The sequence below is a fragment of the Lithobates pipiens genome, unplaced genomic scaffold, assembly GCF_037356315.1.
Source record: "Lithobates pipiens isolate NorthernLeopardFrog02 unplaced genomic scaffold, aLitPip1_a1.2 Scaffold_13, whole genome shotgun sequence".
Taxonomy (NCBI): domain Eukaryota; kingdom Metazoa; phylum Chordata; class Amphibia; order Anura; family Ranidae; genus Lithobates; species Lithobates pipiens.
The window spans coordinates 410,026,762-410,087,709 of NW_027507718.1; the positions used below are offsets into that span (position 1 = coordinate 410,026,762).

At 42.7% G+C, this 60,948-nt stretch overlaps 1 protein-coding gene across 2 annotated transcripts; it reads right to left on the reverse strand.

Moving 5' to 3' along the window:
- Window positions 1–17,797: 17,797 nt before the first annotated feature.
- Window positions 17,798–59,602, reverse strand: SPATA18 (spermatogenesis associated 18). Of its 2 annotated transcripts, none has more exons than XM_077477503.1 (13): window positions 59,353–59,602; window positions 47,775–47,880; window positions 46,801–46,916; window positions 43,905–43,975; window positions 35,268–35,363; window positions 35,050–35,178; window positions 33,833–34,067; window positions 32,974–33,132; window positions 31,599–31,774; window positions 29,201–29,324; window positions 28,102–28,176; window positions 27,954–27,999; window positions 17,798–18,214 (listed from the first exon to the last, which is right to left on the reverse strand). In XM_077477503.1, the coding sequence occupies exons 1-13, from the start codon at window positions 59,437–59,439 to the stop codon at window positions 18,207–18,209; spliced, it is 1,428 nt and encodes a 475-aa protein (XP_077333629.1). In that variant the 5' UTR covers window positions 59,440–59,602; the 3' UTR covers window positions 17,798–18,206. The 2 variants fall into 2 exon arrangements, with proteins under 2 accessions (XP_077333629.1, XP_077333627.1); XM_077477501.1 differs by having other exon boundaries at window positions 43,905–44,023; window positions 59,353–59,601.
- Window positions 59,603–60,948: the final 1,346 nt, after the last annotated feature.

Consider the following 60,948-nt stretch of genomic DNA (forward strand, 5'->3'; position numbering starts at 1 on the left):
TTTTTTGTATTTTTTTTATTTTTTAATCTACAGGAGGTTGTTTGGTGTTGGTGCCCCTTGTTATTCATTTCACTTTGTATTTTTGAAATGTACCTGCCTACTCACAAATAAACTCTCCTTTTTGAAGTAAAACACATACGCAAGTATTTCTTCAAACCAAAAAAATATATATTTAGGTGTCAAACAACTAAAAAGAGGGAGGCAGCGCTGAAGAAAATTGTCAATTTGGCGAAGCCTTTGGCCCCCAGGGTAGACATGAACTAATTCGAAAAAGAAAAATTGGTGGCCTGAGGAGTGCATATCTCAGGGAGAGAAGTCTGGTCCAGAAGTCCTAGAGATCAGGAAGAGCAGATGCCATCTATGTCCCCAGGATGTGGTTCTTCAAGAGGCTGTATCTTCTGTCAGACCAGACTAAACCCAGGCAATCACTCTCTCGTCTTCCTTAGGCACCTTCCGCCAGGCATCCTTCCAGGCTGTGGCTGGGCTCCTGTAGTTGTGGCAGGAGGAGGAGGAGGGCGATGGTCAACCTCCTGGCTGCCACTTGCCCCCCAGCTGAGGTCTTCCTGTGTATGAAAATGGGACATAGTTTTAGTTTTTTGCTCATCAATCACACAATTTTGTGCTCATGACTGTTGCAAATTGAATGTTACCAAATAGAACAGACTATCATTCTGAGCCCAGCATTTTTCATTCTTGTCCCAATCATTTTTGGTCACTACTGTCTATTGAGATGTAAACCACTTTGTTAAATCACAACTTACTAATCAATAATAACATCTAGTTAACATCACTATACCTGTCTCAAGCTGGGTCCCTCCACATGTTGTTGCCTGGAAGGCCCAGGTTGGACATCGGAAGCCTCAGCTGGGGGTGAAGGAAGCCTTGAAGGAAGACTGGAGAGTGGTGGCCTGGGTTCCCCCTGGTCTGCCAGAAAATGCAGCCTCTCGTAGTACAACATCCTGGGGATATAAATGGCATCTGGATCTCCTGATCTCAGGGAATCCTGGAACTTCTTGTGCTCCCTGAGATAAGTACTCCTCAGGGCACCAATTTTGGCCATCACATAGGTCATGTCTGCCATGGGAAGCATGATCTTAACCAAACCAAGTACTTTCTCCAGCGCTGCCTTCCTCTTTCTTCGGTCCTTAGAAAGGGGGTTTTTCATTTGCCACAGGCAGGACAGCTCCCTGAGCATATCAATGATTATTTCTAGAAAATTAGGTTCCTTGAAGGGATCCATCTTGTCTGCAAGACACAACACAAGACAAAACCGAATAATTTCAGGCTAAACTCTCTATAATCTTGTGCCAATATAGGCCTCAATCTAGAAGCAGTATAGGCTAGTGATGTACCAAGTTAAAATTGTACCTTTGTTTGAACGATCAGAGTTTCAATTCCTCCTTCCTCTACTCACAGATCGTACGTACGACACACGCGTGTTGCGTTTTATATACAGTGTGCATGCGTGAAACTCCGCCCACCCCTGACATTCTTTCTAGACTATTCCCCACCCCTTCGCTTTTGGCGCAGTGGGGAGAGCACATGGCGAAGAGAACGCAGGTGCGAGATCAGAGTTCCACTAACGAGGAGGAGGGCGAGGAAAGTCCGGAGCCTGAAACGTCCCGATCCTGAAAGAGAAGATTTAAGGCCTCAAATATGTCTTTTGGAGAGATGTTGGAGATGGTGGACATATTGAAGAGGACCGACTATGATGGGAAGTATGGACCTTACCCAAACCAAATATCAGAAAGGCCAAGATCCTAACTAAAGTTGTGAAGAGTCTTCAGAAGAATTTTGGGGTACGACGATCCAGGGTACGACGATCCAAGGATCAACTGAGAAAATGCTGGTCAGACCTGAAACTGAGGGAGCACGATCAGTACAGAAGGATCCAGCGTGTTCTTCAAAAAAGTAAGTAGTTGTCGTGTGTTCATATGATTATTCTTGCTTGCATACTGCTCCATGTGCTTTGATTTCATGTTGTACAGTTTAAAATGGCCACTTTCAAGTTCATGGTTTCAATCGTTCATAAGAAACATCGTTCTGCAGGTAAGTATTCCAGCTTAACAAAGTGTCCACAATAATGTTCTCACTTTTTTTTTTTTTTGCTTTTTTTGTAGGTGATGTAGAAGAAGAATCACATTTTACCAGTGAAAGTGCCCAGATCCTGATTAGGGAGATAATGGGGTGCAATCGGGATTTAGAAAATATACAGAAAAACATCAATGATGTTCAAAATAAAATGAAGAACATCATTGATGTTTTGGGGAGAGTCTGAAACACCCAAAACTTGCTAGGGTTTTATTTTTGTGTTTTGAAACAACAACTTTTGTATTTTACAAAAAGCCAGATTTGGAAGATGCACACAGTGTGTCAACATGCCCTATCTCCCATCATGGGGGATCAGTGTACGTGTTTTGTGGAAAGTGGCTGAGATGAAGGGGTTGCAGCCCCAAAACATGTACATTGATCCCCCATGATGGGAGATAGCACATGTTGACACACTGTGTGTATCTTCCAAATGTGGCTTTTCCAGGGGTGACACCCCATGTGATGAAGGCAATATCAGCCCAGTTTGTACATACTCATGTCTGATATTGTCTTCACTTTTCAAAGTTGAACTTTGTAAGTTCCTGTGTTCTGTATGTTACGCTGTGATACATGCCTGTTTACACAAAAACGCCAAGTTGCAAAAAAAAGTACCTTAAAAAATGTTTTTGATACACCCAATATGTTGGTTTGTTGTAAAACCCTTTTCTAAACGCACATGTGAATGTGCTTTGATTAAAAACCTAAATTATCAACAATGTGTGGCTTCCTTTTTTAATGCGCAAAAGCATGATTTGGAGTAAAATTGTTGTTTTCGGTGACAATGGGTGTTATTTACTAAAGGCAACTCCACTTTGCACTCCAAGTGCAGTTTCAGGTGTACTTTTGCAGTGCACTTGTAGTGCATAGTGGATGTGCCTTTAGTAAATAACACCCACAGTGATGTGTTAATTTGCTGAATGTCTTTTTAAGAAATTGTGCAGAACACAGCAGGCAAGCACTATGTGATTGATTTTATATTCCGCCATGTGGATAGGCGTTAAAAAAAGGCGGAATCGGCTGGCCAGTAATCCAAAAGTGTTTTCCACCACTCTTCTGGCTCTGGGCAGCCAGAAATTAAAGATCCTCTGGTCCGGGGTGAGGGTCCTCATCGGGAAAGGCCGCATCAGATGGTTTGCCAGGGCAAACGCCTCATTCGCTATGAAGACGAACGGGAGTCCTTCCTGATTCTCCTCTGGGGGTGGCAAGCCCAGACTGCCACTCTGGAGATCCCAGTAGAATTCTGTCCGTGGGAACACTCCACCATCCGACATATAACATTTTGGGAAATGAGTATTTAAAGCCTAAAGTATAAGGTCCCCTTATTAGAGTCCAATCCCCCCCCCCCTCCCCCCCATCTGATGGGCCCTTGAAAAAAATTAGGGGGGAGATGTTTTGGACAGGTAACCCTCTCCACTTGATTGAGAGCTGAATGCCTAAATAATGTGTGATACGTTGGGAAGCCCTTCCTTACTTACTTATTGGAATCCCACCGGACAGGTAAGAAGTATCATAATACCAACATTTTTTAAAAATGGAAGCACATTTTGACATTCTGCTATTACATATAAGATAATAGGGGAAAAAAATGATAGCATTTGAATGTATTGAGGCGGGCCTTTGCACTACATGCTTTGGTGAATTCGTCCATAAATGTGACCATCAAAAAGGTAGGTAGAGTGTGCATTGGGTTTGGTAAAGTCAGCAGATAGAGGATTGCTATCAGCTGACCTAGCAGTTGGGGGGAGGGGGGTTCCTAATGAGTTTGGCATAACCAAAAAAAAAAGGGGGTGTTTAGGGGAAAGCAATACTATGGAGCTGACAAAAGACATTGCTAAGTGACTAGACTATAGTTTTATGGGCCAAGAAGAGCATGGTGGGGAAGTTAGTGAGGCAAATATGCATGAGGACAAAGGGGCAGAGCATATGAATTAGAGCATATTGCAATCATGGTAATTGGGGAAGGAGGAAAGAAATGCAATACATTAGCAATCATTAAATACATAGAATGTGATGTTAAAGGATAAAACTTACCTTCATATAGTCCTTCTGCAGGACCTGAATGATGGCAGAACAGGTCTCTGGAATAATGATCCCCAGAGCCTGGGGGGGAGATGCCTGTGGAGAACTTCAGGTCCTGAAGGCTTCTCCCATGTAGCACAACGTGGCGATGAGCCTCTGCTCCGGAGTGATGGCTTGCCGCATGCAGGTATCCTGCCTGGTGATATAAGGGGACAGCAAAGCAGGCAGACAGTGAAAAACGAGGTCCGTCATCCGGAGATAATTCCTGAAATCATCAGGATTATTCTCCCGGATCTCATGGAGCAAAGGCATGTGCGAGAACTGGTCACGCTGGCGCAACCAATTCTTGGTCCACAAACGCCTCCTCTCCCTGTTCATGGATCGGGCTTGTGTCAAAGTAAGAACCCCAACACGAAGCCCCTGTACAGCACAAACTCTACGACGAGTAAGTACACGAAACATGGTTTAAAACGGTCGGCTGGTCAGAACGGACAATATAAAGCACTGATAAACAGCAATGCCTGAAAGAACGACCTGAAAAGCAGAAGCAAACAGAAAATAAGCAATGCAAATCAAAGCGTACTATACCAAGATATAGTCCACAATGAAAAACAAATACTTACTGACTACACGCACTGATAATCAGATACGCAAAGACAAGCAGAAACTGAAGAACAGTACCGAACTGAAGCACAAATCTGAAAAGCGCGAATCGTCTCTCACCAAACTTCTACTAACACATGATAGACACGAGATCAGCAGAAGGAGCCCAAAGGGTGCCGGACGTGGTGCTGAACTTCCTTTTTCTAGTACCGCCGTACGTGGCTTACATCACCGCGTTCTTGGCAACCGGAAATTCCGACAACTGAGTCTGACTGTGTGTATCCAACATCACTTCCGGACCTTTTCCGGACTAAATCCGTCGGAATTAATCCGACGGATTTGGTTGCCGGAATGTCCGACCGTGTGTACGGGGGCTAAGGGAAATTAACTAAGGAAAGCTCTACATAAAGCGAAACTTAACTGTATCGGAGCACCGCAAAATATAAGCGCTATTTAATTCATTTTTAGTACAGAAAGCAAACACACCCATCCATCCATGTCTCCATGCTCTATTTTGTTAAGAAATCACTTTTAAAAACACCCCCTAGCATTTCTAGACATATCCATCTTGAGTAAGGGCAGATGATTCAAGTAGAATTTACTTCCTGGAATCCAGCTGCCCTTAGCTCAGGCATGCAGTTAGGAGGGTGTGCTTGGTAGAGAAAGCTCCTCCTTCAAGTGAAAGAAAAAAATGTTCATGTAGTCCTCCAAGACAGGATTGTATTGAGGCACAGATCTGGGGAAGGGTACAGAAAAAATTCTGCAGCATTAGTGGTCCCATTGAGCACAGTGGCCTCCATCATCCGTAAATGGAAGAAGTTTGGAACCACCAGGACTCTTCCTAGAGCGGGCCGCCCAGCCAAGCTGAGTAATTGGGGCAGAAGGACCTTAGTAAGAGAGGTGACCAAGAACCCAAAGGTCACTCTGACAGAGCTCCAGCTTTTCTCTGTGGAGAGAGGAGAACCTTCCAGTAGAACAACCATCTATGCAGCACTCCAATAATCAGACCTGTATAATAGTGGCCAGACAGAAGACACTCCTCAGTAAAAGGCACATGACAGCCTGCCTAGAGTTTGGCACCTGAAGGACTCTCAGACTATGAGAAACAACATTTTTTTAGTCTGATGAAACAAAGATTGAACTCTTTGGCCTGAATGGCAAGCGTCATGTCTGGAGGAAATCAGGCACCGCTCATCACCTGTCCAATACCATCTGTACAGTGAAGCATGGTGGTGGCAGCATCATGCTGTGGGGATGTTTTTCAGTGGCAGGAACTGGGGGACTAGTCAGGATCGAGGGAAAGATGAATGCAGCAATGTACAGAGACGTCCTTGATGAAAACCTGCTTCAGAGCGCTCTGGGGCGAAGGTTCATCTTCCAACAAGACAACGACCCTAAGCACACAGCCAAGATAAAAAAGGAGTGGCTATGGGACAACTCTGTGAATGTCCTTGAGTGGCCCAGCCAGAGCCCAGACTTGAACATCCCTGGAGATATCTGAAAATGGCTGTGTACTGATGCTCCCCATCCAACCTGATGGAGCTTGAGAGGTCCTGCAAAGAAGAATGGGGGATACTTCCAAAAATAGGTGTGCCAATTTTGTAGTATCATACTCATAGGGTCCTTTCACATTGACGTCCCGTTCAGGCCCGCCTGTCAGTTTTTCAGGCGGACCTGAACGGGTGCTCCATAGAGGTCTATGGAGCGTCGGATGTCAGCGGTGACATGTCCGCTGACATCCGACCCGCTCCGATCCGAAAAAGTGTAACGGAGGAAAAAGCTATTTTTCCATCCGTTTGCGGATCGGGTGACGACGGGCACTGCGGTCCGTCGTCATCCGATCTCCCATAGGGGAGAGCGGCGCTGTGACAGGTCCGTCCCTGCACAGTGTGCAGAGACGGAGCTGTCATCTCCCTGCTCAGCGGGGATCGGCGGAGTGATCCCCGCTGAGCAAACGGATATCCACGGGGCGGATCAGAACTGATCCGCCCCGTGTGAAAGGACCCAAAAAGACTTGAGGCTGTAATTGGTGGAAAGGATGCTTCAACAAAGTATTGAGCAAAGGTTGTGAAAACTTATGTAGATTTTTTTTTTTTTTGTTTGTTTATAAATTTGCAAAGATTTCAAACAAGCTTTTTTCACATCATTATGGGGTATTTTTTTTGTAGGATTTTGAGGAAAATAATGAATTTAATCCATTTGGAATAAGGTTGTAACAACATGTGGAAAAAATTGAAGCACTGTAGATTCTAAAAATCAAATACTTTATTGTTTACTCAAATATTGCCATCTTGTGGCTGCATACTGATTTTATATTTATCGAGGAGAATAAAATATAAAACTGTATTTATTAAATGTGTTTACTTAGGGGTCTAGTTATAAAAAATGCATTACCATTCATCCTGAGAATCTCTATGTACATTCCTTCTGTGCAAACTGGGCAAAATAATTGTTCTTTAACCGTTTTCTGCCCACGCTATAGTCATAAGATGGCCACAGTGTAGCTCTCCAATTCTGGGAGGATGTTGATGGGCCTTGGCAGAAATGGGGTGAAAGTGCTCGGTTCTGAAGTGGTCACGCTATCTTAGGTACTTTCTGTTTTGAGCTAATGTTATTTTATTGTGGATGATGGCAAAATACAGCATTTTGGCTACTAGCCAGAGTCACTGGATGAATGGCTATGCAAACTTTTTATAGATAGACCCCATCGTGTCATGTTCTGTATTCTGATTGATTTCTTGATTTTCTTTACAAAATAAAACTTTTTTTATTGTAAAGATTTCATATTTATCTGTTATATTTAACTGAAATTAAATAACATTTGAAGTAACGCTGTATATGCAGCAAGTTATTCACAAGAAGACAAGAGCTTGTTTATGTGGTAGATTGAAGATCTTCTATTTCTAAAGGAAATTAACTATGGAAAGCTCTACATAAAGCAAAACTTAACTGTATCGGAGCACCGCAAACTATAAGTGTTATTTAATTCATTTTTAGTACAGAAAGTAAACACACCCATCCATCCATGTCTCCATGCTCTATTTTGTTAAGAAATCACTTTTAAAAACACCCCCTAGCATTTCTAGACATATCCATCTTGAGTAAGGGCAGATGATTCATGTAGCATTTACTTCCTGGAATCAATCTGCCTTTAGCTCAGGCCTGCAGTTAGGAGAGTATGCTTGGTAGAGAAAGCTCCTCCTTCAAGTGAAAGAAAAAATGGCCCTGAAGACTTCTGGGATCCTTGTGTAGCAGTATAGGGATTAAAATAGTTAATTTTGATTGAGTAAACTTCCACTTTAAAGTTACATAGTTACATAGTAGTTGAGGTTGAAAAAAGACACCAAAGTCATCAAGTCCAACCTATGTGTGTGATTACATGTCAGTATAACCTTTTATTTTCCTGTATGTTGTGGTCGTTCAGGTGCTCATCTAATAGTTTTTTTAAACTATCGATGCTCCCCGCTGAGACCACCGCCTGTGGAAGGGAATTCCACATCCTTGCTGCTCTTACAGTAAAGAACCCTCTACGTAGTTTAAAGTTAAACCTTTTTTCTTCTAATTTTAATGAGTGGTCATGTTTCTTGTTAAACTCCCTTCCACAAAAAAGTGTTATCCCTATTGTGGGGTCACCAGTATGGTATTTGTAAATTGAAATCATGTCCCCTCTCAATCGTCTATTCTCCACAGAGAATAAGTTCAGTGCTCGCAACCTTTTCTCATAACTAATATCCTCCAGACCCTTTATTAGCTTTGTTGCCCTTCTTTGTACTAGCTCCATTTCCAGTACATCCTTCCTGAGGACTGATACCTAGAACTGGACAGCATGCTCTAGGTGCAGCTGGACCAGAGTCTTGTAGAACGGGAGAATTATCGCTTTATTCCTGGAGTTAATCCCTTTTTTAATGCATGCCAATATTCTGTTTGCTTTGTTAACAGCAAGCCATTGCATGCCATTGCCGAGCCTATCATCCACTAGGACCCCCAGGGCCTCTTCCATCCTAGATTCCCCCAGAGGTTCTCCCCCCAGTGTGTAGATTGCATTTTTGCCACCCAAATGCATAATTTTACATTTCCTACATTAAACCTCATTTGCCATGTAGTTGCCCACCCCATTCATTTGTTCAGATCTTCTTCCAAGGTTAACACATCCTGCGGAGAATTTATTGCCCTGGTTAGCTTAGTATCATCCACAAATACAGAGATTGAACTGTTTACCCCATCCTTCAGGTCGTTTATGAACATATTAAACAAGATTGGTCCCAGCACAGAACCCTGGGAGACCCCCCTACCCACCCCTGGCCATTCCGACCAGAGCACTTTTTGCGAATCAGTACTGTGTTGTTTAACTGACAGTTGCGAGGACGTGCAACGTGGCACCCAAACAAAATTTATGTCCTTTTTTTCCCCACAAATAGAGATTTCTTTTGATGATATTTAATCACCTCTACGGTTTTAATTTTTTGCGCTATAAACAAAAAAAGAGCGACAATTTTGAAAAAAATGCATTATTTTTTACTTTTTTCTATAATAAATATCCCCCAAAAATATATAAAGAATCATTTTTTTTCTTCAGTTTGGGCCAATATGTATTCTTCTACATGTTTTTGTTAAAAAAAAATACAATAAGCGTATATTGATTGGTTTGTGCAAAAGTTATATTGTCTACAAAATAGAGGATAGTTTTATGGCATTTTTAGTATAAATTTTTACTAGTAGTAGTACTAGTAGTAGTATTACTAGCCCCCTAGTGGCCGCAGGGCGAAGCGACATTACATAATGTTCTTTTGCCCAGGCATGCCATTCTGTCGCAGTACAACTGCAGCGAATGGTCGGCAAGTGGTTAATTAGGATTGGTCCCAGCACAGAACCCTGTGGGACCCCCACTACCCACCCCTGACCATTCTGAGTATTTCCCATTTATCGCCACCCTTTGAACTCGCCATTGTAGCCAGGTTTCAATCCATGTACTCACCCTATGGTCCATGCCAATGGACCTTATTTTGTACAGTAAACGCTTATGGGTAACGGTGTCAAATGCTTTTGCAAAATACAGATCCACCATGTCTACGGGCCTTCCTTTATCTAGATGGAAACTCACCTCCTCATAGAAGGTTAATAGATTGGTTTGGCAAGAACGATTCTTCACAAATCCATGCTGATTACTGCTAATGATACCATTTTCATTACTAAAATCTTCTATATAGTCACTTATCATGCCCTCCAAGAGCTTGCATACTATTGATTTTAGGCTAACTGGTCTATAATTCCCAGGGATATATTTTGGGCCCTTTTTAAATATTCGTGCCACATTGGCTTTTCTCCAATCCACTGGTACCATTGTCCTACAAGACATTTAGGAACTGGTGAGCCTTATATGAAGGCGTGGTTCAATAAAGGCTTTTATCGGAGAATCCATTTCTTCAATATTGCTCATGCTAAGCCTGCACCTGGCTTCCACTTTGAGGAGGGCGTTTTCTTCAGTACACCACCTTGAGCGGTTTACCCTTTTGTTCTCTTGTCCTGGACTTTGCACATTTATACCTGCTCGGTGGTTGTCTGTTATAGCGGCCCTTAGACCTACATGCTATGATTTATATTTTTTCTTGTGGAAGATAGCCTATTATGGATGACACCACGTCTGTTCCTGTTGCCCCAGAGGCTGGATTTAGTAGAACCCTCATGCCGCGTACACACCGTCTGACAATCCGCCCGTGTGTGGGCTCCGGCGGACTTTTTATTTCCAAAAGTCCGGCGGACTTAGAAAGAAGTTTTGACTCAAAATTATCCGCCGGACTCGGCAGTCCAGCAGACAATCCACCCGTCTGTGTGCTAGTCCGCCGGACTTTTGAAATGAACGGACTTGCCCACACACGGAGAAAAGTCAGTTCCTTTTAAACGTGACTCCAGGTAGACAGGACTAGCGAAGGAAGTGAATGTCGCCGCCTCCATCGGCGAGATTAACACCTCGCTAGCCCCGTCACCTAGTATGGATTTACAGGGGAACCCCTATGCTGAAAAAACAGCGTGGGGGTCCCCCCAAAGTCTATAGCAGACCCTTATCCGAGAACGCAGCCCAGCCGGTCAGGAAAGGAGATGGGGACAAGCGAGCGGCCCCCTCTTCCTGAGCCGTACCAGGCCGCGTGCCCTCAACATGGGGGGGTGCTTTGGGGAAGGGAGGGCCCTGCGGCCCCCCCACCCCAAAGCACCTTGTCTCCATGTTGATAAGGACAAGGGCCTCTTCCTGATAACCCTGGCCATTGGTTGTCAGGGTCTGTGGGGGGGCTTATCGGAACCCGGGAGCCCCCTTTAATAAGGGGGCCCCCAGATACCGGTCCTCCATCCTATGTGAATGAGAATGGGGTACAATTTACCCCTACCCATTCACCTTGTGAAAAATGTGTAAATAAAAAAACACAACACAAGTTTTTAAAATAATTTATTAGACAGCTCCGGGGGTCTTCTTCCGTCTTGGGGGGTCTTCTCGCTGGACTCCTCCACTATGTTCTGCTAGCTCTTTTACTAGCGGAGGAGCCAGGCTTTCTTCTTCATTGTCACCGCTGTCCGGGGGCTTTCTTCCGACTTCGGGGTCTTGTCCTGCTCTTCTCTTGACCAGAGATTGTATAGACTATGAGAGCAACAATGTCTATAAGTTTCATTACGTTATAATGAAAAAGAACCCAGTTTTTCTCTGGTAGATCCTGCAAAACACAGTCTAAGAAGCGAGTACGCTTCTCTGATCAAGAAAGCGATTTCATCAACAAAACTCTGGCTATCACAGCCTCTGATTCATCACCTGAGCACATAGTAACATCCATGGGTCAAGATTGGCCGACTAGTGGCCGCACCATCACGGAAACCCTTGCAAGTCCAGTGGCAAGAAACAAAAGAAGAAACCCACACAAAAAGAACGTGGAGAGGAGGAAGCGATACAAAAGACAACCACTAATCTCTACGAGGCAGAACCCCACGTTAAGCTCCAATGTTTTAAATCTCTCTGTAAAAATAATGAATGAATCTGAAGAGACTTTATTATATACGGGGTTAAATCTTTGCCCGGCAAGACATTTTGACCTATCTGGGACTTTACTTGATGTTAATAGATTTGCTGTTTTGCTGGTTTCTCATAGATTCCTGCTGTTTTTCTGTGGCTTTTCCACCATATTTCATTTGTTTGTGTTTTCTGGTGATTATATATCTAAATTAGTCTTTGGGCCCCCCGAAATTTAGATATCTGTAGGGGTTCTACTGAATATTATTTTTGCATGTTGATGTGGTTAAATAGTGGTGTTCTTTGATGTAGTCATCACTAATTAATAGAGTTTTTCTAAATATTTACTAGACATCATCACACCGCCACTTTGCATTTGTATCTGTGCCCTTATTCTTTAGTGGCACCCCGTGAACTGAAGTTCCGACATATAAACATGGTACGTTGTTTCACAACAACTTGCACATGTACTTTTGTTTATAAATCTAGTTTTTATTGTTATGATTTCATATTTTCATGCGTTTCCCCCATATTATACATGGTGATGGTTTACTATGTCTTTATTATCACGTTTTAACTTTTTTGACTATTTTGAAATATTGGATTTTCTTATATATGTGTATCTTTGATATGTATATATAGCAATCCCTTTTTCTTTTTTTGTTTATGTTAACCATCTCGTTTCGTGGTCTATTTCCATGTTTTCTCAGGGGCATTGCATGTATGTATGTATCTCCCCCCCCCCCCCTTTTTGGCCACATGTATTTGCAATTTAAAATCATTGAATGCATCATGTTCGAATCTGGTATATATGTGTAAAACAATATGTGGTCATTTAGCTATGATTAAGCAACAATGATGTTGTGAAACGCGACAGCTGTTTGTCCTGCTTCTGTTGTCACATGAACGTTGACTATTCATTACAATCAAAGATTTTATTGGAGTGCGGCTGTCCAGAATCCATTTCTTCAACACTTCCCTTCCTTGCTGCTAATCCAAATTGTGATCGGTCCATCTCCCTCTCCTCCCTCAGGTCAGGGGACCTATAGCATACTCCCAGTATTATTTACCCCTTAGTTTCATCCCTTTGGAGCTCTACTCATAAGGATACCACCTCCTCCCTAGCTCACTTAGTGATGTCATCTCTCACATTCACTTGTACATTATTCTTGATATATAGACATACCATTCCTCCATTTTTACCTTCTCTATCCCTGGTATAAAGGGTATACACTTGAATGGTTGCCAGCCAATCATGAGAGCTATTGAGCCAGGTCCCACAAAATCCAAATCCTCCTGGTACAACAATAGCTCTAGTTCATCCATCTTGTCCGCCCAGCTCCTGACATTGGTGAACATACCACGTAGTTTAGACCGGTCACATACTATCCTCTTAATGGGTGTTCCGAGATTGCAACTAGGACATTTTGGCCATCTTTTACTCCTAATAGTTCTGCACCCTCCTCATTTAGGTGCAGTCCGTGCCTTGTATAGTACTGGTGACTGACTGAGAAGTCGGCCCAGTCCTCCAGGAACCTAAACCCCTCCTTACTACACCAGCTCTTGAGGCACTTGTTTACTTCCCTAATCTCCCTCTGCCTTTCTGGGGTGGCTCGAGGTACCGGTATTATTCCTGAGAATACTACCTTGGAGGTCCTTTTCCTCAATTTAGCTCCCAAGTCCCTAAAATTGTTCTTTAGGACACGCCATCTGCCTCTGACTTTGTCATTGGTGCCAACGTACACCATCACAGCCGGGTCTTCCCCAGCCCCTCCAAGTAATCTGTCCACCAGATCCGTGATGTGCCAAACATGAGCCCCTGGTAGACAACATACAGTTCGGTGCTTCAGGTCTTTATCACCGATTGCCTTCTTTATCCTTCTATGAATTGAGTCCCCTACCACCAGAATCTGTCTATCTTTTCCCTTTGCTTCCCCCCCCCCCCCCCCACGCCCACTGGAGGAGTTCTTCCCCTGGCAGCTAGGAGAGTCCCTCAGCTCCAGCAGTGTTGGTACCTGACTGGTTTCACCAATATCACTCAATGGAGCGTACATATTGGGATGCTTCAGCCCTGGATCGGCCTCCCTGGCACTTCCCCCTCTATCCTTCCTGACTGTCACCCATCTACTCTTTTCTAATGCCTGCACCTCTTTTTCTCAACCCGCCTCTGTATTGGCCCCTGCCAACACCTGTATATTCCTGGCTCTTCTTTAGTATGGAGAGACTTCTCGGTGCTGACAGTTGCTTCCCTAGATTCAGAATCTGGGCTTCCAGGGAACAATGTGCTTACATTTTGCACAGCAGTATTCGCCCTCGATCAGATAACCAAGGAACGCATATATTCTGCAAGATGTACACCGAGTCACATTTCTCCACACCCTCTGGGCATCGTACCTATCAATTTAATGAGGATTGGGGATTATACCCTGTCCAAATTACCTAACAAATATCTTCCTGACACTAAAACTCAATACACTACACAAGTACTCAACAAGACAATACACAGGTACTTGCAGACCACGTGCACTAGCAGACCCACATGCACCCGCAGATCGCATGCACTCCCTGCCCACGTGCACTCACACTACACAGGTACACACAATACACAAGTATGCAAAATACACAGGTACAACAACCAGGTACTCCCAATACTCAGGTACACCCAACACTCAAATACTCCCAATACTCAGGTACATACAATACTCAGGTACATACAATACTCAGGTTCACACAATACTCATCTACACACAATACTCAGGTACTCACATACACACATACACTGTCAGTCAGGTTTTGTAGTTTGTGATTTGGGTGCTGCCATTGCCGGCAATTGCCACCGATTTGGCATGTGATTTGAAATTTCAAATCACATGGCAAATCACATGGCAAATCACATCAATGAGAGCTAGGGCTTATAGTAAACGCTTAATTGCACAAGCTAAACTTAGAAGCTGATTGGCTACCATGCACAGCTGCACTGGATTCTGAGTACTCCAGTTTTAGTAGATCTACACCATTGTGTATCACAGTATGGACCACAGCACTCAGAAATGTGGTAAATAGCAGCATGGAACCTATGGCACTTAGTAATATGGCATATAGCAAAAAATCCTTGGGTAACAGGATTCTTACATGTAACTCTCTTGATCCCAAAAATTGGACGTAGCAGTAGTAGTAAAACTTTAGTAGTAATAAATCTTTACAATCAACTGAAAATTATTCGATCACTATAAATTTTACTATTATTCATGTTAAATTTTTCTTTGCTACCAGTATATCTTGGTTTTATTTTGTCAAAATAATATTTTCTTTCTCTCGCTCCTCTTAGTGCCTTTCATCTTTTTTACACTGGTGTCATCTAGTGGCATATTGGTAGAATGACAGCTTTTGATGATCACTCCTTATTTTAAATAGCTTGTATAAGTAAATGTGACAGTATTTTTAACACAGAAATATTTATTGTTAGTTGGACTATGTTGGTGTTGTAATGAAATCCTTAACATAATGTGCACCTTACCTTACAATGGATATGTGCCTGTCAGTGACTCGATCCTCTCAGTATGTACATGCAAGTTGTGTTCCTGGAAATATTTTTCACTACCTGGTAATGTTTTTTCCTAAAGTTACCTATGACCCTGTGTTGCTTGTCACGATCTGTTACCGTAATAACACTTGGTATATTACGTGGTTAGTGAATATTAATCTGTGTTATTTTAATTTCCATCATTTCACCGCTGATAATCTTCGTTGGGAATGTGCTGTCATGTCATACTACAGTGTTATGTTAGATACCCTTAAATAAAGCTGGTAAAATACTGGTGAGAATCCAGCATCAAAGTCTCACCACTATTGATAAAGGTAGAGGGGCTGGAACACATAGTGGAGACCCAGAGGTTGGTATTTACCGTGCCTTGAAAAAGTATTCATATCCCTTGAAATTTTCCAAATTTTGTCATGTTACAACCAAAAATGTAAATGTATTTTATTGGCATGCTATGTAAAAGACCAACACAAAGTGGCACATAATTATGAAGTGTAAGGAAAATGATGAATGGTTTTCAAAATCTTTTACAAATAAATATCTCAAAAGTGTGGCGTGTATTTGTATTCAGCCCCCTTTACTCTGATACTCCTAACTAAAATCTAGTGGAACCAATTGCCTTCAGAAGTCACCTAATTAGTAAACTGAGTCCACCTGTGTGTAATTTAATCTAAGTATAAGTATGGCTGTTCTGTGAAGCCCTCAGAGGTTTGATAGAGAACCTTAGTGAACAAACAACACCACGAAGGCCAAGGAACACACCAGACAGGTCAGGGATGAAGTTGGAGAAGTTTAAAGCAGGCTTTGGTTATAAAAAAAGTATCCCAAGCTTTGAACATCTCACAGAGCACTGTTCAATCCATCATCTGAAAATAGAGTATGGCACAACTGCAAGACATGGTCGTCCGCCTAAACTGGCAGGCCAGGCAAGGAGAGCATTAATCAGAAAAGCAGCCAAAAGACCCATGGTAACTCTGGAGGAGCTGCAGAGATCAACAGCTCAAGTGGAAGAATCAGTCCACAGGACAACTAGTAGTTGTGCACTCCATAAATCTGGTCTTTATGGAAGAATGGCAAGAAGAAAGCCATGGTTGAAAGAAAGCCATAAGAAGTCCCATTTGCAGTTTGTGAGAAACCATGTGGGGGACACAGCAAACATGTGGAAGAAGGTGCTCTGGTGAGATGAGACCAAAATTTAACTTTTTGGCCTAAAAGCAAAGCGCTATGTGTGGCAGAAAACTGACACTGCACATAACCCTGAACACTCCATCCCCACCATTGAAACATGGTGGTGGCAGTATCATGTTGTGGGGATGCTTTTCTTCAGCAGCAACAGGGAAGCTGGTTAGAGTTGATGGGAAGATGATGGAGCCAAATACAGGGCAATCTTAGAAAAAAACCTGTTAGAGTTTGCAAAAGAAGAAGTATGGTATTTTTTTTTTATCCCACAATCATACTTACCTAGGTGGATGCAGCATCAGACCAATGCTGCATCTGTCCCCGGCCGCCTCTTCACTGAGAGCCGAGCCACAGAACACCGATGATGGCTCGGTTCCCTCACCTCCCCAAGTGGAGAGCTGCTGACTGTCAATCAGAAGCTCTCCTGCTCTGCTCCTCCATGCTCACTTTAGCTCAGGCTAGACTTCTCCTTTAAGACTGGGCCAGAGGTTCACCTTCCAGCAGGACAAAGACCCTAAATATACAGCCAGAACTACAATGGAATGGTTTAGATCAAAGCATATTCATATGTTAGAATGGCCTAGTCAAAGTCCAGACCTAAATCCAATTGAGAATCAGTGGCAAGACTTGAAACTTGCTGTTCACAGACACTCTCCATCCAATCTGACAGAGCTTGAGCTAAGAAGAATTGGCAAAAATTGCACTCTCTAGATATACAAAGCTGGTAGAGACATCCCCCAAAAGACTTGCAGCTGTAATTGCAGTGAAAGGTGGTTCTACAAAGTATTGACTCAGGGGGGCTGAATATAAATGCATGCCACACTTTTCAGATATTTATTTGTTAAAGATTTTGAAAAACATTTATCATTTTCCTTCAACTTCACAATTATGTGCCACTTTGTGTTGGTCTATCACATAACATCCCAATAAAATACATTTAAGTTTTTGGTTGTAACATGACAAAATGTGGACAATTTTAAGGGGTATGAATAATTTTTCAAGGCACTGTATATTTTAAGCACTGTATAAGGCCAAGCTACCAGATTGTTCATGAGTTGGAGACTGAGCTGAGGACCAGTGTGAGACGCTACCACTGCAGGACATCTTGGCAGGAGATAATATTTACAACCAAAACCACTTACAGGCACAATCTTTTTTTTTTTTTTTTTGTGAGGTCAGGCATTGTGTGATGTTTTTTACATATCTTACCTAAAAACATTAAGTTCATGTGCCACAACTTCCCACTGCAATTGCAAAGTGACATTTGGGACCCTAACATCAAATTATTATACATAGATATTATATAGCTAAGTAAGTAAAGTAAAGAAACTAAGTACGTAAAAAGGTCATATTGTTATTCATACATTGTGACAGTAGGTAAAAATAATCTTTATTTTAAGTAGTATGTAAATCCTATTGCATTCACAATTCAGTAATCATAAAAATAAGGCAATTTATTTGTATTGTCAGTTTACTATGTCAAGTAATATTGAAGCCTTGCAGTAATTGTTTAGGACAACAATTAGTGCAACCTGCAGATATTGCACACAGCTTAAGACATACAGTATGAACTGACATTATTCATTTTCATATAAAAAAAATCGATACAATGTGCATTCGTTTATAGTGAAAAAATAAAAAAAATAAACAAACTGTAAAACACACTACATACAAATGTCAATAGTTATCCATTCACATTATGACAATGAAGGTCTGAGGTCTCTGGATAAAGCATGAAGCACCACTGATGTTGTCTAATTCCTGATAGATAGGTTCTTTTAGTTAGAATCCTGATGGAGAGAAATGTATAGCAGTCAGGTATACTGGACCATCATTGTTTGCAAATTACATGATCAGTAGCATTAATAGTTAACAACCAATGTCCAACTCGGATGCAATGTGTGACAGTAATAATGGGCAGTAAGTCACACAATATGGTTGCCAAGTATGAGTGTTCATTTCATTCCTTTTATTCACTGTGTCCCACAAAGCTAATTTTAAAAATCCATTATATTCTGAAGATATTATTGGACTTTGTAATATATATTATACCTGCATGAATAATACTTCAGTATTAGTGATGGCCGAACGGTTCGCCCGGCGGTCGTTTCGCGGCGAATTTCCGACTTTCGCCGTCCGCGGGTTCGAACGCCTTTTTCCGTCGTTCGCCCCGGCGGACTTACGTGTTTAATGTATACAAGAACTTTAACCTTTCGTGACACGTTTATCATGTGTTACAGGACAACCAATTGAGACATGACAGCTCATGGACACTTGGACATTCCCCCTAACCTATAAATACACCCGATCCGGTGGCCATTTTACATTCTTTCTTCTGTCACTGTAGGGAAAGGATCCTGTGTGGAGTAGGGACAGAGAAAACGCTAGCTATTTGGTACACAAAAGTTCTTTTCAGGACTGGTATAGGTGTTAGGTCAGCAGCCTGAGTTTCTTTTGTCAGTTTAGATAAAGGGACAGAGCGCTGTATGCTGCTATTTTAGGGACAGCTCAGCCAGATTAGTCTTTCTTCATCATCATCATCATCATCATCATTAGCTGTTACTATCAGGTCCACAAAAGAGCTGTTCCAGCTAATCGTTCCAGCCTACTCTTTTTTGCCAATTTGTATAGGGACAGGCAGGAAGCAGTGTGTCAGGCAGTGAGGATAATTTTAAAGACTTGCTGTTACTATTAGTTCCACAAAGGTTCTTTTCAGGACTGGTATCAGTGGTACGGTAATAGGCTTGTACACGTATAATATTCTTTCTTCCAAATATAGAAAGAATATTATACTTGACTGCTGCCCTTCTGCTGCAGTCTGCTAATCATTCACAACTCACTTGTTCCACAAAGCTCTTTATCAGGACTGGTAACTTGGTCTGTCTAGGGTGCTACGGTACATAGGCTTGGGTGCGGTACAGTCTGCTGTTCTGTAAGGACCGCTATCGGTCCACAATACATAGGGTTGCCGTGCACTACTGCTGACCGCTGCCCTATACTGCAGCAGTCCTTCATTGGTATAGGGACTGACGTACAGTCTGCTAATCACTAACACACAACCTGCTTGGTCCACAAAAGTTCTTATAAGGACTGGTAACTTGGTATAGGGTGCTACGGTACATAGGCCTGAGTGCGTTACAGTCTGCTGTTCTGTAAGGACCGCTATCGGTCCACAATACATAGGGTTGCCGTGCACTACTGCTGACCGCTGCCCTATACTGCAGCAGTCCTTCATTGGTATAGGGACTGACGTACAGTCTGCTAATCACTAACACACAACCTGCTTGGTCCACAAAAGTTCTTATAAGGACTGGTAACTTGGTATAGGGTGCTACGGTACATAGGCCTGAGTGCGTTACAGTCTGCTGTTCTGTAAGGACCGCTATCGGTCCACAATACATAGGGTTGCCGTGCACTACTGCTGACCGCTGCCCTATACTGCAGCAGTCCTTCATTGGTATAGGGACTGACGTACAGTCTGCTAATCACTAACACACAACCTGCTTGGTCCACAAAAGTTCTTATAAGGACTGGTAACTTGGTATAGGGTGCTACGGTACATAGGCCTGAGTGCGTTACAGTCTGCTGTTCTGTAAGGACCGCTATCGGTCCACAATACATAGGGTTGCCGTGCACTACTGCTGACCGCTGCCCTATACTGCAGCAGTCCTTCAGCGGTATAGGGACTGACGCACAGTCTGCTAAACACTAACACACAACCTGCTTGGTCCACAAAAGTTTTTATAAGGACTGGTAACTTGGTATAGGGTGCTACGGTACATAGGCCTGAGTGCAGTACAGTCTGCTGTTCTGTAAGGACCGCTATCGGTCCACAATACATAGGGTTGCCGTGCACTACTGCTGACCGCTGCCCTATACTGCAGCAGTCCTTCATTGGTATAGGGACTGACGTACAGTCTGCTAATCACTAACACACAACCTGCTTGGTCCACAAAAGTTCTTATAAGGACTGGTAACTTGGTATAGGGTGCTACGGTACATAGGCCTGAGTGCGTTACAGTCTGCTGTTCTGTAAGGACCGCTATCGGTCCACAATACATAGGGTTGCCGTGCACTACTGCTGACCGCTGCCCTATACTGCAGCAGTCCTTCATTGGTATAGGGACTGACGTACAGTCTGCTAATCACTAACACACAACCTGCTTGGTCCACAAAAGTTCTTATAAGGACTGGTAACTTGGTATAGGGTGCTACGGTACATAGGCCTGAGTGCGTTACAGTCTGCTGTTCTGTAAGGACCGCTATCGGTCCACAATACATAGGGTTGCCGTGCACTACTGCTGACCGCTGCCCTATACTGCAGCAGTCCTTCAGCGGTATAGGGACTGACGCACAGTCTGCTAAACACTAACACACAACCTGCTTGGTCCACAAAAGTTTTTATAAGGACTGGTAACTTGGTATAGGGTGCTACGGTACATAGGCCTGAGTGCAGTACAGTCTGCTGTTCTGTAAGGACCGCTATCGGTCCACAATACATAGGGTTGCCGTGCACTACTGCTGACCGCTGCCCTATACTGCAGCAGTCCTTCATTGGTATAGGGACTGACGTACAGTCTGCTAATCACTAACACACAACCTGCTTGGTCCACAAAAGTTCTTATAAGGACTGGTAACTTGGTATAGGGTGCTACGGTACATAGGCCTGAGTGCGTTACAGTCTGCTGTTCTGTAAGGACCGCTATCGGTCCACAATACATAGGGTTGCCGTGCACTACTGCTGACCGCTGCCCTATACTGCAGCAGTCCTTCATTGGTATAGGGACTGACGTACAGTCTGCTAATCACTAACACACAACCTGCTTGGTCCACAAAAGTTCTTATAAGGACTGGTAACTTGGTATAGGGTGCTACGGTACATAGGCCTGAGTGCGTTACAGTCTGCTGTTCTGTAAGGACCGCTATCGGTCCACAATACATAGGGTTGCCGTGCACTACTGCTGACCGCTGCCCTATACTGCAGCAGTCCTTCATTGGTATAGGGACTGACGTACAGTCTGCTAATCACTAACACACAACCTGCTTGTTCCACAAAAGTTCTTATAAGGACTGGTAACTTGGTATAGGGTGCTACGGTACATAGGCCTGAGTGCGTTACAGTCTGCTGTTCTGTAAGGACCGCTATCGGTCCACAATACATAGGGTTGCCGTGCACTACTGCTGACCGCTGCCCTATACTGCAGCAGTCCTTCATTGGTATAGGGACTGACGTACAGTCTGCTAATCACTAACACACAACCTGCTTGTTCCACAAAAGTTCTTATAAGGACTGGTAACTTGGTATAGGGTGCTACGGTACATAGGCTTGAGTGCGGTACAGTCTGCTGTTCTGTAAGGACCGCTATCGGTCCACAATAGATAGGGTTGACGTGCACCACTGCTGACCGCTGCCCTATACTGCAGCAGTCCTTCAGCGGTATAGGGACTGACGTACAGTCTGCTAAACACTAATACACAACCTGCTTGGTCCACAAAAGTTCTTATAAGGACTGGTAACTTGGTATAGGGTGCTACGGTACATAGGCTTGAGTGCGGTACAGTCTGCTGTTCTGTAAGGACCGCTATAGGTCCACAATAGATAGGGTTGACGTGCACCACTGCTGACCGCTGCCCTATACTGCAGCAGTCCTTCAGCGGTATAGGGACTGACGTACAGTCTGCTAAACACTAATACACAACCTGCTTGGTCCACAAAAGTTCTTATAAGGACTGGTAACTTGGTATAGGGTGCTACGGTACATAGGCTTGAGTGCGGTACAGTCTGCTGTTCTGTAAGGACCGCTATAGGTCCACAATAGATAGGGTTGACGTGCACCACTGCTGACCGCTCACCTATACTGCAGCAGTCCTTCAGCGGTATAGGGACTAAGAGTTTTGTCACAGGGTCATTTAAAAAATGACATGCAGAGGAAGAGGCAGGCCCTTCCGCAGGGGTGGTAGGGGTAGGGCAGGAGCAACAGGCTTGAGCCAAAGTGGGAAGTTGCAGAAGGTGCGTTCAATTACTTTAAAGGATGCACCAGACTTGGTTGAGTGGCTCGCTCAGCCTTACTCTTCTGCACCCTCCTCATCCTCTCGATCTGCACCCTCTTCTTCACTCTCTGCTATGTGCACCCCCAAAGACACTACCACCAACAACACGACCACCACCACCACCACCACATACCTTCCGCTTGAGTCACTGGAATTATTTTCCGATCCATATCAAGAGGACATTTCTGATGCGCAGCCACTCTTGGTATTGGATCAGGAAGAGGAGGTAGCAACAAGCGCTACTCAGCAGTCTGACGCCAGTACCCAGATCAGCCCAAGGAGGAGGTTGGTCCCCGGTGTTGCTGCCTACTCTACTTATAGCGGTGGGGAAGGTGACGTTGATGATGACGTGTCTAGTGATGTCACGTGGGTGCCCACAAGAGAGGAAGAGGAGGGGAGTTCAGAGGGAGATATGGACCAGCAGATAGGGAGGAGAAGCAGCAATGACTTACATTGCACAGCAGGGACAAAGCAGACTGCAAATGTATCAGGAGCGAGTCATCGACCATGTACGGTCACATCTGGCGCTCCCAGGACACCGGCACATGGCTCCGCAGTGTGGGCTTTTTTTAACGTGTCCGCTGCTGACAATAGCGTTGCCATCTGCAATCTTTGCAGTCAACGCGTTAGTCGCGGTAAGCCCAATACTCACCTAGGGACGACCGCCTTAAGAAGGCACATGAGCAGCCATCACCGAGCCCAGTGGGAGCAACGGAACACACAAAGCCACACTGCAGGCTCTCACCGTCCAGCCTCGTCTTCTACTTCTCCTTCTCCTCTCTCCTCACAATTGTCCTCCACTCCACCTTCCATCACGCCAAGCTCACATTTTTCTGCAAAAAGGCAGGCTTCCGTGGGCCTAATGTTTGAGCGTAAAAAAATGATGACGCCGGATAACCCTCTTGCCCAACGGTTGGCGGCTGGCTTGTCAGAACTCATAGCCCGCCAACTACTGCCATATAAACTGGTGGACTCGGAGGCCTTTCGCAAATTTGTGGCCATTGGAACACCACAATGGAAGGTCCCAGGAAGGAAGTATTTCTCAGAGAAGGGCATCCCAGAGCTATATGGCCATGTTCAGCGGCAAGTGAATGTATCTCTGGCACACAGTGTCGGTGCCAAGATACATCTGACCACAGACACGTGGTCTAGCAAACACGGGCAGGGAAGGTATATCAGTTTTACTGCCCACTGGGTGAACCTTCTGACGGCCGTCAAGCATGTAACCCGTGGCACCCGTGTAGATTTGGTTTTACCGCCACGGATTGCATGCAGGCCTGACTCTTCTTCTCCTCCTCCTACTCCATCCTCCTCCCTCTCCTCCTCAGCTGCCTCCTCCTTTTCCGCTGCTAGCGTCTCTTCCACTGCACCGCCCAAGCTCCCCAGAACCTATTCCACATGCCAGGTGAGACGTTGCCATGCCGTGCTGCGTCTGTTGTGCCTGGAAGCAAAGAGCCACACTGGCCCGGCACTCCTTTCAGCTTTGCGTTCACAGGCAGATGAGTGGCTAACACCGCTCAATTTGACAGTTGGTAAAGTGGTGTGTGACAACGGTGCCAATCTGCTTAGCGCATTGAAACAGGGCAAAATCACGCACGTGCCGTGCATGGCACACGTCTTAAACTTGGTCGTGCAGCGATTCCTTGTCAAATACCCTGGGGTCCAGGACATCTTGCGGCAGGCAAGGAAAATCTCGGCCCATTTCAGAAGATCTTACACGGCCATGGCTCGCCTTGCTGACATTCAGCGGCGACACCATCTGCCGGTCAGACGTCTTATTTGCGATTGCCCGACGCGATGGAACTCAACCTTCTATATGCTTGATAGGCTGCTCCAGCAGAAACGTGCAGTTAACGTCTACCTGTATGAACTCTGCGAAAGAAACGGTTCTGGGGAGCTGGGTTTTTTTTCACCGCGCCAGTGGCTGCTCATGCGCGACACATGCAGACTTCTGCGGCCATTTGAGGAGATCACCAAACTGGTCAGTCGCAGCCATGGCGCCATCAGTGACATGGTACCTTATGCCTTCTTTCTGGAGCGTGCATTGCGTCGTGTCATTGATCAGGCTGTGGAGGAGCAGGAGCGGGAAGATGAGGAAGTCGCAATGCTGGATGAATTCCCAGGGGGGGCTACTCTATCTGAGACAAGTCAACAACAGGAGTCTGATGAGGAGTCAGAGGAGGATGGTGCCGGGGCGGATGAGCAGGAGCAAGAAGAGCATGCTTTAAACCTTTCTGGGATCCCTGTTGTGCGAGGATGGGGAGAGGAGAATGAAGAGGACGACATTATCCTGGATGATGAGCAGGAGCCAGGCCACCACACCGCTTCCACTTTAGTGCAAATGGGGGCCTTCATGCTCCAGTGTTTTAATAGGGACCCCCGTATAAAAAGCATGAGGGTCAAGGACCAGTACTGGGTGGCAACGTACTTAGACCCCCGGTACAAACACAAAATGGCGGAAATGTTACCGCCGTCGCAGAGGGCTGTCAGAATGCAGCACTTCCAGGCCTTGCTTCGAGAAATGCTGCATTCTGCTTTTGCGTGCGCTGGCAGAGGAGCAATTCCCACTCCCAGAGAAGGATTTGCGGGTACCAATCCAACAGCGCCTGCAAGAAGAGGCCGGTTTGAAGATGTGTTGGTGACTTCGGATATGAGGTCATTCTTTCAGCCGACCCATCGACAGGTGTCATCCGGATCCAGCATCAGGGAACGCCTAGACCGTCAGGTGTCCGACTACATTGGGTTAACGGCCGATGTGGACGCTCTGAGGAGTGATGAACCCCTAGACTACTGGGTGGGCAGGCTTGACCTCTGGCCAGAGCTTGCCCAATTTGCAATCGAACTGTTGGCTTGCCCCTCATCCAGTGTCCTGTCCGAAAGGACGTTCAGCGCAGCAGGGGGGATTGTGACCGATAAGCGTACTCGCCTAGCTCACCACAGTGTTAACTACCTCACATTTCTAAAAATGAATGAGGCATGGATCTCGGAGGAATTCAACACATGTGATCAGTAGACCATGTATATGTCTATAAACAATTTTTGGAATCAAGCACACAGACCTTCTTAATTCATTTGGCTCACTTCCCTGACCCAAAAAAGCACACCGTACTATATGCCCCTACCCTCCTCTTTGAAGAGGTTGAGCGGTGTCATATTTCTACTGGGGCTGCTTATTATGAGGGGTTCCCACCATCCCTGTGCTGTGCTGACTTCCTCCTGGGTGTTCTTATTATGAGGGGCTCCCACCATCCCTGTGCTGTGCTGACTTCCTCCTGGGGGTTCTTATTATGAGGGGATCACACCATCCCTGTGCTGTGCTGACTTCCTCCTGGGGCTGCTTACGGTGCTGCTGTCAGCGCTGTATGTCACGGAGCTGCTGTCAGCGCTGTATGTCACGGAGCTGCTGTCAGCGCTGTATGTCACGGAGCTGCTGTCAGCGCTGTATGTCACGGAGCTGCTGTCAGCGCTGTATGTCACGGAGCTGCTGTCAGCGCTGTATGTCACGGAGCTGCTGTCAGCGCTGTATGTCACGGAGCTGCTGTCAGCGCTGTATGTCACGGAGCTGCTGTCAGCGCTGTATGTCACGGAGCTGCTGTCAGCGCTGTATGTCACGGAGCTGCTGTCAGCGCTGTATGTCACGGAGCTGCTGTCAGCGCTGTATGTCACGGAGCTGCTGTCAGCGCTGTATGTCACGGTGCTGCTGTCAGCGCTGTATGTCACGGAGCTGCTGTCAGCGCTGTATGTCACGGAGCTGCTGTCAGCGCTGTATGTCACGGAGCTGCTGTCAGCGCTGTATGTCACGGAGCTGCTGTCAGCGCTGTATGTCACGGAGCTGCTGTCAGCGCTGTATGTCACGGTGCTGCTGTCAGCGCTGTATGTCACGGAGCTGCTGTCAGCGCTGTATGTCACGGAGCTGCTGTCAGCGCTGTATGTCACGGAGCTGCTGTCAGCGCTGTATGTCACGGAGCTGCTGTCAGCGCTGTATGTCACGGAGCTGCTGTCAGCGCTGTATGTCACGGTGCTGATGTCAGTGCTCTGTATTACGGTGCTGCTGTCAGTGCTCTGTATCTCCTGCACCCTCTTGTTTGCCTACCCTGGTCCCTGACCTTCCCTCTCCTCCATTGCCTTCATTAGCTCCATAGTCCTGAATTGTCAGAACAATTTCCCAAATAAAAAAAAAATGCTTGTAGTTATCGATCCCAAATTCACCTCATACATGTATTATGCTATTGTCCAGGTGGTGGGACTACGTGCTACCCCCTAATAATTACCCCGTGGCCGCAAATTCGACCTAAAGGTTTGCGAAATTCGCCTCCCATTGAAGTCAATGGAGCCCGCGGCGAACGGTCGTTTTCGCGAACGTTTGTGCCCGTTCGCGTTTCGCGTTCGCGAAACGTCCCGTCGGAAGTTCGTCCATCACTATTCAGTATCAAATCTAAATTAAGGTGACTCTGTCCCCAGAACAAAGGTGGAAATTGCTGCAGGCATGTAGTGCAGACAATTCAACTAAAGTTGCCCGCACTTTATATCTGCAGTCGTTTTTTTTCCCCTTCACAGATTTAAAGGAAACTTGTTACAGGGAATATATTGGACTGCCATTGCTGCCCTTCTTGTAAAAAAAATTGTTGCCTGGCTGTCTTTGGCTTAATTATTTTTTGAATCACAATCCAGAAGTATTTCCAGAAGGCAGTCAGTAACAAAAATTCAGACAGATTAAAGCGAAAAATTAAATGTAAAATTGCGAACAGGCAGGCTTTTTATTGCAGAATACATGTGCAATGTCTCGTCTGCAATAAAGTACACTTAACTGCCAATGAGCAAACCTCTGCGGAATGTACACTGAGTTGTGCATGCGCAGCTCAATTTGCATTCCGACACATTGGCAGTGTGCCGGAATGACTGCACTCCCATGCATACACAGGAGTAACGTCATCCCACATCGGCCCATCAGAACAGCTGAAGACCAGCACCCGGAAGAAGGATGCTGTCGAAGGGACCTTGTGAGATTTAGACTGTTGGAGCTAAGGTAAGTATTTGTGCCTTCAATTCTGCTTTAACTAAAGCATTGTAAATATATGTTTATAAAATCAAACCAAGTAAAATTGTAGACTACCATATAACAAAAAAAGGCAACAGTGTAAAGTGTATAGCGCACCCTTTATCCACAATCATAACTTCAAGAAAAAGCATTATTTCAAGCAATTCATTGAATGCACCTAATAAATGATATAGCATAACAGGTGTAAACAGTTTAAAACATAAAAAGAGATCAAAAGTCGATATCGAAATGTTGTAAACTGTTAAACTGTAAAATACGTTTTTTTATTTTTTGTTGGGAATTTGTTATACTTTTTCTCCTTTCAACGTTCAAACAAAATCAAAGCAGAACAGAGTTTATGCTGGAGTTTTCCTGCATCTGGTGCTGTGTTTCTGTACCTGACTTAGGCAATGCCACTGTCTAATTGTTGTTCAACTTACTTGGGGTTCCACTTCTTCGGGGGGAGGGGCTACGGCTCCTGGATGCCTAAAGATGAATAATAATAGATGTTGTTAACATTTTTTAAAGTAGTATATTTAGATAATTTTATCAGTCAAAATTATTTCTATTCAAAATTCAGGAACTTACCAAGCTTCGTCCTGGACTGACTGATCGGGAGCGCAAGGGACTGGAGCTTCTGCTTCTGCTCTTGCGTGGGCTCCACTAAAAGGCAATTACATGCAAAATATGATGACACAAACATCTGAAATTAGGATGCCTAACCTATGACATAATGAGGTTCATTTACTAAAGCTGGAGGGTGAAAATCTGGTGCAGCTCTCCAAAGAAACCAATCAGCTTCCAGTTTTTTTCATCAAAGTCTAATTAAACAAGCTAAAATTAGAAGCTGATTGGCTACCATGCACAGCTGTACCAAATTTTGCACACTCCAGTTCTAGTAAATCAACACCAATGCATGTTGAGGCTTTGGGTCTGAGATGGCTACTAGAACACCAGGCATAGAAACAAAACATATTGCAAAACACCCTTTAAACCAGTTATGTATGTATTAAACAAAATCTTTAATATTTAAATATAACATAAATTTCTTTTAATTGCATCCCAAAAGTTTGTGAGGATAAAACTAGGAGAGAAGGGGAAGCATAGTGGGCCATTTGAGCTTTATTGCTTTGCATAGTGCTATCAACATAACATTGTGATCATGAAGGGATATAACAGAGAGACATTGGGGAAGATGAGGTGTTTGAAGAAGCAGAGATGCATCAAGTAATTTCCTCTATAGTCACCGATTGGGCTTTCTAGTTTAAGGGTGCACATTTCCAAAAGGGTAGTGTATGCCTAGGGCAGTGATGGCGAACCTTGGCGCTCCAGATGTTTTGGAACTACATTTCCCATGATGCTCATGCACTCTGCAGTGTAGATGAGCATCATGGTAAATGTAGTTCCCAAACATCTGGGGTGCCAAGGTTCGCAATCACTAGCCTAGGGCATCACTTTCCTGCCGTATTGTAACAGCAAATATAGCTATTCCAAAGAGCAAAGATTGGTGAGGCTGGTGGTGGGACATATTAATGTATAGTCTTTCTTTTGCAGGTAATGTGCTGTTTTGATTTTTTTCATTTTATGACCGGTTCTCTTTAAATATTTATTTGTAAAATAAAGACCATACACAATTGATGTTAACATAAAGAAATACAATTTTCTGGAACCATAATAGTTTTCCTACCAGGGCTCCTCTTTTGGTCACTGCCTCTCCCTTGACTATAGGAACATCATTTTCCATCAGGGTTGGCCATACATGGTAAAACACTAGAGGTGCAGTAAACTCAGAATCATAGGTACGACGATATCTATACAAAAAAAAAATAATAATAATTTTTACTTTAAAACTCAAACATGAATCCTGGAGAATATGGCACAAAACCATAAAAAATGCCTAATGTTGTAACAGCAATTATTCATTAACTTAAAAGTTTTACCTATTGATGAGCATAATATTTTGAGAACTTGTTCAGATAAGCAGTTTCAAAAGCAGTGATCATCATTGCTTTATTATGTTTTTTTTATACCCGTTGTAGCTCTGCACTCAAACGTATTCAAGACATAAAGGGGTTCTAATACTACAGCATTGGAAATGTGGGTTTGTAAAGATGTGGACCCATAGCAAAATCCTCCTGGCCTTTAGCCTCAACCAAGTGTAGGATCTTGCTAAACAGCTTCCTTTATAGCCCTCTTTAGCCGCATGGCAAAAAAGGGTCCAGTAAAGCCCCATACACACTATCAGATTTTCTGCAGATTTTTTCCTTCAGATTTACCAAAACCATATAATATGAGGTCAAACCTTAGGAGTTTCAATTCGTATGCAATCAAGCAGGCCCTTGCACTACATGGTTTTGGTAAATCTGAAGGAAAAAAATCAGAAGAAAATCTAATAGTGTGTATGGGGCTTAACCTCCCTGGCGGTATGATTCATTCTGGTTTTAGGTGCTGAAAGTGGTACAATTATTTTGCATGGAAATTTGGTGTTTTATATTGTAGTCCTGTAATTCTCAGGAATAACTCTCTTAAATCTGTTCAAACCAGAGTCTATTAGACATCCCAGGTATGATAACGTTTATAATATAATAAAGAATAATAATAATTATTCAATAATGTAATCAAATCCTAAAACACTGAAAAAGGGACACTTTTTGGTTGCTATGGACAATCTCCAAATTTCAGGCAGAAAAAAAAGTATTTATAATATAAAAGTGCATGCAGGGCACTGCACAGACCACTAGGGACAAAGAGGGTGTGTAATTTTTTTAATACAGTACTGTATTCTGTAAGATTACAGTGCTGTGTGCGTTTTGTGTCTTTTTACTTTTTTGAATTTGCCGCCGATCTCCGCTCCCGTGCGCCGTAACGTCGCAGGGAACGGAGCTCGGCAGCATTCGGCACTGTGAATCGAGCAGAGGACAACTCGATCACACAGCGCGGAGGACATCGCTGGATCCAGGGGACAAGGTAAGTAAGTCTCCCTGTGTCCTCCCTGCATCCAGCGATGCTATCCCGAGTCTGGCTCGGGGTTACCGCTCGTGTTAGTAAAATCCCAACCCGAGCCAGAATCGGGATTACCGCCAGGGAGGTTAATAGTCCCGTAACACAGAGCAACAATGAAAAAAACACAACCACTCCTTAAAGGGGTTGTAAAGGTTTTTGTTTTTAAAATAACAAACATGTTATCCTTACCTCCACTGTGCAGCTCGTTTTGCACAGAGTGGCCCTGAACCTGGTCTTCTGGGGTCCCTCGTGGCTGTCTCGCCCCCCCCCCCCCGCAAGGACTTCTCACGTTCATGCGAGCTCCCTCGCATGGTGAGGAGTGCTTGTGGGCGAGCTCCCGTGATACAGCCGCTCACTGTATCACTCAACCCCACCCCCCGTGCTGCGTCATTGGATGTGATTGACAGCAGCGCGAGCTAATGGCTGCGCTGCTTTCAGTCCATCCACTGTAACCAATCAACGGCCATGCTGAGCGGCGAAGAGGATGTCGGGGGCAAGCGCGGGACTTTCGAGGGGTCAGGTAAGTAAAACAGGGGGGGGGCTGGGGGGGCGGCATTTTCGGATGTTTTTTCACCTTAATGCATAGAATGCATTAAAGTGAAAACATTTTTACCTTTACAACCCTTTTAAGGAGGAAATATTACATATATTTTTGGAAAGTATATCTTGGCTGTGCCTGTGCACAGTCCCCCAATATTCTTAGGGGTTCTGTGTACTCATTATTACTGTAACAGAGACCCTTACTTTCCTGTGTGAGTTTCCAATGGTGTGTTATGTCATCTATCTGTGCATGCTGGAAATGTTCAAAGTAGTGTGGAGATAAAATTACAGATCCTGTCCTTGCCCTGGGTCCCAGGGGAAGCATAGTCTAGCTGTGTAGACTGTTGTTATACAGTATTAACCTCCATGACCACAATCTACAGGATATTGTAATAAATAATTACAATAGGAGTTTAGCCCTCACACACTAGTTTAAAGGATAACTGCAAGCTTAAAACACACAGGGTCTTTTATTATATCCTGCTAAACTGAACTTAATTAACAAAGTAAACAATATATAGCAGTGACAAGGTGTCTCCTACTTGGTTTCACTAAAGAGTTCTCCATCAACTGCAAAAGCAATGTCCAATGGGGCTTCAATTGTCTGCATTGCAAATGCCACACGACACACCTCCCGGATGAAGCTGCTGATTAGAATAAAGTCTACTTCTGGTGGGAAAGAGATTTTAGGATTGACATTCATTGCATTGATCACATCCTAAAAAAAAAAAACACAATCATTATCATATTAGTATTAAAGATCACAAACAAATTTACAGTACCAAACAGTACAAAATTTACAATTCTGGTAAGCTAACTGTGCCAAGATCATATAGGATAACGCTGATCAGGTCATTAAGGACAAAGCATATACACTTAAAGCGTTTGTTAACCCAAAAAAAAAAAAATTTAGATTCTGGTCCCTTAAAGCAGATTACACAGCACAGCGCTTGTGTAATCTGCCCCCCTTTAAACTGTAAAAAAATTAAATAAAAAAATACACCTACCACTTCCTGTATGCCCTCTCTAAACAGACAACGATAACCAGGGCAGCTCTGCCCTGATCACGTGGTCAAAGTGCCTCCCTCTGTGATAGGCTACCTGCTCTCTGCTCTCCTCTCTTGCCCTCTCCTTTCTCCCCGTCAGCGCCCTGTCTGTCTGTCTCCGGCCCAGCCCCGCCCCGCCCCTCCACCACTATTTTTTTAATATTAAAATATAAAATTTATCACTGCCAGCCTCTCTATTAGAGGCTGGCATAGCACACTGTGTATGTTGTATTTAAAAATGAGCGCTTGTAAATACTGAATATAAGCTGTCTTCAGGTCTGTCACGTGACTCGCTGACGCTTTCCAGCTCCGATGGGTGGCTTCTGCGGAGGAGACGAGTGACCATGTGATCTCCCTCTGACGTCAGAGTGAGATCATTGCCCCTCCCACCAAAGACATCTATCAGAGCTGGAAAGTGGCCATGAGTGATGAGACCAGCCTGAAGACAGCTGATATTCAGTATTTACAGCGCTTGTTTTTAAATACAACATACACAGTGTGCTATGCCAGCCTATAATAGAGGGGCTGGCATAGACTTTTAATAAAGCCTTAACAAACACTTTAACCTTTTTTAGATGAACAGAAGTATACAGTGCATATTTGTTGGACAATTTTTTCATTCTTGCTCTGTAAATACATTTTTTTTATTTATTATCTGTAAATTATCTTTTTCATCTGTGCATCAGGGAAAGTGATTAGCAACCTTGCCTAACAACTGTTGAGATAAGCTCATTTTGTTTTATAGAAAGTCTATAGGTCGGAGAGAATAGAGCAATAAAGCCCAGTGATTGCTCAGTACTACTGTACGAAACACAGGGCCATTATGTGTAATGTATATTATTACTTTTTAGCACTCCAGGGTAAATCTTACATTAACACTGGATTGGACATCATACAGATCCAGGTTGCGGACAATATAGTCAGTCACAGCATCTTCCAAAGATTCGGGTCCCATGTGGGATGGAGACAGGGACTTCCTTACACGGAGTTTAAATTGTCTATATGCCATCTTGGCTGCATGGAAGGATTCCTACACAGAACACAAGAGAGATAAAGTGCATATCACCTTTGTTTGAATCATATCACATCATTCACAACAGCAATTGTAATAAATCTTTATTACTACCAATTGATTTCTGTACACAGGAAGACACCACTGGTTATCCTGTATACTAGACTTTAGGGTAAGAAACTTCCAGAAGCCATTAAATATGCTCTAAACTGCCATGTTATGATGATCAAAATAATTAATGTAACCAATACTGGAGTTTAAAAATATCAGGAAAAGCTTAACTCACAGCACATGGTTTGGGCTCTGCGTTAAAACTCATAATTTTGGCCTCCAATTGGACATATACAGCAAAGGGCATCTGACAGTTCTGATCCTTCCTGGCCAATGATTTTGGTTTTACGTGCAATCTTTACTGTGTCTTTACTCTTTACTGTGTTGAAAACTGCAACTATGAAAGGCTTCCAATGCCCGCTACTAGTTCGTAAATATCTCAGGGGTGACTTTGATGTGAAGTGATTATTAGAAGCCTCTACACATAGAGGGCATATCTGTGCATAAAAAGCCAATGACGCCTACAACTCAATACCTTGTAGGTTACAGTTGATAACATAGATGTGTTCTGGGTCTGCATCTAAACTGACACAAACATGTAACCCTTGTTTACAGACAACATGTAGTGGAATTTATCAAAAAAAAGTATAAAGAAATGATTCCATACCACAGTGGCAATAAAAATTATTCTCTGCACCATCTCAAGGTCATCTATGTAACGTCTCAACAGAGTCTGTGCATCTAGACGATCATTGGCATAGATGTCATTGAATCTGGATATTAGCCGGCTGTGACGGGAAGAGTTGGTAAGTTGGGCTGCTGTAGGAGACTCACTCCTGGTATACGGGCTGGCTGATCTGCTGGAGTGACGTATTGGGCTTGGAGAGCGACTCCTAGAAAGCCTAAATTGTGAACAATATATACAAAAAAATTGTGTATGTTAAAATGTACACTAAATGACATATTTTCAGACCTATATACATATCATAAGAATGCACATACATAAAATGTGCATTAAAGAAAGGCAAATCAATAATTTAGGGGTGTCCAACCTATGACCTATGGGCCACATTTTGGCCCAAGACAGCTATGAATGTAGCCCAACAAAAATAAGTAAACTTACTTAAAAATGTTGATTTTTTAAATTTTTTAGTAAAAATGAATTTAAACTTAGCAACCAGATGCAGCCAAAGAAAAATGGGCAGTGTCTCTTTACTGGACTTTTAGAAGTTTTATCTTCCCAAACACAAAATATCCCACTCTTCTCGATCCCGCCTTAGGGCCCTTTCACATGGGAGGACTGATCAGGTCCACCTGTCAGTTTTTCAGGTGGACTCGATCGGAGCCTCCAATCTTTTCTATGAAGCAGTGGGTGTCTATGGACATGTGTTTGTTGCCACGGTGGCTTGGGAAGGTCAAAAGGTTGGACACCCCTGCAATAATGTGTTAGGAATAGAAACTACAGCCTTTTACTAACAGAATTAGTTGAATAGATGGGCAGGGATGTTCTATACCACCATATTATAGGCTAAACTAATAGCCAGAAGACTATTTAGAAAAATATAGACAGGAGCCTCTCATACAGCAACATTCAAGCCTACAATGGTCTAAATGTCTCCTTCACGCTGTAGCCTTTTGTTCCTATGATCGCAAAAGCATTAATGTACAACAAAAATGATTAGTAACTCTTGTGTCAGATAGAAACACTGTTCCTAACCTCTCCATGAATAAGCAGATCACAAAGGAACTGCAGATCACACAAACCAGCGCCTTCATTTTTGATACATATTTTTTATGTAATTTCCAGAGAATCATTTAACCAACAGGAAAAACATAGCATGGATAATAATGATCTCAATTCATAGATTCCTTTTGAAACAGTACCTTCCATGGAGCACACTTTTTTCTGCTGATAAAATGGAGATTTCATCCTTTAGCAGGCGGATTTGTCGTTCATAGTCCTCAATTGCATCTATTTTCCTCATATCCAGTTTCTCTTGAGCTGCCCTTAAACTGTTAATATTAAAAAAATCAGCGGTTAATGCAGTTATGTGAAATTTCCATATTTATTCAGATGACTAATTCAGTGCAGTTGTTCATACTCTGCTTTCAGCTGCAGTATCTCCTCCTCTGTGGCTAGGAGAGTGGTTGCCGATTTTGTTTTTGTCTCCTCAAGTTCCATTTGGGTTTCAAGCAGGCTAAAAGACATAAAGATTTTTGTTTATTGCTCTGGCCCATCGTATGTATGTATATATATATATATATATATATATCTTATATATTCACAATAAATCAAGCCCAGCAATCAAGAATTGCTTACTTAAATACACACGCAAACTCTGTTATGTTATATATATCATAAAGTGTTGAGGGATTAAAACATCTTTCAGTTTGTATTGCTCTCTGTCCCCTCATTAGGGAAAGTGACCCACTCCGTTTGTCCTGTTTACTGTTATCAACGAGAGTGAATGTGAAAGAAAATCCCAAATTTTGAGTTAACATCAGAATAGGAATAAAGGGGAAATCTGCCAATGAACACACTAGTTCTGGTGTCAAATGAGATCCCCTCACTTTGGAGGAATTTCCTCTCACTTACAGTTTTGGGGACGGATCAGGAGGTGAAAGGAAATCTTCCCAATGGGACACACAAGGCATAAAATAACCTGGCAGGGGTTATAACCCTCCCTTACATTGTTAAAATTGAAAAAAAGAGTTTTGCCTTTATTTCTACTCTAAATAAACCTTTCTCAACATTAACACGCCTCCAAGATCCTTGAAAAAAACTTCAGGTCTTGAGGAACCAGAGAAATAATTTTCTGTTCTATGGTTCATGGGGGATTAGCGTGATTAGTTAGATGTAGATATTATAATAAAAAATAAAACCATGAATAAAAATGTACTCTTACATTTAGGGGTAAATTTGTAAACATATTTTACCAATCACATGAAAAGTCGCAAACAATGCCTGTAATATGTGAGTGTAACATTCCATAGCATTCAATCCTAAGAGAAAATAGCCTTAAGAACATTCAACTGGAAGAGGTGAAGAACAGTTGACCAACAGAAAAAGTAGTCCAACACTATAGACAAAGAATATTCAATGAAAAGAGGAAATAAAATGAGAAAGATTTCTGCTAAGTGTAAGATTTCTATGCTCACCACTTAAAGTGTTAGTAAACTCTGTTACACCACCTATAGTAAGGCTTACCTGTAGGTACTGTGAATTTCTCCTACACTTGCACAGTTTAGGAGATATTCAGAGTGCATGCAGCCGATGACATCACTGACAAATGCACTCTGATGGTCTGGCTAACAGTGCTGGACCTTCAGAGCCTGAGCCATAAATGGCGGCTCCCATGGGTAGGAGTGACATTATCGCGTCCCCGGCCACTCATGTAGCCAGAGGCTGAAAACCCAGAAAGGAGGACTGGGGAAGATGTTAGCCATCCCAGCGGTGACACTGCAGCGCTGGAGGGCTTTGTTCCAAGGTAAGTCTATCATAATGTGCTAGTATGCAATGCATAGTACCACATTATGAAATTGCCTTGCATCTAATTATTTTTTTTTTTTAACCACCTGCGGTTTACTACCGCTTTAATGATTAAGCCCCTGCAGAGAGTAAACTGCTATACAGAACTGGTACAATGTTGCAGAGACAAACTCTGATAAACTGTCTATCATAGGTGATTTGTGAAAGGTTTTCTGGGGAACGTGCCAAAAAAATTGAGTTTAATTTTGTTGTATCTATTCTGTATGACAGTTACCTCTCTGCAGTAGTTGACTCTTTATACTAAAATACATATTTAATATAATTGACAGTTCCATTCAGTGGTCATAAAGATGTATTTTCCTGATTCACACTTTTCTTTTAAATAAAAACATTCAAATTGGAGAGAAAATAGCCCAATAGCATTAATTTTTACTTCCATTCACACAAAATGAATGTACATGCAGTTTCACAGGACAAACGGTTCTACCATTTTTTTCCCCTCATATTATTTCCTCTTCTGGTTAAATGTTCTTAGCCTACAATGTTAGGCCAAATGATCTTCAGATCTCTATTGGTCAAATGATCTTCAGATCTCTATTGGTCAAATGATCTTCAGATCTTCTGGTCAAATCTTCTTAAGGCTGTTTTCTTTGAGGATTGAATGCTTCACAGATGTTTTGCTGTGAATGTTGTATCGAAGAAATAATTTGCAATTTTTGACTTTGAGTGTAATGGCCCGTACACACGATCTGAAAATCGGATGAAAAATTTGCCGCAATCGTACGATAATCGGACAGAGCTTCCGAGAGCTGATCATGACAGTTCATCTGATATTATTAGATCGGACAAGCACAAAAATTTTCCTCGTATGATACCAGATTGTACGATTTTTGTTTAGTCAGTACAGTTGTCCTCCAAAAATGTAATACAAACACACTACAACACATGTCAAAAGTATAGTGTAAGCGCTCAACTTATATATATATGTTTCTTATAGTGCTACAAAATGATATGTGCTCGGATGTGTCAAAATATATATGAAATTACCCCGAAGAAAGGGAATAATGCTGTATTACAAAAAATGAGAAAAATATATAAAAATATATAAAGTGACTTATACATATATATGTGAACAAAAATGGTGACTGTGTGAATATTTATCCCAGGAGGGAAAACAATGACTATAAATTTATATAAATATAAATAATCACAGTGATAGAGTTCATAAACAGATATATAGTCCAAAAAACGTGCAAGATGTCAATCTGAACGCGTTGTGATAACAGCCAGGATTCTGTGATATTGTGACCGAAGAAGATAATATTTCACCCTGTGACGATCCCACCACCTTATAGGGTACAGGCTTGCCGGATCTATATGACCCTAGCAGACATACGCCTCAGGGGTCAATCAAAGCTTGTGTTCCCAGCCAAAATGGTCTCAAGGATTGGATGTATCAATCATGGCATATACGGTCCCAACAAACGACTAGATGTAGTCACTATTCTTCATGTACATATACAAATCCGACAACGACTCAGGCATGGAAGATGAAGAAACAAGGCCAACATGGCATAATAACGTTTTGAAAAAAACCTTTAATAAAAAATTTTGCTAAAACTCACATTTCCAAGATGGACAATAAAGCATGTCAGAGAGAAAAAAGTGGCAGTAGCGGAGTCCTCCCGACGCGTTTCGACCCACCGGTCATCATCTGGGGTGGGCTCACACTACTGACATACTGCCTTATATAGGTACTCACACAATAAAGTGATGCCATTCCCCCATGTGTCGCAATTATGCCCACTTCCGGTATATCCAAGATGGCGGACGGGCGTGCGTTCCACGCCTAGGTTATTATGCGTTCCACCTATGTATCAAATATATTTGAGCCTGAAATTCATGATTGGAAGTGGTAATAGTCCCACTTCCGGTATAGATAAAAATGGCGGCCTGGCGTGCGTTCCACGCCTCACAAAAGATGCGTTCCACCCATTCACATTGATGTATAGAAAAAAAGGGGGGGAACGAACCTGCTTCGTATAATGATGTGTTAAATAACCAAAAGGGGACCAACCTGTATGAGTCTTTAACTATTCAGGCTTGCAGGTGGACATAGAGGGATGTCAAAAACACTTTTGCAAATGGTAACCCGGAACCGGAAGTGCGCATCTACGAACACACCGGAACCGGAAGTGAGTAAACGTCACTTCCGGTACGGAGTGGGAATGAAAACGAGGCCTGAGTACAAGGAAAACATTATCTCTTCTCTAATACTCCTAAAAAGGTGGCGCTAATGACACCTAGTGGCCACTAATAAAATAAAACTTGATAATACAAAAATAACACATAAAATATGTCACATTATGCATAATATAAATCACATACTATAAAATTGTGATTATGTGATCTGAATAACTATCTTACCATAAAACATAGAGATAGAAATAAATGAATATGTATATATACAACAAATGAGGTCATTAAAAAATGAAATAAAATAAAAATGAAATAGAAACTACTTGGTAAAATATACCCACAGATAAACATGTGTGATGCCAGACTACACATTGCTAATATTACAAGAAGGTCCTATGAATCGTCTATGAAAGCATTAATGTCCCACTCCACATTCATACCAAATGGGGAGTGGGACTGAAGCTCATATATCCAAAAAGTCTCAAGCCTGGAGACCCCACGAGTGAGGGGCCCCCCTCTCCAGGGTGGAGTGTATCTATCTATCGCGACAAACTGTGTGCCACGTAAATCATTATTGTGGCATTCCCTATAGTGTTTCGGCACCGTGTGCTTGGATAATTTACTTCTGATCAAGGAGATGTGTTCGCCGACCCTCGTGGAAAAAGGTCTAGTGGTATGGCCGACATATTGCTTCCCACAGGGGCAAGTTATTAAATAAACCACATATTTAGTTTTACAGGTGCAGAAACATTTAATTGAATATCTTCTCCCAGTTACTGTAGATGTAAATTCTGATATTTTTCGTTGTGTCAATGCATTATGTTGACATACACTGCATTTTTTGCACGGGAAATAACCTACCAAGTTGTGAAAAAAAGTAGGCTGTGTTGGGGGATTAATGATGTTGGGGGCAATTTTCCTTTGCAAAGTAGGAGCCCCTCTAAATAAGACATTTGCTCTTTCAGGAAGATTTGGACCAAGCACAGGATCTTTTCTCAAAACCTCCCAATGTTTACTAAAGATCTTTTTTACTTGCCTGTATTGCATATTAAAGGTGGTTATAAAGGACCACTTAAATTTATCATTGTCATTCCGAGGGGTTTTAACCTGCAGAAGAGTGTCCCTGTTTATATTTGAGACTTCCTGTAGTTGTTTTTCCAGAGTAGGTGCATGGTACCCCTTATCCAAGAACTGTTGTTTTAAACAGTTTGCCTGATCTACAAAAGTGCAATCATCGGTACAGTTACGACGCAGTCTAATAAATTGACTGCGAGGAACGGAGGTAAGCCAGCTTTTATAGTGGCAGCTATCGATGGCAATGTAGCTATTGCGGTCAGTAGACTTGAAGTGGGTTTTAAAACTGAAACCCCCTGATGTAATTCCAATCTCCAAATCTAAAAATTGTATTTTGTCAATACTGGTCTGGTAGGTTAGTGAAATTCCCCTATCATTATTGTTCAGACCACTAAAAAATTCGCAAAGCGCATCAGGGGTGCCTCCCCATAGGAGGAGGATGTCGTCTATGTACCGGACCCACAAAATCAATGATGGGCTCCGTTGAGCATAGACGACATCCTCCTCCCATTTGGCCATGAAAAGATTGGCCAGACTGGGCGCAAATTTGGCCCCCATGGCCACACCCCTTTGTTGTGAGTAATACTGGCCATCAAACCAAAAATAGCTATGGCTGGTAGCAAATTCCAATAATTCTATAATGTAAGTACGTTAGTACGTTAGTCCCCTGTCAACGTGATTACATTATAGAATTATTGGAATTTGCTACCAGCCATAGCTATTTTTGGTTTGATGGCCAGTATTACTCACAACAAAGGGGTGTGGCCATGGGGGCCAAATTTGCGCCCAGTCTGGCCAATCTTTTCATGGCCAAATGGGAGGAGGATGTCGTCTATGCTCAACGGAGCCCATCATTGATTTTGTGGGTCCGGTACATAGACGACATCCTCCTCCTATGGGGAGGCACCCCTGATGCGCTTTGCAAATTTTTTAGTGGTCTGAACAATAATGATAGGGGAATTTCACTAACCTACCAGACCAGTATTGACAAAATACAATTTTTAGATTTGGAGATTGGAATTACATCAGGGGGTTTCAGTTTTAAAACCCACTTCAAGTCTACTGACCGCAATAGCTACATTGCCATCGATAGCTGCCACTATAAAAGCTGGCTTACCTCCGTTCCTCGCAGTCAATTTATTAGACTGCGTCGTAACTGTACCGATGATTACACTTTTGTAGATCAGGCAAACTGTTTAAAACAACAGTTCTTGGATAAGGGGTACCATGCACCTACTCTGGAAAAACAACTACAGGAAGTCTCAAATATAAACAGGGACACTCTTCTGCAGGTTAAAACCCCTCGGAATGACAATGATAAATTTAAGTGGTCCTTTATAACCACCTTTAATATGCAATACAGGCAAGTAAAAAAGATCTTTAGTAAACATTGGGAGGTTTTGAGAAAAGATCCTGTGCTTGGTCCAAATCTTCCTGAAAGAGCAAATGTCTTATTTAGAGGGGCTCCTACTTTGCAAAGGAAAATTGCCCCCAACATCATTAATCCCCCAACACAGCCTACTTTTTTTCACAACTTGGTAGGTTATTTCCCGTGCAAAAAATGCAGTGTATGTCAACATAATGCATTGACACAACGAAAAATCTCAGAATTTACATCTACAGTAACTGGGAGAAGATATTCAATTAAATGTTTCTGCACCTGTAAAACTAAATATGTGGTTTATTTAATAACTTGCCCCTGTGGGAAGCAATATGTCGGCCATACCACTAGACCTTTTTCCACGAGGGTCGGCGAACACATCTCCTTGATCAGAAGTAAATTATCCAAGCACACGGTGCCGAAACACTATAGGGAATGCCACAATAATGATTTACGTGGCACACAGTTTGTCGCGATAGATAGATACACTCCACCCTGGAGAGGGGGGCCCCTCACTCGTGGGGTCTCCAGGCTTGAGACTTTTTGGATATATGAGCTTCAGTCCCACTCCCCATTTGGTATGAATGTGGAGTGGGACATTAATGCTTTCATAGACGATTCATAGGACCTTCTTGTAATATTAGCAATGTGTAGTCTGGCATCACACATGTTTATCTGTGGGTATATTTTACCAAGTAGTTTCTATTTCATTTTTATTTTATTTCATTTTTTAATGACCTCATTTGTTGTATATATACATATTCATTTATTTCTATCTCTATGTTTTATGGTAAGATAGTTATTCAGATCACATAATCACTATTTTATAGTATGTGATTTATATTATGCATAATGTGACATATTTTATGTGTTGTTTTTGTATTATCAAGTTTTATTTTATTAGTGGCCACTAGGTGTCATTAGCGCCACCTTTTTAGGAGTATTAGAGAAGAGATAATGTTTTCCTTGTACTCAGGCCTCGTTTTCATTCCCACTCCGTACCGGAAGTGACGTTTACTCACTTCCGGTTCCGGTGTGTTCGTAGATGCGCACTTCCGGTTCCGGGTTACCATTTGCAAAAGTGTTTTTGACATCCCTCTATGTCCACCTGCAAGCCTGAATAGTTAAAGACTCATACAGGTTGGTCCCCTTTTGGTTATTTAACACATCATTATACGAAGCAGGTTCGTTCCCCCCCTTTTTTTCTATACATCAATGTGAATGGGTGGAACGCATCTTTTGTGAGGCGTGGAACGCACGCCAGGCCGCCATTTTTATCTATACCGGAAGTGGGACTATTACCACTTCCAATCATGAATTTCAGGCTCAAATAGATTTGATACATGGGTGGAACGCATAATAACCTAGGCGTGGAACGCACGCCCGTCCGCCATCTTGGATATACCGGAAGTGGGCATAATTGCGACACATGGGGGAATGGCATCACTTTATTGTGTGAGTACCTATATAAGGCAGTATGTCAGTAGTGTGAGCCCACCCCAGATGATGACCGGTGGGTCGAAACGCGTCGGGAGGACTCCGCTACTGCCACTTTTTTCTCTCTGACATGCTTTATTGTCCATCTTGGAAATGTGAGTTTTAGCAAAATTTTTTATTAAAGGTTTTTTTCAAAACGTTATTATGCCATGTTGGCCTTGTTTCTTCATCTTCCATGCCTGAGTCGTTGTCGGATTTGTATATGTACATGAAGAATAGTGACTACATCTAGTCGTTTGTTGGGACCGTATATGCCATGATTGATACATCCAATCCTTGAGACCATTTTGGCTGGGATCACAAGCTTTGATTGACCCCTGAGGCGTATGTCTGCTAGGGTCATATAGATCCGGTAAGCCTGTACCCTATAAGGTGGTGGGATCGTCACAGGGTGAAATATTATCTTCTTCGGTCACAATATCACAGAATCCTGGCTGTTATCACAACGCGTTCAGATTGACATCTTGCACGTTTTTTGGACTATATATCTGTTTATGGACTCTATCACTGTGATTATTTATATTTATATAAATTTATAGTCATTGTTTTCCCTCCTGGGATAAATATTCACACAGTCACCATTTTTGTTCACATATATATGTATAAGTCACTTTATATATTTTTATATATTTTTCTCATTTTTTGTAATACAGCATTATTCCCTTTCTTCGGGGTAATTTCATATATATTTTGACACATCCGAGCACATATCATTTTGTAGCACTATAAGAAACATATATATATAAGTTGAGCGCTTACACTATACTTTTGACATGTTTCCCAGCTAAAAAGTCCCTAATTTTAGCGTGTTAGCAGCTTATTGCTTATATTTTTCTATTTCCTTTTTTTCATTTTTTCTTTTTTTTCATTTGCGCAATATTGTTGGTGTATAACACTACAACACATGACATCACTTCCGATTTTTTTTTCTGTCACATGAGAATTTTCTTGACTTTAGTAACCTATTTAATATCTACTTGTGACTAGTAAGCGAAAAAAAAGTCAGACGATCTGTCGTCCAATTTTCGGATCATGTGTACGGGGCATAAAGGTGAGGTTGGATTCCCAAGTCAAGGTATGCATTAACATTTCACTCACTCTTGTCTCACAGAGTTCAGTTCCGTTCGTGTAGTGGCCAGCTGGGTCTCCATCCTGTGTAGGTCCCTTTCCTGAGAGGATGACAGTTCCCTTAGTCGTTTGTCTCTTTCTAGTGATTCCTGACAGGTAAGAATATTCAGTCATTTGTGCACAATCATAGGCTGAAGTTATTGCTGGGATTTACTGCATTTTTAGCATGCATATTTCTTTATGTTTTGCCTTTTGCTGTACCCTTTTTCAATGCAACTAAAGTTGTCCATACACAGCTCACATTTCAGCTGATTCCCACGGAATCAGACCAAATTTAAACTGTGGACGGCCCTGCAAGCACTGGTGCAACTGCCTAAATACAATAGCCAGCAGAGGAGGTTCCTCCATCCATGCCAGGATCTGAATGAGCAAAATCAAGCCGTGTATGGCTAGCATTAAAGGGAATGTAGACTAGATTCACACTTTACATTTAGTTTTATAACTATTTAACATTTGTTATGTGTTTTGCGTGCTTACATGTGGTTCTAATCTATTTCAACATGTGTTTTGTAGCAGTTCTCTGCACACACTCTTGTCTGAAAATAATATAAAAAATATACTACATACAAAATGCAATAAAACTTAAATGTAGTGTGTTCTACTTAATTAAAATACACTGTATATATGTTTAACTGGCTTACTTTTAATCTCTGTGATATCCCAAATCCCTGTTGATGCAGTAAAATTCATGCAGATTGTTTTCAATTGGGAAGATTTATAACTGGTGCACACAGGATTTGCTGCAGCTGTGCAGGGTAACCAATCAGCTTCTTACTTCAGCTTGTTCAGTTAAGCTTTTGACAAAAACCTAGAAGCTTATTGGTTACTATGCACAGCTACACCAGATTCTGTGTGCACCAGTTTTAGTAAATCCCCCCAATGTGTAACTGCACTGTAGGGTTAATTGATTTGTACTAGATTTATACTCTATTCTCTTTGTTGCGTTTTCTTTTTTGACTGTATTATATAGCCAGGAACTGTTTTGATGGTGTTTGACTCCAACTCCTGAGTTCTGACCCCTGTATAGGTTCCAAATCACAACATGCCATTTACGTATCTTCATTCCCAAAGGGAAGGTATATGCTTTTGGGGAGATGAAAAGAAGATCTGTACCCCATAGGACAAAGTACATGTAGTACTCGGTCCTATGTTGCTGGTCGCTAACTAACCCTAGTTATGAGGTCCGACCTGACATCCTGCCCTCCTACCACAGCCAATCCAACAACAGCTATGAAAGACATGAGTTAAAGGTGCAGCTTATCCCAAGTATGAGCACTTTACTTAGACAAGCAATGACGAGAGGAATGCAGGAAGGTGGAGGGGACCAGTCAGCGTCTGGATTCCTCTTGCCATTGCTTGTCTCTGGAAAGTGCTCACAGCTAAAATAAGCTGCTATGAATCAGCTGTTTACTTCATTGATGTTGTCAGATTGGCCCAGCTGGAGGAGAGGGCAGGCAAGTTAACTAGATGGAGAGAAAGCACCCAGCCATGTGGGACAAAAAGTAGGGACAACTATATTGTACAAATACTTTGTCTCATAGGGGAAAGAGTTGTAAAAAAAAGCATTATAATTATAGGTCTTCTTTAAGTTGTGTCCTTGCTCTGCATTAAACAGCAAAGACACTTTAGGTATCCATTGTCCACAGTGGATGGGATTGAAATGTAACATATTGTTACTATAATTCAAGTTCAATAGCAAGTACATTTTTAACACTTTCCTCAGCATAATAGACACATAATTAAAGAGTATCTGTGTCCAAAATGTGTTTTTTAGTTTTAGATAGTTAAAGCGGTGTTCCAGCTGAATCTTTCTTTTTTTTTAGTCAGCAGCTGCAAACACTGTAGCTGCTGACTTTTAATGACACTTACCTGTCCAGGGAGCCCTCAGTGTCGTCCCCGTCGCCCCCCCCCCCCCCCTCTAGGCCGATCCATCCATTGGATCGGGTGCAGGCGCCACCATTCCAACTAAGGGAAACCGGCAGTGGAGCCTTGTGGCTGTGCATGCATGAGTTCTGCGGCACTTTGTGAATGGCCAGCTTGTCTTGTGGGACACAGAAATGTCTCAGAAGACAACCGGGGGGCTCACCGCAGGAGAGGATGTGACGTCCTCGGCCACAGCCTCGCTGGATCAGAAGTACTCTTAGTACTTCCAAAAAAAGGTACAAGATAAAGCAAAAAAAGTTTTAAATATTCAAAAACAATCACAGAAAGCACTGGCCATTCTTTAGTGAACCCAGGTACATGGTAACTGTAAGACCCCATACACACTATTAGATTTTCTGCAGATTTTTGTCTTCATATTTACCAAAACCATATAATTTGAGGTCAAACCTTAAGGCCTCTTTCACAAGGCTGATTTGTTCAGGTCTGCCTGTCTGTTTTTCAGGCGGACCTGAATGGACGCTCCATAGAGGTCTATGGAGCGGCGGATGTCAGCGATGACATGTCCGCTGACATCCGACCCACTCCGCTCCGAAAAAGTATGATGGAGGAAAAACCTACTTTTCCATCCGTCATCGGATCGGGTGACGACGGACACTGCGGTCCGTCGTCATCCGATCTCCCATAGGGGAGTTCTGACAGATCCATCCCTGCACAGAGTGCAGAGATGGACCTGTCATCTTCGTGCTCAGCGGGGATCGATGGAGCGATCCCTGCTGAGCAAGCGGATGTCCAAGGGGCGGATCGTGTGAAAGGACCCTAAGAGTTTTAATTTGTATGCAATCAGGCAGGCCCTTGCACTACATGGTTTTGGTAAATCTGAAGACAAAAATCTGCAGAAAATCTAATGTGTAGTGTGTGTGTGTATGGGGCCTAAGGACACACTTGTCTATACAAAATCTCATACACTATAATTGCTGTATACCTGAAGAAGAGAGAAACTACTATCAGCACACAGCCCTGGAGAAGGGCCTGAGAAGCAAGTACCCAGCCATGGCAAGAAGCGGCTCTTCAGTGTTTCCACACCAGCATACTGACCTCCTGGAAATGAAGAAATGACATGCCATATATAATCAATACACCTGAGCCTTCTTCCATCACTTGTGTTTTGTAAAGTTTTTTAAAACATTTTATACTATACAATGCTATTTAATTAATAATGGTCAACAGCTACCGTATTTATCGGCGTATAGTATAGTAAAGTTTAGGAGGGAATTTAAAAGAATAAAACTTTTAGGAGGGAAGTTTAAGGAAAAAAACTTACATTTAAATGCCCATCAATGCAGCCTTGTCAGTGTCATTTGCAGCCTTGCATTGCAGCCTTGTCAGTCATTTGCAGCCTTGCATTTGCAGCCTTGGCAGTCGTTTGCAGCGTTGTCAGTCGTATGCAGCCTTGTCAGTCATTTGCCGTTTAAAAATGGTGCTGGTAGTTCTCGGCCGTTCTCTGCGGCTTTCGGCTATTTTCGGCCACACTCAAAAGCCGACGAGAACGGCCGGGTGTGGCCAAAGATAGCCGAGAACGGCCGAAGATAGCCCAGAATGGCCGAGTGTGGCCGAAAATACACGGAAGCTGCAGAAAGCCCTAACAACAGCGGGGGATCGGCGTATAACACGCACCCCCGATTTCCCCCTGATTTTAGGGGGAAAAAGTGTGTGTTATACGCCGATAACTACGGTACTTATTTATATATGTAAGCACTGTGAATTGCAACACATGTTCTAACTCAGTAAAAAGTGCTAAAAGTGTACAAAGAGCAATGAGATTTTAAATTACTGCACTTAGTTCAATTAAGTATTGATTGATATGGGTTACTGAAATGTTCAGCTCTTCATTGCTCTTTGCATCTTCCTTTTGAGTAAGCAGATAAAATGGTATTGCATGGCTAAAGGGGTTCTTACCTTCCCGAGCTGTTACGTTAAGAATTGTAAAGAGCTGACCCTGGATTTTCGAGTTCAACTCAATAAGCTCACAGCAAATGTTCAGATTGTGGTCACAAGAATTTATCTGTGAAATAAAAAAAGACATGTTTACAATATATCTTATAAGATTTATTGCTTAAATCATTTCATATTAACACTTCCACTTTTTATGCATTAGGCAGCACAGAAAATTATTCTATGCTCATAAAAAATGATTATACAAGGTTTAAAAATGTATATTTATTAAAACCAGATTTTTAAAACAAAGCTTCTTTAGTTTTAGTATATATTTTTAAACACTCAGCCATGTGCATGGGGCATGGAAAGAAATCAATTGTCCACTCAGGTATATATTTATCAATGGGAGAATTGACAATAGCCCAATATTCACGCAAAATTATTTCAGCAACAGGAGATAAAAAAAACAATTCACCAAATGAAAATGACATTTTCTGACATTCAGAAAAATTTGTTTTTAATAGAAGGTTCTTTAGGCTGGGTTCACCCTGTTGTGCGGAGCGGCTCACAGCAGTGGTCTGGTGCGTCCCTGTTCTTCGTTTCAGAGGCGAATCAGGCACAAATTTCTGGCTGAATTCGTACCTGAAACTGACCAGAATATGCATAGAACTCTTCTGCAAACCACTCTGCAGCCGTCACGGAGCTGTGGGAACCGGCTCCATTGAGAACCAGTCACAGCCTCCTGATTGGAATTGGATGCGGAGAAACCCGCATCCAATTTGCACTAGTGTGAGCCCAGCCGCAATGTAACATTTACCCCATTTAAAAAAATAGGCTAAATGTTACTACCTACTTACCTATTTATCTGACATTACCTTACACTAAAATTTTCCTAGTTGAGTTGTTAAATGATTGCATTTGGCACTGAAAATGCAATGATTTCCTATGCATAGTGCTGAACCTGTGTTTTGTGTTAGCACTAGAGCTGCCTTTTTTCAATGTAAGAACTATTGAAAAAGCAGCATGAGTATAGGAAGTTCATGTATTGTCCTTGTCCTCCTAGTTGATAACCATTGTCTTAATTTGTCTCCAGATCTTTTATGTACAATTTGTATCTTTGTTAACTGTCTTGTAAAACTTTATGGAAACTACTGAGATAAAAAAACAGCTAGCTTCCCCTTGCCAGAGTAACACAGCATGGCACATCACGCATGCAGGCCGTTATCCTCATAGCAAGGGCGATCAATTGTGCAATCCTTCTGCTATGCTGATATCATCCTGCATGCCGTTGAAAATTGGAGGGGTTTAAATGGAGTCCTCTTCCCAAAGCACCAAATGCTATTGGATACCCGATCTTCAACGCCCCTAGGTTTAACTAATATTTACCAAGGTTTTTTATCAAGGTAATTATTCCAAGGTTTGAGTGATGTCCAAACATGTCCTGTGGTGAATCTTCAGCAGCATTTCTTTCAGACAAGGAGCACAGTAACTTTCCTTGGTGCTTACTAGTACATTATGGCATAACAATGCAGTTTACTACTGCTGGACCCCAGTACAGTGGAAAAAAAGAAGAAAAGCATCTGAAATGCAACCAGAAATGCAGCAAAAATGTACCAGAAAAAACACCAAAAGCATGCACACAGAACAGATCAGGAGGACATTTTTATGGTGTGAACGGGCACCTAAAGCAAGATATCCCTGACCTCTCCAGCTGCTTTTGTGTGAACTAATTCATTATCAAAGATCACAAAACACTATAGTTAGGTTCAGACAGTTTCAGAGTTTAGGCTACATTAATACCTGTGCATTGCCAGAAAGTATGCACAATTGTATGCTTTCCTGCAATACACAAAACACTTCAGTAGGCACATCTGAATGTGCTATTAATTTGTTAATGGCACAATCCACGCATCTTGCTAATGCTTTCGCAAACGCCAAAATGCACGGTAACTATGTACCATGTGTTTTGGTGTGGCATAATTGTTAAAAAGGGTCAGGGACTTTTTTCTGTGTGTCTCAAGCATTGGGGAAGCCCGTTGAAATGAATGGGCTGCCCTAAACACGACACTCCTTTTTAGCACCTTGAACTTTAGGTTGGCCGTACATAGTCCAATGTTTGTAAGTTGCTTGCAATATTCAGGCAATGCAGGGAACATAAGTAAGTCTACAACAAGGACATAAATGCACTAAAATGACCCATTGTTAAAATGTTTCAACATTTGGAAACTACAGCACCCAAAGAAAGCCCTAGTGCTGCAAGGGTGATAGCAAACGTACTTAACACCTAGCACCCTGGTGCCCAACATGCAGCCCTTTGGTTATTGTGCAGCCCTTGAACCCCAACAGTCGGTAGAGGAATGTGAGCATTGCTTTTAAAGGGGTATAGGGGTGACCTCTACTAACCTCATGTACCATGTCCCCCATCTCTCACTGTCTCCTGCAGCATACAGTAGAGGTCGACTGATATATTGGCCGATATTTGGCGTTTTTTAATTAATCGGCATCGGCCAATTGTCCTGATAAAAAAAAGGCAGATTTAAAACTTCAGCACCACTTGCAAATTACTTCTGTAATAGAAGTCAATGCAAGTTGCCTGAAGTCTTCCAGTGGAAAAGTTACTTGTGTCTCCTATCTGGGCAGCCTGCCAAGTCTGAGAAAAGAACCAAAGAGATACAATGTTTCTTCTTATCAATGAACTCAACTCCTGTGTATGAGTTCTCAGTTTAACCATTTAAAGACTAAATCTTTTCTGACACTTATTGCTTACAACTATAAATCCTGTATTTTCTGCTAGAAAATCACTTAGAACCCCCAAACATTATATATGTTTTTTGATGGTAAAACAGTGCTAGTTTTAGCGGAGCTTTACCGTCATTTTAGCGGAGCTATTCGGCTGCTATAACCAAGCTAGTGGCCGATGAAGGGGTTAAATGTGCCCGTGTAGCGCCGCTGCCGAATCTCTTAGCAGGCAATTCGGCTGCAGTGCCCATTCATTTCAATGGGCAGGAGTGGTGGAGGAGCAGAATACACCGCTCCAAAGATGCTGCTTGAAACTTTTTATTAACATCCAGCCAGCGCATCGCCTCAGTGTGAAAGCACTCGGGCTTTCACACTGGGACTGCAGGGGAGCCATTTTGCAGGCACTTTTCAGGTGCTATTTTTAGCCCAAAAGCACCTGAAAAACGTCTCAGTGTGAATGGGGTATAAATGTTAGATTTTATGAGATGAAGGGGAAAAAAAAAAAATTGGCCTAACATATTGGCCCAAAAAAATTGGCATCATATATCGGTCATTGGCCGTCGCAATTTCTAAGCATCAGCATTGACCAGAGAAAATCCCATATTGGTCGATCTCTAGCATACAGTATCTCCAGTCTCCAACACCCGTAGCATGTCAACAGATTATTATTTTCTCTAGTTTGTTTGCAGCCTCTGACAGTCACCTTTTGCATTCCATATAGTATACTGGGCATTGTGTGCAGTCCTTTTGTGTTGTCAGGGACACAGTTGAGGCCCCATATACTTTGGAATTTGACTTACAACTGTCCTGCTTTATATATAGTTTACACATTATAGGCCAGTTACTTTTAACTTAATGTAACATTCTTTCACAAAAAATAATGTTATATAAAGTAATTTTTTTATTTGCTGTAATTAAAATCATTCCAGCATTCTATTTAAAACTGCAGCCACTGTGAAATTCTTAACCTAAGGCAATCTGGCTTTATTATGTACAATATTTAAACAGCTCATGCCCAAAAACAAATTTCTTCTTCATGCAAATCAGCCATTTTTTTCTAACTTCTGCACAGAGTCTAATGCCCCGTACACACGATCCAAATATCGTATGACCGTTTTCGGGTTAATAATCGCAAGTAGGAATTGAATAGCTAAATAAAGTCATGAAAATTCTCGAAAAAAAATATCGAAAGGGATGTCATGTGTTGTAATGTATTTGTATTGCATTTTCGGACAACAACTATACAGAGTAAACGAAAATCGTATGATCTGGAATCGTACGAGGAAAAATTCCATGCATGTCCGATCGAATAATATCGCATGAACGGTCGTGATCGGCTGACGAAAGTATTGTACACACGATCCGAAAATCGTACAATCCTTCCTTGGACAATTGTTTTCATGCGATATTCGGATCGTGTGTACGGGGCATAACGTTAAATTACAGGCCTCCCATACAATAAGTCTTTCCTTTTTAGGAAGCCACTTTAAAAGAGCCCTAAAGAGGCACCAGAATGCTTCTTTTTAATCATTAGGTGCTTTTCACATGAAAATTTAAAGAGTATGATATTGTAGCAGTGCAAATTTCTGCTACAAAGTCACACTCTTTAGCATTTTTATTGCATGAAAACATTAACTGAAGTCAGAGGGGACAATTGGGTTGATAGGCAAGGTAGCAGCTTGGGCTTCCTCATCCCTTTGGTTGATATTAATAATGATTGCAATAGGCTCATTTGTCAGTACTGGTATGGCTCAAACCCTTGGACAAGTGCCAGACATGCATACAGTTTTGACTAACTGTGGTGGTTTTCCTCTGGGCCTAAATGCCATGTGGTAATCAGAACCCTGCAGCCTAGATGCATTATGGGACACACAACTAATTATTGTTATTTTACAATACACTCCAAAAATGTGTTTTTCACTGGAATTTAATTTTAAATCTTGCAAAATACTTGCAATATATATAGCTCTTCAATAAAGAACTAAGTTTACAGCACAACCCTTGCATGAAAACATGAAATGGAACAACATAACTTTAAGAGAGGAAGGGTTCTGTATGAAGCTGCCCCACCAAAAAGTAAATACTTTCAATGTGTTTACTGAGGCAGAAAGGACTTTTGGCTGGTATAATACATTTGGAATTTAATAAAACAGTGGAGCTTTACTTTACTAGCTATCAGAATAGCAAATAGTTATGTTATCTGTGTTTACATTCATTCTTAATCTGTGGTTTTTGCAAATGTTGCCTGACAATGTGCCTCATAGCAACCATTTTGAATTGCCTGACAGATCCATCAACATAAAATGGGAGAGACCCACATATATCTTTGTTTATGTTATGGCAAACAAAAATGAGCACCTATAAATACAATTCTTCTCACAATAATAGAGGCAATAAAGAACTAAATAAGAACCCCCCTCCGCACATAGCACTTGCCCCATCTAGATCTGTGCAGGGATTGCTGAGCTGTGGTGTCAGATCTCTAGCCCCGTCCAACCGACAATCTATCCAACAATACTGGTTAACTGAGATAGATTTCTGAGTGACAGCTCAGGAGGAGAGGGGGCATGGCAGGCAGTTCAGTTCACACAGAGCCCACACAACCCTTGTCCCCTTTTTCCTAAACTGCCACACAGAACATCGCTCTGCTCTTCTCTCCTTGTTTCCTCTGTTTAGTTTACTTTTTAGAGTCAGGGGATGCAGCCTGCTATTCAGATAGAAAAAAGTCAGCTTGTGTTGTGAGCAATTGTAGTTGGAAAAAAGGGCTTTCATTCCCGAAAAACATAAGCTGACAACAGCACAAGGCAGGAACTATACTAGACTTCTTCGACTAGTGTAGTAGCTGGAGTTTGTTTTGTTAGCTTATGTTTTTGTGAATAAATACCTTTATCTCCATCTGCAATCAGCCCATCAACCCATGTTTTTGGGCTTTAGAGAGGTGGAACTACAGCCAGCAATGATTGATTTAACAAGATTTTTTTTCTTCTGGTGATAGTTCTGTAATGTTTCCTGTGTGTTATGAGATACAGATATGTGTTAAAGCTTAACTGCTAAGGGAGAAATCTATCCTCAAAGAGAGCAACTAAAAATATATATTTTTATTTAAAAAGGGAAAAAATCAGCATCTCTGTCAATGTCTTCCTACCCCAGTAATGCCCATTCCCTTATTCATTGTCCTGGTGTCACAAAAAAAAAAATTGAAGGGAGTTCTCCACAGCAATAAACTGGACAGAAGCTCTAACCTGTCACCAATCTAAAGCTAAAGGGGAAAAAAATGTTTGTGCTGAGGTTGGCATTTAAATCTTTCCAATAATAATATTAGGAATACCGTATATACTCGAGTATAAGCCGAGATTTTCAGCCTCTTTTTTGAGGCTGAAAGTGCCCCCCTCGGCTTATACTCGAGTCATCGCTGTCTGCCTGCTCGATCAGCGTATCGAGCAGACAGACAGCGGCCATTCTAACATTCAAACGCCGCGCCTCCGCCTCCGCCTTCGCCTGTGATAGGCGGAACACTGAATTTCCCAGCAGCCTGTGTTCCGCCTATCACGGACATCGTCTCATCCTCGTACTACGGACGAGGATGAGACGATGCCCGTGATAGGCGGAACACAGGCTGCTGGGAAATTGAGTGTTCCGCCTATCACAGACATCCGATAGGCGGAACAGCAGTCAGTGGGAAATTGAGTGTTCCGCCTATCACCGACGGAGGCGCGGCTTTTGAATCCTAGAATGGCCGCCGACGAAGAGCTGAAGGACGGAGGCTCGGCTCGGGACGGGACGGGCCGGGACGGGACGGGACGGGCCGGGCCGGGACGGGACGCAGGCTGGACGGGACGCAGGCTGGACGGGACGCAGGCTGGACGGACACAGGCTGGACGGACACAGGCAGGCTGGACACAGGTAGGCTGCACGGACACACACACACACACACACACACACACACACACACACACACACGGATGCATGGACACACACACACACACACACACACGGATGCATGGACACACACACACACACACACGGATGCATGGACACACACACAGGGATGGATGGACCCACAGGGATGGACGGACACACAGGGATGGACAGGCATGTCTCACCCTCGGCTTATACACGAGTCAATAATTTTTTCCAGTTTTTTGGGGGTAAATTGGGGGCGGCCTATATTCGGGTCGGCCTATACTCGAGTATATACGGTATCTATAAAAATGCATTTGGGCTATGCACAGTTTGAACTATTTTGATTTCCAATCAGCCATAACTTTATGACCATCCACCATTAAGTAAGTCTCCCTTTTTCTGCCAAAACAGCCCTGATCTGTCAAGGCATGGATACCACTAGACCTCTGAAGGTATGCTGGTGTATCTGGCACTAAGCTCTCAGTAGCAGAATCTTTAAGTCCTCTAAATTGTGAGGTGAGGCCTCCATGGATTAGACTTTATTTTTCTAGCACATCCAACAGATGATCGATTGTACTGAGATCCGGAGAATTTCAACCCCTTATATTCTTTCTTGTGTTCCTCAAATCATTCTTGAATTATTTTTGCAGTGTGGTAGGGTGCATTATTCTCCTGAAAGAGGCCACTGCCGTCAGGAAATGCCATTCCCATGAGGGGTATACTTGATCAGCAACAATGTTTAGGTAGGTGATATGTGTGAAAGTAACATCCACATCAATGGCTGGACTCAAGGTTTAGGTTTCCCAGCAGAATATTGCCCAAAGCATCACACCGCCTCCTCCGGCTTCCCTTCATCCCATACTGCATCCTGGTGCCATCTCGTCCCCAGGTAAGCAATGCACATGAAAAAAACGTGATTCATCAGACCAGGCCAACTTCTCAAGATCTTGGTCAAGATCTGATGCTCATGTGCCCATTGTAGGTGCTTTTGGATGTGGACATGGGTCAGCATAGGCACCCTGACTAGTCTGTGCCTACGCAGCCCCAAATACAACAAACTGCAATGCCCATTTTTCTGCTTTCAACACAGCAACTTCATGGGCAACATGTTTACTTGCTGCCTAATATATCCCTTCCACCTTCAGGTGCCATTGCAACAAGATAATCAATGTTATTCACTTAACCAGCCAGTGGTCATAAGTATATAGAGCCAGCAGCTTGCACTGTGCTTTACAGAATAAAGGTTGACAGTACATTTTTCTAACAAGCAGTGCACGTTAATAGCAGTCATCTGCACTGCTCTATGCTCAGAACAAGTCCCATAGTCTATGATCTATCTTAGAAGCGAGAAAAAGAGGTTGGCTATATTTCTACATACAGTGGGACCATAGAGAATTGGAGAGCAATGGAAGGTACCAGCAGGGCTCCCTGCAATTAGCTGTGGATGGGAAGCCCCACTGAAAGCAATGGAAGCCTGCCTGCATCCAGAACCTATCATCAGCATGTAATCACTGCACCATCACATATTTATATATAAATGCACACGCTTGGATTTATGAAGTAAATGTGTCAATTTTACCTTCCCTACTCAATCCAAAGATGGTAAAAAGTCAGAATTTTCACTTTTGAAGAGGTATGAAACCCAAAAGCAAACATTTATTCTGTTGCCGCTTACAAATTCTTAGATGTGGTGACTGCATTCGTTTTCTTTTTAGGCCTTTTCCTTTATTTTAATCTGGTAAACTGGCCAATGAGTCTGTTGTTTTTCAAAAGAACAAGCTCTCTTGCAGATGTAGCAGTTACAGGGATAAGACAAACCGCTGACCACTGACAAGGGTACCTGCAAGGATCAGCTTTTATTTTTCTATGCAAATTTAAAAATTTGCTAGTACACTAACACTCCCCTCTGCCCCAAACTGACAATGTTGCTGCCCAAAGGTGCCCCTGTGCTCATTTATACAGAGTTGGGGGCACTCGAATACAGGAGGTCTGTTACTAGCCAGATCACCAGGTGAAAACAGAGGGAAACAAACAAAAAAACAAATGCAGCCACCACATCTAATGATTGGTAAACTGTAAAATATTACATTTTTGGTTTTGGGTTTAATATCCCTTTAAGTGACACTAAACTCTGGTTAAGGCCCCATTCACACTTGCAAATGAAGCCTTAACCAGAGTTTGCTGTCACTTTAAAGCGGGAGTAAACCTGCTGACATTTTTTTCAGACCTGCAAGGGAAAAGGCATAATGAGCTAGTATGCACCGCATACTAGCTCATTGTGAAATACTTACCTTAGAATAAGGCCCCGTCATCTCACCCGATCCACGCCGAGGGAGCTGACATGTTCCCTCGGAGTGTCTTCCGGGTATCGCGACTCCGGCGCTGTGAGTGGCCGGAGCCGCAATATCGTCACTCCCGCGCATGCGTGCGGGAGATCTCTTTCCGGCAGGGTCTGGCGTCTTCTGGGCTTTCAGCCAAGAATCCCCTGTGCGCATGCGCATCTGCAGTCAGTGGCTCATTGGGAGGGGAATATCTCCTAAACCATACAGGTTTAGGAGATATTTTTTTTACCTACAGGTAAGCCTTATTATTATTATAGGCTTACCTGTAGGTAAAAGGTAAAAAAAAGACAACCGCTTTAAAGTAATACTTCACACATTTTTTGCTTTTTGGATAAAGTAGGGAAGATGACATTGACATACTGTATAAATCCAAGTGTTTGCAATGCAGACTGATATATTGGACATTTTGTGAGCTGCACCTATATTTTGTTCCCTAGAACCTGGGCACGTCACTAGAGAAAGCACAGAAAATGTTAGCCACGGGCTACAAACTATAAATCACTGGTCCAGTCAAAATACCTTTCATCATGACTGCTGCTTCTGTTAAAAACAAAAAACAAAAAAAACGTTCACTTTGCCACACTAAATCTGTTAGCAGGTGCAGTCCAGTAATTTATATTACATGAGTCTTGTTTAAATCTAATGTTCAGCTCTTTTTTGGCATTCTAAGGATAGAGCTGAAGAAAGAGCTTGTTAAATGTTTAGTTAATACTTGTTGAATGTGATGTTCTGCTAGAATGAAAGAGTGGAATAAAGCTACGATTCCTTTATGTGAAGCATAGTGGAGTGAAAGGGACGAAAGAAAGAAAGAAAGAGAGAGAGAGAGAGAGAGAGAGGGGGTGGGAGAAAGAAAGAGGGGGGGAAGGGAGGGAGAGAAAGAAAGAGAGAGAGAGAAAGAAAGAGAGAGAGAGAGAGAAAGAAAGAGAGAGTGTGTGATGGGGGAAGAAAGGGAGAGAAGGAAAGAAAGAGAGATAGAGAGAGAGAGAAAGAGAGAGGAGGGATGGGAGAAAGAAAGAAAGAGAGCGAGAGGGGGGGAGTAAGAAAGAGAGAGAGGGGGGTGGGAGAAAGAAAGAGAGAGGGGGGAAGAGAGAGAGGGGGGAGAGAGAGAGAGAGAGAGAGAGAGAGAGAGAGGGGGTGGGAAAAAGAAAGAAAGAAAAAAAGAAAGAAAGAAAGAAAGAAAGAAAGAGAGAGAGGGGGGTGGGAGAAAGAAAGAAAGAGAGAGGGGGAAGAAAGAAAGAGAGAGGGGGGTGGGAGAAAGAAAGAAAGAGAGAGGGGGAAGAAAGAAAGAGAGAGGGGGGGTGGGAGAAAGAAAGAAAGAAAGAGAGAAAAAAAAGAAAGAGAGAGAGAGGGAGGGAGAAAGAGAGAAAGAAAGAGGGGGGGGGGAGAAAAAGAAAGAGAGAGAGAGAGAGAGAGAAAGAGGGAGAGAAAGAGAGAGAGAAAGAAAGAAAGAAAGAAAGAAAGAAAGAAAGAAAGAAAGAAAGAAAGAAAGAAAGAAAGAAAGAAAGAAAGAAAGAAAGAAAGAAAGAAAGAGAGAAAGTGTGAGAGAGAGAGAGAGAGGGTGGATGGGGTGGATGGGGGGGGGGGGGTATTATTTAAATAGGACGTGGGAAAAATAGAAAAATTGATTTAATATTGAGTTAGGAGCTGTTCAAGAGGCAATACAGCATATATAGATAGATGGAAGTATTAAGAATGTTACACAATTTGTAAGACTTGTATTGTATTGTGAAATCTATGGAAAATAAAGAATTAAAGAAAAATAAAAAATAAAGAACTTATAAAAAGAAAAAAAGAAAGAGTGAGAGAGGGAGAGGGGGAGAAATAGAGAGGGAGATAGAGAAAGAAAGAAAGAAAGAAAGAGAGGTGTTATGAAAATGTGCAGAAATTACATATTCAAAATAAAGACATTTGTGTCTAATAAAAGAACTGATTGTTCATGTATAGTTCATATGAGAGGTGATATTGGTACAGTGAACTGTGTTGAGTACACAGTGGATGGATACAATCCTTTCATCTATTTCCTGTATTGGACGGAATAGTAAACAGACGTGATTGTGGTAATGTTGCAACATTAGCTGGTGGCTGGGGAACAGAGATCTGTCCTGAAAAGGTTCCCTGTCTCCATGGTAACAAGCGTCCCTGGTTACCGCTTTCTTTCACATTTCCAATCACTGCAATGCAAACTTGTAGACAGTAGGAGAAGTGTGTGCACATCCCATACACTGATACCCGCATATATATGTTCAGACATTTTTTATAGAAACGTATATGATCAGACTTCTTCTATATAAATGTGTGTGATCAGACTTCTTTTAAATAAATGTCTATGATATTTTGTTTTATATGAATGTGCATGATCAGACTTTTTTATATATATAAATGTGCATTATCAGATTTTATTAAATATATATGTCTCTGATCAGAATTATAAATATCCATATCTAGATATGTATATCTATATATAGATATCTATAATTATATATCTATATATTTATATATAATTAGTTTTTTTTATGCACAAAGTAATGTGATGGTCACGTTTGTTTCTTCAGTATAATATCCATATTCGGTGCACACATAACACTACAATATTCATCAGTCCTATGTGTACTCACATGATAGTCCTTGTACCAGTCCTCTAGCTTGTCCTGCAGCAGTTTGCAGGTCTCACTGTTGGTCATCCTCCGCAGGGTGTCTGCCATGGCCGGTGATGGTGATGGTGGTGCACACAGAGGATGCTGTCTGGATGATAATAGTTCAGTAGGGAAGCTGAACTCTTATATAGACAGGGCGAGGTCTTCAATCAGCTTGGACGGGTGTTAGGGACGCTGGAGTCTTTGCCTCTTTTTTTTTCTCCTTTTAGTTGTAGCAACGGTTTCCTCCAGCCTGCCTCCTGCCCATTTCCAGGCTCACCCCCTCCTCATTGGCTGCCACCCCCACCCCTTACAAAGTCACAGGCTGGAGGGATGAGGTCTGTGTGATGTGACAATTATTCGTGGACTGATGGCACCAGGCTGTAGATGGTGCACCAGGCAGGACAGACTGGTTCTAAGGCTTGGAGGATTTACTGGTTGTACTACATTCATGGGGAATTAAATCTCTGCTGTGCAAGACAGGCTTACCATGGATCATGGATTCTGGATCACACAGAAAGGGAAATCTATTACAAGCAGTGTGCATTTTTAAAGCATGACGTTTTTTGTTTGTTTTTATCAAAGCTACACTCCAATCCAAAACTATTTTTTGTACATTTGCACAATTAAAAAAAGTTAGCTCTAATGATGTGTGCCCACCTCTGGCTGCTGCAGCATTCCTTAAGAGACATACGGCTTTTTTGGCTTTACTTCTCTTGTGGGTCCCAGGCAGTGCCAGGACATGGCCATCTAGAGCCCAGGGCGAACATGCCAAACTGTGCAGCCACCCCCCCCCCCCCCCTAAGATATATGACGTGTCAGGAAAATTCACAAAAAAACTGAGCACTAATCTGCATGCTACCTCCTAAGCATAAATTTCTTCCAGTACAAATCCGCCCCCCCTGCTGAAATCCTCCCTTGCGGTACAAATCTGCGCCTCCTCCATCCTCCAAATCCCCCCAACTCAAATCCAGCTCCCCCCAAAAAATCACCCTTGCAAGGACAAATCCTCCACCCCTAAAATTTCCCCTCCTAGTACACATGTTATCCCCCCCCCCACCCTGTAAATTCCCACTCCCAGGATAAATCACCCCCCCCCAATCCCACCCTCCCAGCATGAATCTTCTTCTCCCCATCCCCCCTCCCAACACAAATCCCCCTAAAGCCACACTCTTAGCACCCCCCCCCCCAGAATAATACTTACCATGTAAACATGGATGCTGCCTCCAGCGGGGACAGCGCGGGCTTCTTTTACAGGTAAGTGTCACATAAGTGTGCGATGCATACTAGCACATTATGCTTTTAATTTGCATCAGGGTTTACTTCCTCTTTAACTGCTTGCCGCCCGCCCACCATCATATGATGGCGGAGCAGTGCAGCTCTTGTTCTGGGCCACCGTCATATGGCCGCTGGTCATATGCACGCCCCCGCTCCTGTGCGCCTGCGAGGGTGCGCAGCGTTCGTGGCCGTGCTGTGTTGCTGGGACATGGCGCGACCCCAATCTGTGGAAAGAGCCGAGTCTTCGGCTCTTTAAACATTTGATCGGCTGTGGCCAATCACAGCCTTTCACATGTAAAC

What these genes read in the sequence shown, in the direction of transcription:
- SPATA18 (XM_077477501.1), bottom strand. Translation starts at nt 59,439, where the DNA reads ATGGCAGACACCCTGCGGAGGATGACCAACAGTGAGACCTGCAAACTG. An exon ending in ACTGGTACAAGGACTATCAT is followed by an intron (nt 47,881 to 59,352) that starts GTGAGTACACAT and finishes TTTATTTCACAG; the next exon opens with ATAAATTCTTGTGACCACAA. An exon ending in TAACGTAACAGCTCGGGAAG is followed by an intron (nt 46,917 to 47,774) that starts GTAAGAACCCCT and finishes CTTCATTTCCAG; the next exon opens with GAGGTCAGTATGCTGGTGTG.